This window comes from Oreochromis aureus, linkage group 22, assembly GCF_013358895.1.
Source record: "Oreochromis aureus strain Israel breed Guangdong linkage group 22, ZZ_aureus, whole genome shotgun sequence".
NCBI lineage: Eukaryota > Metazoa > Chordata > Actinopteri > Cichliformes > Cichlidae > Oreochromis > Oreochromis aureus.
Genome location: NC_052962.1, coordinates 12761502 through 12826786, shown reverse-complemented (window position 1 = coordinate 12826786; position 65285 = coordinate 12761502). Strand labels below are relative to the sequence as shown.

Here is a 65285-nt window from a genome sequence, read left to right as displayed (position 1 = left end):
GGGGAAACCTCGTCCCTTTCTTTCTATCTCTCTCTGTAATTATCACTTAATGTTCTTCGGTAATCTGGAGACGTCTGTCTCTTTGCTTCGTCCTTTCTTCCCTTGCTGGAGAGGAAATGTATAAGTCTGAAATAAATCTGCTAGCCTTTTTATTATTGTATATTTAGCACCAGAACAGAGTAGTAAATGGAGCCAGCCCAGACCACAAGCTTCCGGTATCGCAGGGCCGCAGCGCTGGCTGGCTGTCTTTGCCACAGCCAAGTCCAGAGATCAAAGCCTTCTGCACCATATACAGCTAGCAAGGCGCTCTCAAGCAATGACCTCAAGCAAGTTTTCATGTCTGAGATAGACAGTGTTTGTTTGTGCCCAAGATACACGTGGAGTGTATAGAATGAGTCTACTGTACAAGTATGCCTTTCAACATTTGCGTGAGCATCTGTCATGGGCAGTTTTATGAATGTGTGCCTGTCCTTTGAATCCATATGTCTCTGTGGGTGAGGAATTGTCTTGTGTTTGTTTGATTTCAAAGCAGGCAGCATTGCATTTACATATATATATATATATATATATATATATATATATATATATATACATATACATATACATATACATATATATATATTTCAAAGCAGGCAGCATTGCATTTACACACACACACATACATATATATATATATCTATATATAGATATATATACACAGAGATAGATAGATAGCTGTATATATATATGTATATATATGTATATGTAGGGACGCTATCTCAGGGAAGTTGTCACACTGTGATTCTATTTAAGAGACACGTGCAAATTTTGTACAAAGGAGAAAAATGGAAAATAGAAATTAGACAGCCAAAAAGACTTAAAAATTCACGCTAAGCTGTATTACAATATAGGTGGAACACCTTAAGAACACAAAAGTAACTGAGGCTGTTGAAAGAAGTGAAGCGATTCCTTGATGTAGCAGGATAAACCCTATTAATACTTTAAGAAATCTATCTCTGTCTGTCTTTTTAGGCTATCGCCACAATCTTTTCCTCCAGACCACTTCCAGCTTGGCAAGGGTTGCTGCTGGGATGAATGCAGCATGAGTGGTATGAACGGTTTCCATATTTGGGCTGTAAATTGTTATTTATTACCAATTTAGCCAAACCCTAAACTTAATTCTAACTTTAAAACCAAGTTTTAAAAGGGAGAAAAGAAGAAATATTTAGTTTAGAAAGAAGAGGAAATAATGCAAACATGTAAATGCACGCTAAACAAATGCAGTTTAAAATTTACAAGTAAACTGTATAAAGGATATATTGAAATAATGCTTATTAATATATTAAATGGTGTTTAAATAAGCCCTATAAGTGGCATTGAAACATGGCTATAAGTGGTGCTTGAGCTGCCAGAAAGGTCAGGGGGTCACAACAGTTTTACTTGTGTTTATTTTTTAAAGTTAGATTTTTGTCTAATTTAGTAGTTTTATGGAATGATGATTTGGCATCTGGAAAAAAAGTGTTCAATCAAACCCAGTTCAGTGTATCCCTTATTTCAGTTTTCTCAAAAAAAACAAAAAACCCACTACTGACACCAATAAAACCAACTCCCTCAAGGGGATGAGAATACCGGCTGCTATTGCCCACATCCTTCCTCCATCAGCGTCTTCTCTTCCTTCCGCGCACACTCACCGTAATCCCCGTCTAAAAATGACCCAGCAGTGCTGTGGCGGCAAGTTCTTATGGTGGTTTTTCAGGGGCTTACGCTCGCTCTCCTGAGCTGCCATCGGAACAAGGTGTCGGCAGGTCGCCCCCCAGATAAGGCTGTAATCTGAGGTGTAAAGTTATACGAGGGATTTGGAAAAGTGAGAGGCTGTCAAAGAGCAGCAGCACAGGGGTGTCTAGTCTAACAGGGACGGGGAAAAGCGTGGCCTGGCTTTGTCTGAGAATCTGGTTTATTTTAATCTCTGAGTGCGAAGCACGGGCTTGGATCAATATACATATATGTCAATTCAATCAATCTCCTCCATAAATCTAAACAATAGGCAGCTTCCAAGTCAAAATGCTTCAGTGAAATTGAACTGAACTGAAGAAGCTTCTCACAGAGTTTGAAACATCTCCAAGAAACTTAAAGAAGTCCGGTTGCTTTTCTTTCTAAGCTCCTTAGATTACCATGACCTGGACATGACTGAGAACCTACACAGATTTAGTCAAACTTGTTTTACAGTGGCTAATATTAGCTGAGTCTTAAATACCCCCCTCTCCATACACACACTCATCAAATCAGGCACAGTCACATGCATGGCTGAGGGGCACTGCGGATTAGCCTCGAACTCTTTCATTTTTCACTCCCCCCCCACACTCCTTTTTTTCTCTCTTCTCCTCCTCTTTCTCTGTGGCTCGTTAAAGATTGTGTCCTGTGTGTGATGTGGCAGAGGAGAGCAGTCAGAGTGAACTGATTACGGACGAGGGCCAACGTGCCTTTGAGTCATGGCACCGAGCAGCATTCTTCACGTGCTTAAAAATAGTAACAGTCGAGCTTTTTCAGGTTTGTTTTTCCTCACTGGATGACTTTGGGGCATCCTCTGTCAGGCTCTAATCATAGCCAGATTCTCTCAACCACCCCCCGAACCCCCCGCCTTCAATTTTCTTTCACGTCGTTATTGGTGAGTTTGTTTAATCTTATGAAGAAAATTGGCTTAGCGTGGGAAAGGCGAGATTCTTTTGGGGATAGGTTTTGTTGTTTTAGAGTTGTGCACATTTTTTCTTCTTCTTTTTTTTTTCAGTGCAAGAGGAAGAAAAAGTGCCAGCTTGTGCCAAACCCTCACGAAGCACAGATAAAAAGGAGCTGAGTGAGAGGGAGGCCGCAACACCACGACAAAGATATGGGCTGTCTAAGCAAAGAGCTTTACAAATGACGATCTCCAGGGGGAAACAGAGCGGGTGGGGTGGGGACAACATAAGGGAGAAGAGGAGGCGAAGAGGAGAAACAAATGTGGATGGACTGGTGGGAGTGGAAGGAAGATGGGTACTGGTGGTGGGGGTAGGGGGTGGTGCAACACAGTGCAGTGTGGAGGGAAGGGGGGTGGGGGGTGGTAGATGAGAGGGGAAACATTCCCCTTGCCCACATTAAAGACATAAAAAAGAAAACAAACAGAAAAACATGTCTGACATAAAGAGGCTGGTTTCCGCGGCGACAGCACAATGGCTGCCTGTGGCTCTCGGGGCCCTCGCCGTCCCGTCTGGGGCCCGGCACCAGCGAAAGTCACCGCAGTCACAGGGCCCATCAGCGTGTGTGTGTGCCTGTGTGTGTGAAACATGGTGAATGTCATCACAGGCCCAGTGCTGTGGGAACCGTCATGAAAGGGACCCCACTCGGAAGCCACAAAAGCTCCTTTCTGCTTCTTCTCTTCGGCTTTTAGCCTCTTTATTTATCTTTGCAAAGGGGGAGCCAGATGAGGAGGGAGGACTCTCTCGCCCTCTCCCTGTTCTGTCTCTGTGTCTCTCGCTCTCCGATAGACGGCACGACCCGTAGCCACAGCCATTTTGCCCTACTGACACCTTAAATCACGGCAGCTACTATTTCAGTCATCCACTCTGGCTGCGTCTAGCTGCGTTCCTTTGGTAGTTTATTCACAGCTCATCTTAGCTCAATCAGATCATAAAAACACAATGGGTTTCTTTGGAGACACCCTGTGGGCACAAACCTGCCGTTCCCAGGAATGCCTCATATATTCAGGTTATTTGGAGTGAATTGTGAAGACAGCCAGACAGCAAGTGCATCAGGTCCCAGCATTCCTTATGTGTCTGAAAGGCAGATAAATCCCTCATGGGTCCGGCCCAGAGAGTGCCAAGCCACTCTGATGCCAGTTCCCATGCCAATCCATTCCTGATCCCTGCGACAGAGCAGCCAGCCACAGTCGGACTATTATAAAGGCCTCATACCAATACGGAATCAACTGATTATGAGGGCATGTGTCAATAGCGCTTGCATGCAGCAGGGCACCATGCAGGGCCCCTTTGACCACATTTGGCCTTTCACAGACTCGCTACAGGGCTTCAAGACAATGAATAAATATTTAACTTGCCTAATGGTTTGATGCTATATTATCATTTTATGGACCACCTTCAATTTAAATAACATATTTGCAAACACCACTGATATTAATGAATATTTATTCATAATGTTATTGAAACACAGCCATCCTGGTCCACAGCTATCCATCCATGAACGAGGACAAAACACTTGATGAACCCTTGACAGGTCACCAGCCTATTGCAGCTTAGACTATAGACTGTATCTTAAAGATGTACATAGTCATTTAGACATCATCCACTGGTCTATTCACAGTTTGTTTTTTGTTTTTGTTTTTTTGAAAAACAAAGCTTAATGTTTTGTGCATAACCATCTTCATCTTTTTAAAACTCAATGTGCCATTTCTTAACGAGATGGATGTGCTCATCAACTATTGCTAGCACACTGGTGAGCAAAGTGATACTGATTAGGGTGCCAGCTTTGGCTAGTATGAAGCCAACAAAATGCTGCTTAAAGTGTTTACTGGTTCAATGAGGAGAAGCACGGGGATGAAGAAAATTGAGAACACTACGTCCACAGGGTAGCAAATATCAATCACAGCCTAAAGCCAGCTTTGCATGCCTTGTTGTCTGTTTAACTCTGAATAAGAGAGTCACTAACAAAGTGGCAATTTTTTTTAATGAAAAAAACGGAACAAAACCTAAAACTAGCCAATGAGATCATGCTGTAGAAAAGGGTTTACTGAGATCAATCAAGTGAGAAATTAGGTCAGATTTTCGCCCTTTTTTAATCAGAGAAGTCACCCCTGCTGGGCTGCATAACTTGTGATTTAAGACACTTCACATTTCTTCAACACAAATTTTACATGTGTTATCAAATCACATCATTGTAGCACACTATTATAGCAGTCAGTATCAGTATAGCGTTATCAGAGTCATTTCGGTAAAAACATTTTTGCACATCTGAGTTTTTCCTTTGTTCTCTTGTTGTTTCTTTTCCAGTTTCTGTGAATAAGATATTATATTATTATTATTATATTGTGAATGTGAAGGTGTCGTTTTTTAGCTTGTTCTATGTGCAAGATTTACATTTTATTATTGATATTTTACTGCTACTTTTTAACATAATAACACAGCACTCTTTTGATTTGCATATAGTTAATCAAATTTTCTAGAAAATCTGCATCGTTTCCAAATATTCACTTTTATTAGAAATTTAAAAAATGCATTAAAAAGACCCTCCTTCAGATTTATGATACATAGGATTTTACTTTCGTGTTTCTTTTTTCAGCAGGTTTAACTCCCTTTGTTTGTTTTCAAACTGGTGCATGAACATTACATTTGACAAAAAAAAAATAGAAAAAGTGAAATAAAGTTGGTGTACTGTTACTGAAACACAGTACAGTACAAATAATGAAAGCAAACCATGCAGTGAGACGTATCAGTGATCAGTTATTTAGTTTGACTGAAAAATGTGGAGAAAAAAGTCACAAACAAAATACCCCGCTGAGCTTGTTCCATCTCACAGAGTTTCAAACAATAGCAGCAGTCATGCATCAGAAAGAATAATTGCAGCTGAGTGTTTGTGCCTTATAAATTGTGGGTATGTGCTGTCCACATTCGTGTGAGGGAGTTTCGTGTGTGCGCTAGCTTGTATGAATCAGTGCGTGGCCTCCCGCGCGTGTGTGCGTGCGTGCGCGTCCTCATGCCTTCACACGTTCATATTTGAGTTGCGCATGTGTGCGTGTGTATGCAAATTGTAAAAGTATGAGCTTGTTAATTTCAATAAGGGACTTTGCCTTGTTGTGGTTTGGTGGGATGGGAGGGAGAGTACTTGAAGTGGCCGACCAAGATCGCCAGAAATCTCCCAGAATTCCATCCCACCATCCAGTGCCAGCTCTCTTCTCCCTCTTATGTTGGCTTTACTGTTCCTTCGCACACGCCCCCACCATGAAACCATTTTCATAATTAATATATCTATTTATTCATTTATCTCCTTAATTACTTTTCATTTCTTTTCCCTTTTTTTCTTTTCTTGTAACTTGCCTCATCTTGGAACAGCTGGGCGCTGTGGCCGGCAAACCAGAGCGATCTCTCTCTCTTGTTTTTAAAGAGACGTGCGATACAAATGGGAAAGTAAATCTTTGAAGAGAAGTAAAGAGTGGGTGATAAAAATAGCAATACAGAACACTGAAGGCTGACTTCATAGATGTCTTTTTATCTTTTTTTCCCCCAGTTTTCTGATGCCGAAATGAAATCCAGATCTGAATTAGAGAATGATTAGTAATGAAAGGATATGTGAACTGGGTAGTGGGGGTTGTTTGCTGGGAGAGAAAAGGGATTTCTCCACTCTGTTAGTCCTGACTCATATCCACCACACTGCGAGCCCCCTGGTGATGGTCACACTGATTACTCACACTTGGCTATTGCAAACACACTCACTTGCACATGTTTTAAGTTATTCCACTACTTTACACATGTGACATGACAAAAATGATTGTAGGAAAGGCTCAATTGTCGTCACGCTGAGCAAGATGAAGCGGAAAAGAACATAAAGACTACTGGAAATCCATTTAAAAGATGACCAAATTAAAGTTTTAAAAACGACTTCACTTGCCCAACTAGTATACACAAAGACCTCGCACTCATTCATTGTCGCAGCCTATGTTTAAACTAACACACCCTTCCAGTCTGCCAGGCAGGAAGAGACACCCTCAGCTGGGCATTGTGTGCAAGAGGGCATGCCACTTGGCCTCTCGCAGTCTTTCACATGCACATATGCACACACTGCTGGGTCACTTAGGCATCGTTCCTAACAACCGGCGCCTGGGTCTCATGTTTCCATGGCAATCTGCACCAGCAATCTTCCCACGGTGGCAGCGGAAACAAGTGCCGCGAGTGAGCTCTGTGTGTGTGAGTGTGAGCGTATAGAGAGTGCTATCTTGTCCAGTGAAGAGCCCAGATGTTCAGACACTCAGTGGGGTGACTTCTCTCCTTGACCCTTCAGTACCTGCCCTCATCTCTGCACACACAGGCTGAATAAAAACGATTTGAATAAGCTGGGTTTATCTGTGCCTCACTTCTTATCTTGAAATACTTGAAGCTGTAATTTCACAAAGATAGTGACAAATCTACATCTTGACATAGAATGCATATGAAAGACAGATGTATAATTAGTTGGATATTTAAATATATAAATGTTACATATCCCACTATTTCTGGATAACTGTTTTAAAGCCTGCTTATGCTGTTCGACTGTTGCCAGAACCGACCATATTTAGATGAGAAAGTGGAATGCTGAGTCCTCAGATAACGCTAGCAGCATCAGTTGGCAAGATGCATGTTTTAGACCCACACATCTATGTGTATAGTTTACATATACTGTATATAAACGATGGGCATAGCCTCTGGGTTCTGCAGTCTCTTTAATGGCCAGCAGGGGCAACTCTTTAAAAAGACTTCCAGTTACTCATAAATAGTTTCCTGGTAATTTTTGGGGTCCGTTGCTAGTTTCAAGTCAATGAAGGAAACATTACATTTTTGGCATAAATTACTGTCTTTATTAGAGTAAAAAAGGAAGACGGTACTCTGGTACTCTGACCCTTGATTTCACAGTCAGATCCACCCTGTAGCAGTGAACTGATAGCTGATGTCACAGTGGTTATGTCTATCTTTTTTATACAGTCTATAGTGGATTTCCAAATTGAAAAAAACAACACCAATTTCACTCACTCTCTGAAATTTACAGCTTGTTACCAAAACCCTGTCCCAACAGAGACTTTCTGTAGCTTACTATTGCTTATTTTTATCCTTTCATAGCAATTTTTCATAAATGTCAACTGTCAATGTTAACTGATAGCTTAGCACTTTGCTGTGTGCTCAGTTCTGGCTCCATAAAACAACCACAAAGCGGTATGTCCATCTCTTCTACACAGTGATATGATTTTTTTTGAAGTTTTCTAAAACTTTGTTGACATTATTTGTCGCACTGGAGATTGATGCTCGATAAAAGCTGTATTTTCAAAGATGAACATAAATTATTGGCATTGCTTGTAAATCCCTACGGTATACTCTTATAATAATTTAGGTACTTTAGGTGTCACCTTTTAAAACAAGAGCAAAAAACAGCCAACACTGTTAGTTAAACTGCTGACACAGCTTAAATATTCTCACAAAATCCTTCTATACAAGTACAAAACTTTTCTATTTGTATCATTTGTGGGGCTCAAAGGTCGGCGCTGGCTACGTTTCATCTCTGCAGGCGTGTTTTCACTCTGTGCCGTTTCCCTCTCACAAAACAAAATTGCTCAAGAACTCGAGTCAAAAGTGACTCGTGAGACTGTGCGAGTATCAGATGTTGTGTATCGCCTCTGTATGATGGAGTGCTTTCACAGTTCATAATTCCCACACTCCTCACCTCGCTCTCCCTCCTGCTGCCATTGTTCTATGGAACAGCATAATTAAAGGAGCAGAATGAGAAAGAAAGCAGGACAGAAGGAAGGAAGGAAGGAAAGCAGGATGAAATTGGAGGCTAATTGACAGAGGATGATTGAGCAAAGGGGTGGAAAGATGAGGCCGAGGGGGGTGCGAGAGAGAGGGAAGGAGGGTGAAAAGCCAGAGAAGGGCAGATTAAAGGGAGAGAGGAGGGACACGGAAAGGAGGCGGGGGAGCCAAAACTGGCAACCCTGCCCAAACTGCCAAAGTCCTGTTTTGTCATTGGGTGGCTGTGACAGAGCGAGCGAGCCAAGAGAGAAATAACAGAGAAAGAGAGAGAGAGACTATGATTGGATGACAGTGATAGAGTAAAAGACTAAAGCAGCTTGTGAATTTTCTTAGTTGTCATGGGCCCTTGGGGGTTGATCAAGTGGCACCACTGACTCACAGAAAGAGAGAGAAAAAAAGAAGACGCATGAAGAACCGACGACAGCGAAAACAACAAACACGAGTGACAAGAAGTAACTAAGGACAACAGAGCTCTTATAAGTAACCGCGCAAGAGAAGCAGAGAGTGAGGGGCACGCAGGGTGAGTGCTTCATCCAGAGGGAGACTTCTACAAGCAGCAGAGACAGGAACCAACGAGATCATCCAGCCAGATCTGTCAGTCTCCTCGTCCTTCTGTCATCAGACGTCATCGCTCCAGCCAGTGAGGAAGGGGCAGAGAAATGAAGAGACCTCACGATTACAGCTCCCCGGACTCGGACACCGACGAGTTCATTGACGTGGGCCAAGAAGATAGCTACTGGTGAGCCTCCTTCAGTTACACCTGAGATTGTAACACGTTCCCTCCAATCATGTTTGAAAAGAAAATTACATGGCGCGCGGCTGTATTTAGCAGACAAAGTTAAAGACAAATTTGCCCCGAGCATGTTTTCCAGTCTGCTGCGCAGTAACGAGTTTAAAAGACTGTGGGAAAAGTTTGAAGTCCCAGAAGGTTGTGTTTATAAAGCAATTACAGCAAAATAGAACTTCTTATTATTTAAAGATTCCTGCATTCAGGTGCAAAGGTTTTTATTTTTTTAAAGTCTTGACACGGTTTAATTTGTATGTTATAAATCTTTAAGCAAATTTAAAAACCGCTTCAGTGATGTCAGTGTAAAAACTGATGTGTCAACTAAGTTTGAGGCTCAAGTCAGCGAATTTCTCTTGTTCAGAAAAGCAGATATATTACAGATTTATGTTAGATCGATAGGTAAGATATACAGTGTTCACTTTCTGTGTAAAACAGAGGCTTTACAGCAGTTGTTGCACATGCAAGTGCAGGGGTTAGTCGAAAAAGCTGCATGCGTGACATCCATGTAAAACAAAAAAGGCCTGTCAACACTGCAGTGTCAACACAGGAGATGAAAACATGAGCAGGAAGTCATTCACTCAGGAATATTAATTTATATATGTATGTATATTTATAACAAATTAATTGATTTGAACCACAGTGAATGATTATAGCATGACGTCTTAAAATTAAATGTCTGCAGTTGATGTAGAAAATTTCTTCACATGAGAAACACAAGTGAAAGCTCATGAGTTGCTTTTTAATAAACAACCCTGAAATAGTTTTAATATTTTACGTCACATTAAATATGAAAAAAGTGCATTTTCCCACATGAGTTTAGTTTTATTATTCCATGCAAACAGTGTGTTATTTAATTAGCAACTTTATGAAAGATCTCCTCGTCTGTGTCAGACACACATTTCTGCTGCATTTCCAAGACTGCATTTTCAGGCATAGAAAAACTGCTTTTTCACAAACAAATGAGTTTTTCTCAGCTTTTATTGTAAAGTTATAATCCCAACACTGAAATCTTGCTTTTGCACTGGAAAAATCCGATAAAAAATGTGAACTACACAGTTATAACAGCTGGTTAAACGCTAAAATACTTCTGGAAGAGGAAAAAAAAAACTTCTAACCTTTGAATGCAAACGCGGCCTGCAGTGCCAAGGTGATTAAGCGCAGTCCACTGCATGTAACTTGTTCCATTGTTGTGGAAAATGCCCGATAAACAGTAAAATTACTCTGAACGCTGCACACTCTATTTTAAAGTCATTAAAGCGTTTTGCTTTTTAGATAAATTAGTCAAATTCCTTGACTTAGCATTAAAAGACATTTGGATTCAAAGCGCCAGTCATTAAAGTGTATTTGTAACAGTATACAAAAACTCATTCCCAGCAGTGCTGCTTACATCACAGGCGCTGAGCGAGCCAGTAACGCTAAAGACGGTTTAGATAAATTAAATTGCCATGTGACATGCAAACAGAAGACAGCGCTGCCTTTTCAAGTCAACCCCATCAAAGATAAACCTAAACAAAAACACACAGCTAAACTGGCAGCCCTCATGTTAAAATCTAATAGAAACGCAATAAGTCTCTAGCGGGCCAGTTTGGAGGGAACTGTGAGGCTCGGAGTCTCTTTCAGGCCTGTAAGATGAGAGTTCACAAACAAACACAATCCATATTGGATGACTGTACTCGGAGGAGCTCATGCTCCCATTGCAGCGTGCTGGAGCCCCATGTGAGCGCAAGCATCGCCTCGAGGCTATATAATCATCTTTTCTAAAAGTGCTTTTGCTCAGACGGAAAGGAGAACAGCATGTCATTTTACTGAGACTAATGTCCAGAAATGCATTAAAGTGAAAACAATCTCATCTTCCCTCCTCTCCCGGGCACTGCTCTGCTTTTCTGTGCCCAAAAAACAAATTAGATTGAAGGGAGTTGGTGTGCCATCCTGCCTCTGTGTCATATTAAGGAGGGTAATAATAACAATATGCAGGAAAATCAAATGATTTTTTTTCTTTCTCCCTCTGTGTCCCTTCTTACTCATCTCGCTCTCTTGCTTCAACACTATCTTCGTGGTACAGCCCAGTCACCGGGTCCATGTCTCCAGGCAGCGCCTCGCAGATTCTGGCTCGAAAGAAGAGAAGAGGGGTGAGTGGATTAGATCATTGGATGTTAATCGGTTCTGTCTCTTTTTCAGTTGGGTCTGCAACTCAGTTTGCTTTTTTTTTTCTTATGCAGATCATAGAGAAGAGGCGCAGAGACCGCATCAACCACAGCTTGTCAGAGCTCCGTAGACTGGTGCCCAGCGCTTTTGAAAAACAGGTAAGGAATGAATTTGAGATGATGATATTTTTTGTCATAGTTAGACAATAAAACTAAAAGATTAAGCAGCTTTCTGTCATTGTGCCACTGATCAAAGTGTTGCTAATTTTCACTGCAGGGTTCATCAAAGTTAGAGAAAGCAGAGATTCTGCAGATGACAGTGGACCACCTCAAACTGCTGCATGCCATGGGAGGAAAAGGTGACAATTTGGACTCTTGCTTGCTGCCCTATTCAGATTCTACCAAATAGCATAAAAAACAGTGATTGATAATTATTTGTCATCCTCCTCTTTTAGACAAGAGATTTTTACTGCCTTCCCCTGCATTTATTCAGCAAAGACTAAACTGAACTGTTTTTCCACCTCAGGATACTTTGATGCGAGGGCTCTGGCAGTCGACTACAGGACCCTGGGCTTCAGGGAGTGCGTTGGAGAGGTGGTACGGTACCTCAGCTCACTTGAGGGGGACTCCCCAGACCCTATAGGAGCTCGTCTGGTCTCCCACCTCTCTCACTGCGCGAGTGAGCTAGACCCTCTTCTCCTGCAGTCACCCCCAGCTTCCGCCCTGCCCTTCGCTCCTTGGCCGTGGGCATCCTTCCCTCAAATCTCCCCTAACTCGCCAGCCTCCTCCTCACCTCCTTTCCCCAGCGGGCGAAGGGATCTGGCCCTGCTAGGGAGCTACCCATCACCCGCCTCCCTACGCCTCACCCCCCTGGCTGGGTGCCAGCAGGGTGCACCACAGCTCCTTGCACCTACAGCTCTTGCCACCGTCCACAGGGTGCCCTCCCTCGCAGCGTCGCCAGTCCTAGCCCCCTCCAGACCACCACAGCCGTCTCCTCACAGCTCCACCAGAGCCTCACCTCTACCTCTCTCAACCCCTTCCTCTTCCTCTCCTTCAACCTCCTCCTCTTCCACTTCCTCATCCTCCGCCCCTCCACAAGTCTCTTTCAGGCCCTTTGCACCTATGGGGTCTCCCACAGTCCAGCGCAGGGGCTTGAGCGGCTCAGCCAAGGCGGCCCAAGGATGGGGGACTGAGATCGGTGCTTTTTGAGGGTCAGCTCTTTATTTGAGTGGACATGGACCTCCCATGTGCTCTATGTAGCAAATATTGATTCCTTTGGAGAAAGAAGTATTCAACCTTTGATGATTGTTTCTGCTTCTAAAAAGCCATATCCGGTGATGGGTAAAGTTTCAGACGATCACAATCATATGTTACGGAACAAAGAGGGAATGTGAATGAGTAGCTCTGAATAAAGTCATATTGTTGATTTTGCTTGACAAATACACACAAAGAAGAGTGTCCACCAGAGCCATAATCACAGTAAAACACTCAACAGAGAGTGTGGTTGAGATTTTACTGATCCCAGAACTGTGATGTTTCTGTTTTTCCAAAACATTTATACTTTTGATCATGCTTTCTGGTGAATGTTTGACAAAATTTCTATAAAGACCAAGTGCCTTTATCTCTTTGCTCAAGTTTCCTGTGTTTTTCTCCGATTATATCAGTAAATGCAAACATGTAACTGCAGATATGCCATCTGCTATCAATACAAATGGGAAAGGAATGGTTAAAAAAAAGAAAAGAAAAAAAGACTGCATGTTAGGCGTTTATCCGTATATTAACTATGTCTGCAAACACTGCCTGCATGTTCCCCAGCCATAACCCACTTGGTATCTGAGCTGTTTCCAGTGATGGCTGATGGGAGCTGTGGTCTTGTGGCTGCAGAGGATAAACATGGTGGGAGATGGTGATGTTTTTGGGATGCCGCGGCGAAGCAAACAGGCCCATCACTTTGCCCTCTAATTGGCGGTCCCCTGTAATTAACTTTACCCTCGTATCAGTCTATGTATCTTCCTCTCCTCTGCTGTCTCTCTGCCATTCTTTCTCTCCAATCTTGCGGTACACCAGCGGATATCTTCTCTCCCTGTTTGTCTGCGCCACTGTCTCCTCAACAATGGAGAGACAGAAAAGACGAGGGCGAAAAGGGAGGGATGGAGAGAGAGGAGAGAGAGACAGAGAGGGGAAAACAAAAGGAAAAGATCTGAAGGGCTGTGGTTGAGTGACTGATTTGGTGTAGACGTTCAATAACAGGGTGGGAGGGAGGCAGGAGACAGGGTTACGGGGACTGCGAGGGTTTAAAAGGACAGGAAAAGAAGCAGTGTGAATCACAGAGAGTGGGCCAGCGTGTACGGGGTGCACAAGAAGCCCCCGAAAGCTGATGAATGACACTTGCAACAAGCTTGTTTCTCAAAAACATCGGCATAATTGTGCCATGCTTCACCAAAACTGCTCTGCGGGGATGAGAGGGCAGAGAAGAGCCTTGTGTGTGTTTACTGCTGGGGAACGCTTTGATCTACTTCAGGATGCAATGTCTGTGGTCTGCGGTCCAAAAATGTGTGTGTTCCGCAAAGTGCATATTGTTTATTTGAGTGAGTGTGCTTTTGTGGGCTCGAGCCAGTCTCTTGCGCTTTCTTCTTTGTGTGTGTGTGTGTGTGTGCTTTGTTGAGTGTTTTGTTTATGCAGTGTGCATGGTCGTGTGTGTGTATGTGTTTGTGTAATGTGAGTATTCAGGGCTGGCGTCAGGACTGAACCGCGGTGACGGCGTGGCTCTCGTGCGATGCCGGCCGGCGGTCGGACCGACGGACAGTGTGGTGGTGGAATGTTTGTGGAGGGTGTACGCACACACATACACATATACACACACAGATACGCACTCAGGCATACAGACAACACAGACACACATAGGCTGGCTGGCACTATTCTAGCCTCTGCGTGGAGGAGCCAGAGTCACCACCACAGCTTCCAGGAAGGACAACCACAGTCACACTGCGCTGGGTTTCCCACGGGGGAGGGGAGAGAGTGAGGGTGGAGGGATGTGCAAGGAAGGAGGGAAGGAAACTTTGGAGAAAGAAGGAGGGAAATGCTGTGTGTATGTGAGTGTAAGGCAACAGGACATGGTGCAAACTCAGTGAAGAAAAGAGGAGGGCTCAGCATGCAGGAAGGATGGCCGAAACAAATCAGAGAGAGAACAAAGTAAACTCACCCACATCAATGCATCACAGCTGATTTTTAAAAAATTACATGTCTATATATAGATATAATTTTCCGAGAATAGGAACGTGGTTCATTTTTTATCTGTCTGTGCCATAGACAGGGGAGTAAAAGACAGTCTTTCTAATGGCCAGCCTGCAAGTGACATGCATGCATCACTATTGATTTTTTAAATTTTATAGAATTTTATATATATATAACTAAATATATGTGGCTAACATTAGCTTAGGCGACCCCAGCCCGTTACTTCTTAAGGATTTTGTGAGGCAGCTGTTGCACTCATTGAAATCAAATAAGTCTGATTATCATGAGCTCCAAGTGATAAATTCCTCCTGTCTCACCTCGCACCTAATTTATCTGGGGTGAAAAACTGCCTGTCAGCTAATGACAGACAAATACTACAAACAAAAGGCCCCCAAAACTCAACTTTAAATTTATGTAATGAACAGAAAATGAAAAAGCCATCAGTTCTTTATTTTTTGAAGGAAAATCAAGCTGACAAGTGGACCGACTGCAAACCATCTAATAATGTAATGGCCATGTCCATCCTTCCTATACAGTCCTTTTTTCCAGGCCAACCCTAACCCTCAAACCACTGCACCACCGTACTGTTCTCAGGCCGATGTTTTAAAGTTTTAAAGAAGCATTCAGGTCCCCAGACGCTGTATAACACTATTACCCAATAGGGTTTACTTATTAAATAATGGTAGTGCCAGCATATAAATCTAATGTTAAAAAGATCACTGAAAATTAAGGTGATTAGCAGATCCACTGCCAAGTAAATGTCCAAAGTAAGTCTATACTGAACACAGTGGTTTATGCAGTTAATTTAGTGACCTCTGCTGTTAAAACTACAAAGGTGCAAAAGCAAAGGAAGAACATGTAGGGACAAAGATTCATTTCCTTCCACCAAAATGTAATAAAACAAATAAACTGCACAATGCAAAAATTGATAATTCATAAACATATAACAACAAACAATTCTAAGCAGTTAAAATTCATTAAAACAATGTTCATCCAGAATTGGGACCTTGCAGTTATATTCTCTTTATTCAGGATAGTGGACATTATATTTGCTGCATAACCTGTAAAACCACAAGTTTAGCTGATTTTGTATGAACATAGTGCTGTAGCCCTGACAGCAGACAATATTTCCATTACACCTGTTACTGCAAAGTGGTTAAACTCCTGGGCCCGTATCCCTAAAGATTCTGAGAATCCTCTCAGAGAGCTCCTAACTTAACCTAAAAGATCCTTGCCAGGAGTTTTAGCTTAGAAGTGATTCCAGAACATTTTCAGTGAACTCTGAGCAAGGAATGGATGGAAAATCCTATCTTAGTGAGGAGGTGTGGTTGACCCCGTTGCTAGGTATGAGTCATCATTTCAAAAGCCGTGATTGGTTGATCCTACAAGTTTGATGGAAATGAGCTTTTGGTGAGAATGAGCAAAGGATGTACCCTCAAATCAATAAACATAATTATACACTCTAATCTTATGCTGATTGTAATTGTAAATATTTCACATTCAAGAAAATATCTGGAAAATGAATAGTAAGCTGTAGGGGTTATAGCCTAACATTAGAATCTAAAATATATGAAAACTTAAACTCATTACACCCTGTTCAAATAATGATTCGTGTCTTATTTGCTCATATCAATATCCTAGCTGGCATATTTTGTACTTTCACTCACATATGGACCCCATTGAAAACAAGATGGCCTATCTCAAGGGGCTGTCCGTAATGAAGAAGAAATCACAACGTTACAAGTCCAGTGTGGTCTTAACGAGGGTAACACGGCTCAGCTTTTATCAATGTCTGTCATTGCTGGCTGGTCTATTTGTAAAGGCTTGTTAACAAATATCCTACAAACACAGAAAATGGAGAAAAAAAAGGACTCGCAAGCCGAACTGGACTGAGGAGCAAGGTTTGTTGCTGGCCCAGTTGGTGAACGAACATAAAGGTATCTCTCCTGCCTCTTCTGTTGGCCATTTTGTGCAGCTGCTTAGGGGAACTCTTAAGCCACTAAAAGTCCTCTTCCCTGCTCTTAGCAGATCTCGCCTTAGGAACCCTTTTAAGCGCTAGGAATCTTGAGGAATAGCTTTTATATTAACTGGGATTATCGTGTCACTTTTAGGGGAAATTCTAAGAAAACGTCATGACTCTGAGAATTTTCTTAGAATTTGGCCGCTAGGAGCCACTTTTTGCACAAAGATTCTTTAGGGATACGGGCCCTGATGTTCAGAGGAATGTCCTCCAAATTTAAAACAAGATGGGTACATTTACTAGAACAGAGAGAAATGTGTGTAACGCTGAGTCCCGTGTGGACTACAAATTTTCTCTTGAGACGTTAGGATGCCAGTAAACATGTTCTTTCTTCGTCCATGGTGTAAAGTATTCACTTGAGGTTACAAACATCCGCCACAAGGTGGAAGCATTGCAAAGAGGAGTAGTTATTCTTTACAAATTTTGCCAACTGCATCTTGGTCTATGGTTTGTGTCATGTTTATTTAAAGCTGGAGTTGGGCTTGCTCTGCAATTTTCAGGCAATATTTTAAAGAGGCCGGTGTATATGTTTATGTAGCTGTTGGTGTTAGAGATCATGTGGCTAGACACTGCCATGTCCACACATATATAGAGATATCCCATTATGATTTGGTGGTTTCGGCTTGGCATTAATTTGCTTTATTGTGTCCTGTACAGCAACTACTTACCCGGGGTACATATATAAAAGCAGAAGTTTTGGGAGCTTGTTGGGGCTGGAGCTTTCGTGTGTGTGTTAAAGCAACACCATAATCCTCCCAGGAGTGGAGATTCCAGCAAATTCGCCTTAAACACAGAATGTGCAATCCTTAGAGAAAAACGCGCGCACACACACACACACACACACACACACACACACACACACACACACACACACACACACACACACACACACACACACACACACACACACACACACACACACAAATAAAACCCAAGAGTTCATTCTCAGACTCTAAAGGCCTCAGGTGAGATTTTAAATGTTACAGTTCATGTCAGCACAATCAGAAAAAGCTGAACAAGTTGAACAAGTGTGGCTTGTTTGGAGGGTTACCAGGAGAAAACCCCCCTTCTGACTAAAAAGACCATGGCAGCACAGCTTAGGTTAGCAATGTTGCATCTAAACAAATAAAAGATATCTGGAACAATTTCCTTTTGGTCAGATGAGACTAAAGTGGACATAATTGGCCATAAAACACAGTATTATGTTTAGCAAAAACCAAATTCAACATATCAGCACAAACACCTCATACCAGAAGGTAGGAGTGAGGAGTGATGATTTGGGCTTGCTTTGTTGCTGTCACGGCTCAGGAGGGACTCGTAGGCAGACTGAGATCGAAAGTTCACAGTTTATTAATACACGAACCACCAAGTGCAACTATATACAAGTGAAGGTAGCTGCTTGGGGTCTCCGGGGAACACAGGCACAGTGAGGGAAACATAGGCAGGCTATTTAGAGCAATCCTCCTCCCAGTTTCAAAATACACACCCAAAACAATTTTATTATTATTATTATTATTTTTTGTTTTTGCCTTTTTCTAAAATTACTAGTATGATCCAAAGGTGTACCTTTACTTTCAAGGTGAATTGTAATGTTAATGTTAATGTTAATGTTTTGCTTGTTTAATTTTCATTGTACAAGTTGCACATAGGAACAACCTGATGCTTCAGAAAAATGAACTCCTCTTTGTCCAAAGCAAAGTCAAGACTGGCAAAGTTCACATTTATATGTACATACATTTGCATTAGCTCAAGCAGGACAATGAAAATAGGAAATATCTCCCAAAACATTGTATTTTTAATTATACAATGTCAACAGCTCCAAATGAATCATTCACATTTACTGGATTTGTTTTGTTGGTAGAATACTCTCAGAGCTCCATTAGTGTGGTTTTCTCCTGTTGGTCCCATCTATTTTTCTTTCCCTTGTTAGATGCACAGTAAATGGTTTAATAAACATGTCAGACAGACAGCTCATGTTTGAAATGATTTATTTAGGCTCCACAAAACTCCCTCTGAGAGCTGTGGAGTCTTTCATCTTCATTTCACATATGTTACAAGTAGACCCCTCTATGCACAGTTTTTAAGGGAGAAACCTGACACAACATTGGTGAGTGTGATGACTTTGGGAGGAGCAGGGATGGTGATGACACGCTTCAGGAAGCAGTGACGCCTACAGTACAAAATCCAACAGTTTAAATTAGAGACTGGAGATATAGTTGTAATCAGATTACAAAAAGTGTGAATACAACAGATTAATAAATGTGACGTGCAATGTTCCCTCTAATTTTTCACGTGTCTGAGCGAACACACAAACTCCCTGAGCGGTCCCTTGGACCACTGTGAGCGACATCAGACGTGTGCACTGTGGTCACACCGGCATCTAATCCATCCAAGTTACATGGTTTATTAAAATAATCAAATTACAGCATTTACATTTATGTTAGACTACTTTTAATTAACTGCTTTAGCCCACTTACAATGAAAATGTAAAAAAAAATCTAGTCATCGTGTAGTATGTTAACACTATTGGAAGTAAAAATAATTTGAACTCCAATTTTGAAAACACAACTTTCTTTCTTTTTTTAAAAAAAGCTCTGACTTGTATTATGAGCCTGTGGTCTGGGAGAGAGTATATAATGACCAATGTTGGGCAATTAATTATATAGTTACTTCTTCAAAAAAGTAACTCAGTTTGGCAAACAACAAAGATTTTTGCAGCTATTTTTTTTAAATGCAGCCAAGGCGTTTTTAAATAAACATTTCAAACTATTTACAGAACAATCAGCTGTTCGGCATCAAATCTGATGCCACACAAATCATTTGTGCCACTCCAAAAAATAATTTCTGTCCCTATGAGATAAAGGAGAACAACAGCCTGACAACAGCCTCATTGTTCTGACACACAGCAAAACTACACTACACACTAACTACACAAGATTTGCGCTAAACGTCGCAAATCTCTCACATATCAAAGCACCGCCGTCACTCCTAAAACTTCCCCCCGTTTCTTAACAACTAGATGCCACGTTGCCATATCATTTTTTGATTGGTCGACATGGTACTTTTTTGGACGAATAGGAAAGGGAGAGGGGGGTGGAGTTTGTTTTTGCTCACAGGCGGAGAGTGCTTTCGAGCCTTTTTTCTTATAAAACGCTGTTTTTACCGTTTCTTCCTGCAGTAAATATAAACAACGACAGTATTCAGGAAGAAAACCAAACATTGCATATTTTTTTTTATCATAACTCTGGTTTTACGTGGCCTATCAACACAATTTAAAAACTGGTATAAAGTCCACACTTTTTCCGTCAATTGTTCCGTCTGTCCTGCTCACATCTCCAATGATTGTACACGTTGTCATTAACGTGGCTTCACTGCACATCAGCCACGCCGCTTTGCCAGCTAAAAAACCGGTGTCGGCACATAAGGACGCTGTCATAGCCTGTCAGCAACGTTGATTAGCTGCGTATATACGAATGTAAATCGCATTATTGGCTGGACTTATGGGAGCAGCCAGTCACTCACTGACTAACACTGCAAAACAGAATTGTTAAAGTATTAATTTTAACTTCAATTCAGGTTAATTTTTTTTGTGCGCAACACAGATTTTCTGTGTGCAGAGACCGTGCCAGCAGTGCGCAATTGCGCACGTGCGCAGCTTAGAGGGAACATTGGTGACGTGGTTTCTGGTTGTGATGTGAATTGCTAGTTTGAAGTGTGCACAGAAGTATTCGTAATACTTCACCAATAACTGCGATCAAAGAAGGTTTCATCAACGTAGGTGTAGAACTGGCAGTGAGGGTCCTCAGTGCATGTCTTCTGGCATGTGTCTGCATCATCCATCAGCTCATAGCGAATGTCAGAACCTTTGAAATCTACTCCTTCATAAGCCACTCTAGCCCAGTCTGTTAGCAGAAACACATGTTGTATTAGAGGGAAATATGTAAATGTGTGTGTGTATATATATCTATATATATCTATATATATCTACACACACACACACATATATACACACACACACACACACATATATACACATATATATACAGTTAAGCCCATAATTATTCATACCCCTGACAAATTTTGACTTAAAGTTACTTTTGTTCAATATGCAAGTTCTTTTTTGAGCAGAAATGACACAGGTGTCTCCCCAAAGATAATAAGACGATGTACAAGAGGCATCATTGTGGAAAAAAATATTTCTCAGGTTTTATTTATATTTTAGCAAAAAGTATCATGTCCAGAATTATTCATACCCTTCTCAATAATCAATAGAAAAAAGCCTTTATTGGCTATTACAGCAATCAAACGCTTCCTATAATTGCAGACCAGCTTGTTGCATGTCTCCACAGCATTTTTGCCCATTCATCTTTAGCAATGAGCTCCAAATCTTTCAGGTTGGAGGGTCTTCTTGCCATCACCCTGATCTTTAGCTCCCTCCACAGATTCTCAATTGGATTCAAGTCAGGACTCTGGCTAGGCCACTGCAAAACGTTAATGTTGTTGTCTGCTAACCATTTCTTCACCACGTTTGCTGTATGTTTTGGGTTATTGTCGTGCTAAAATGTCCACTGGTTCCCAAGGCCAAGTTTTTCTGCAGACTGCCTGATGTTGTTGTTGAGAATCTTCATGTATTGCTCTTTTTCATGGTGCTGTTTACTGTGATTAGGTTCCATGGTCCATTGGCTAAAAACACCCCCAAAGCATTAGGTTCCCACCACCATGTTTGACAGTGGGGATGGTGTTCTTTGGGTTGAAGGCTTCTCCATTTTATGTTAAATGATCACAATGATGCCAACATCATTGTGACCAAATAATTCAATTTTTGTTTCATCTGACCATAACACTGAAGACCAGAAACCTTCTTCTTTGTCCAGATGAGCATTTGCAAAGGCCAAATGAGCTTTTGCATGCCTTAGAAGTGCCTGGAGAAGTGGCGTTTTCCTTGGTCTGCATCCGTGGAACCCAACAGTGTCCGTTGGACTGTCTGCCTTGAGACATTGCCACCAGCAGAGCCCAGATTCACCAGAATGGCCTTGGTGGTGATCCTTGGATTCTTTTTCACCTCTCTCACTATTCTCCTGGCCAGCACAGGTGTCACTTTTGGCTTCCGACAACGTCCTCTGAGATTTTCCACAGTGCGGAACATCTTGTATTTTTTAATAATACTTTGCACTGTAGCCACTGGAACTTGAAAACATTTGGATATGGCCTTGTAGCCCATTCCTCACTTGTGAGCAGCCACAATGCACAGCTGCAGGTCCTCACTGAGTTCCTTTGTCTTAGCCATGACTGTCCACAGACCACCTGCAGAGAGCTGCTGTTTTTCACCTGTTGAGTTGATTAAAACAGCTATTTCCAATTAATCAGGGTAATTAGGATGCTTTAGAACCGCTTTGACTATTTGGAATGGTATGGAACTTTGGATTTTCCCAGAGACTGTGACAGTTTGTAAAGGGTATGAATAATTCTGGACATGATACTTTTTGCTCAAATGTAAATAAAAGCTGAGAAATATTTTTTTCCACAATGATGCGTCTTGTACATCATCTTATTATCTTTTGTGAGACGCCTGTGTCATTTCCAGTCAAAAAATAACTTGCTAGTTGAATAAAAGTAACTTTAAGTCAAAATTTGCCAGGGGTATGAATAATTTTGGGCTTAACTGTATGTATATGTATATATATATATATATATATACAGGGCTCGCAATAGCCCGACGTCCGGAGCTATCGATATCTCCGGTCGGGCGACCAAAATCTATCTCAGCCCCGCTATATATATATATATATGTCTATACCAGGGGTTTGCAACCTTTAACACCCAAAGAGCCACTTGGACCCGATTTCCACGCAAAAGAAAACACTGGGAGCCGCAAATACTTTTTGAAATCTAAAATGAAGATAACACTGTATATATTGTTTTTTTTTTTTTACCTTTGTGCTTTGTGTGAACAACCAAAGTAAGTAAATAAAGTTTATTTATTAAGCGCTTTTCACAGACAGGCAGTCACAAAGCGCTGTACACAAATATTAAAATAAACAATACAATCAATAGACATTATGTGAAAGATCAAATGTAAAGAATGTAAAGAATATAAAATACGTAGATCAACAAAAGGCTTGTTTGAACAGAAAAGTTTTTCACTGCTTTTTAAAAGAATCCACAGAGTAACTAAGGTGTGTTGCTTATAAAATCCGTGAAGTGCTACAGAGAAAATTACATTTTATTTGTGTAATTAACACATTTTGAACTCTTAAAGAAATATAACAAAAAGGAAAGACACCCAGCTGAACTAAAATGATCCTTGTAGCAAACAAAAACTGTTGTCAGCCGCCACCCTTTTAAAAAGTAATTTGAAAAAAAAAAGCACTATGCCGCTAAAAAAAATAGATATTTGCAAAATTCTGCCTAAATATCTATTTTACCTTGTTAATGTGTGTGGCGGGGCGTGGTCTGCAGTGCCGCTGCATGGGAGTCGGACGCACCTGAGCGGCACCCGCAATCACGCCTTGCCGCCTTAAAGCCTGTGCTCTCTCTGCTGTTGCGTTGTTGGGCTGTGAGCTGAAAAGCTACAGCCGGCTGTATGCGTACAGCAACCGTGTGTGAAAAGTGGTCAATAAAGAGATGCTGAAAAGCATGTTCATGCAAACATCGTCGGGTCCGCCGTGATATGAGACTTCTGGTCCCGAACCTCTGCTCACAGCGTCTGCAAATCGGGGCTTTCTTTTTTACGCAGGACTGTCATCTGTGAGGCGTGACCGGTGTTTGTTTTTAACATAGTTCACGGTTGAGAACAGCTGCCGACATAATCCATAATTGGCCTATCTGTGGTTGAAAGTCTCGATAAGTGCACGGCGTTTCGGCGGGTACAACGGCTTCCGCGAGTGTGACGCTTATTTTGAGCGATGAAAAAAATAATAAAATATAATTTTATTTTTATATTTCAAAATCACAACAATCTTCCAATATAGAACTACAAGTTGTTTTTTTTTTTTGTTTTTTTACAAAGGAACTAAACACAAATAAAATGCACTTCAGCTAAATACTTCTAATTTATTTTCCCAAACCACGTGGAGCCGCAGTATAAGGACTAAAGAGCCGCATGCGGCTCTGGAGCCGCTGGTTGCCGACCCTGGTCTATACATATATATATATATATATATATATATATATATATATATATATATATATATATATATATATATATATATATATATATATATATATATATATATATGTGTGTTTTTTTTTTATATATATATATATATATATATACACATATATAAAAACACCCAGCACGCCCCTGCGGGCGGTTTATCCTTCAAGCTCGGGTCCTCTACCAGAGGCCTGGGAGCTTGAGGGTCCTGCGCAGTATCTTAGCTGTTCCCAGGACTGCGCTCTTCTGGACAGAGATCTCCGATGTTGTTCCCGGGATCTGCTGGAGCCACTCGCCTAGCTTGGGAGTCACCGCACCTAGTGCTCCGATTACCACGGGAACCACCGTTACCTTCACCCTCCACATCCTCTCGAGCTCTTCTCTGAGCCCTTGGTATTTCTCCAGCTTCTCGTGTTCCTTCTTCCTGATGTTGCTGTCATTCGGGACCGCTACATCGATCACTACGGCCGTCTTCTTCTGTTTGTCTACCACCACTATGTCCGGTTGGTTAGCCACCACCATTTTGTCCGTCTGTATCTGGAAGTCCCACAGGATCTTAGCTCGTTCATTCTCCACCACCCTTGGGGGCATCTCCCATTTTGACCTCGGGACTTCCAGGTTATACTCGGCACAGATGTTTCTGTACACTATGCCGGCCACTTGGTTATGGCGTTCCACGTATGCCCTGCCTCCTAGCATCTTGCACCCTGCTGTTATGTGCTAGATTGTCTCAGGGGCATCTTTACACAGCCTGCACCTGGGGTCTTGCCTGGTGTGATAGACCCCAGCCTCTATGGATCTTGTACTCACGGCTTGTTCTTGTGCTGCCATGATTAGTGCCTCTGTGCTGTCTTTCAGTCCAGCTTTGTCCAGCCACTGGTAGGATTTCTGGATATCAGCCACCTCCTCTATCTGCCGGTGGTACATACCGTGCAGGGGCCTGTCCTTCCATGATGGTTCCTCGTCTCCCTCCTCTTTCTTGGGTTTCTGCTGCCTGAGGTATTCACTGAGCACTCGGTCAGTTGGGGCCATCTTCCCAATGTATTCTTGGATGTTCGTTGTCTCATCCTGGACTGTGGTGCTGACACTCACCAGTCCCCGGCCCCCTTCCTTCCGCTTAGCGTACAGCCTCAGGGTGCTGGACTTGGTAAGGAGCTTTCTTGTCTTTATGTCAGTGGCTTCTATCTCCTCCTTTGGTCAACTTATTATACCAGCTGGGTACCTGATCACGGGTAGGGCGTGGGTGTTGATGGCCCGAATCTTGTTCTTACCGTTCAGCTGACTCCTCAGGACTTGCCTGACCCTCTGCAGGTATTTGGTGGTTGCAGCTTTCCTAGCGGCCTCTTCATGGTTCCCATTCGCCTGCGGGATTCCCAGGTACTTGTAACTGTCCTCTATGTCTGCAATATTGCCTTCTGGTAGCTCTCTTTGTTATCGTCCGACTACACTTCTCCAGCCCGAACGACATCCCGATGTCATTGCTGTATATCCTGGCAGTGTGGATCAGTGAATCGATGTCTCGTTCACTCTTGGCATACAGCTTGATGTCATCCATGTACAGGAGGTAGCTGACAACTGCTCCGTTCCGTAGTCGGTATCTGTAGCCAGTCTTGTTAATGATCTCACTGAGGGGGTTCAGGTCTATGCAGAACAGCAGTGGGGACAGAGCATCTCCTTCGTAGATCCCGCACTTGATGGTGACTTGTGCTATGGGCTTGGAGTTGGCCTCTAGTGTTGTGCGCCACATCCCCATTGAGTTCCTGATGAAGGCTCTTAGGGTCCTGTTGATCTTGTACAATTCTAAGCATTCCAGTATCCAGCTGTGGGGCATTGAGTCATAGGCTTTCTTGTAATCAATCCAGGCAGTGCACAGGTTGGTCAGTCTGGTCTTGCAGTCTCGGCTGACTGTCCTGTCTACCAGTAGCTGGTGTTTTGCGCCTCTGGTATTCTTGCCAATCCCTTTCTGTGCCCCGCTCATGTATTGACCCATGTGCCTGTTCATCTTAGCCGATATGATGCCTGACAGGCGCTTCCATGTAGTACTGAGGCAGGTCATTGGTCAGTAGTTGGATGGGACCGGTCCCTTCTTGGGGTCCTTGGGGATCAGAACCATCTGACCTTCGGTTAGCCATTCCGGGTGTCTCTTGTCAACTAGCAGCTGGTTAATTTGTGCTGCCAGACGCTCGTGGAGTGCAGTCAGCTTCTTCAGCCAGTAGGCGTGAACCATGTCGGGGCCTGGTGCTGTCCAACTCTTCATACTAGAGGCCCTTGCTTGGATGTCTGCCACCATGATGGTTACTGGACCCTGTTCAGGGAGGTTGCTATGGTCTGCCCTCAGATCCACTAGCCACTGAGCATTGCCGTTATGGGTTGCGTCCTTCTCCCATATGCTCTTCCAGTATTGCTCCGTCTCCAGCCTTGGTGGTGCTGTTCTGTTATTGTTCCCTTGCCACTGAGAGTACACCTTTGCTGGTTCTGTGGAGAACAGCTGGTTTATTCTCCTGCCTTCTATCTCTCTGGTGTACCTCCTCAAGCGGCTGGCCAAGGCTGTGAGTCTTTGCTTGGCAGTTTCCAAGGCCTTAGGTATGGACAGCTTGCTGTATTTTTTAATGCACCTTCTTTGTCACACCTTTCTGCAACTCCGTTAGTTGGCTAACCTCCCTCCGTGCTACTTTGATCTTGCCCTCTAGCCTCCTTCTCCATGGAGGGTACTGCTCCTTGTGGCTGTTCAACTTATAGCCAAGCATCTCACTGATAACTGCTGCTGTATTGTAGATCAGCTTGTTAGTCTCGGTAAGCATGGCTGTAGGTATCATCTGTAGTGCTGCATTAACATCATCTAGCAGACCTTCTGAGGGTACTTCACGTAATCTTGGTAACTGGCTACGGGGGATCCAGGTTTCAAGCTTGGCCATGATCCTATCTTTCAGGTCAGTTCCTCTCGCACTCAACGATCCTTCTCCTATCGCACTTGGGGCTTGGTACCCAATCTCGGGTGGGGGTGATGATATCTCCCCCCGACCTGGCGTCCTGACTCCCCCTTGCCGTAGTATTTATGTTGTACCTCGTCAATCTCTACCTGTGAGAGCAGTCCCTTCTTTCGAATGTTGGAACACTGAGCTACTAGTTGTTTCGCCGTCATTGTGGATGTTGGGTATCGAAGAATCCATAGGTCCCTCATCCTATTCATGTAACCCCTTCCGCCAGGGTTACTTGCGTAGTAGCATTCCAACAACGCCCTGTTTTCGTCTCTTGCCCACCGATGCCTTCTTGTTCCAGTAGCCCACTTCTCGTCAGGGTGCCCTGGTTCCTCAACACCTGACGCGGACCTTGTTGATCCGGGCGACGTCTGAGCCGGCGTGCCTTCATATTTATCTGTCTCGCTCATGTGTGCGGTAGGCTCGCTTAGCATAGGGGGTCTAGCCTTAGGACCCTTACTGGATACAGACGCCCCAGGCAGGAATCGAACTTGCGATCCTCTGCTCCAAAGGCGTGTATATATATATATATGTGTAATGGCGAATGGGAACCATGAAGAGGCCGCTAGGAAAGCTGCAACCACCAAATACCTGCAGAGGGTCAGGCAAGTCCTGAGGAGTCAGCTGAACGGTAAGAACAAGATTCGGGCCATCAACACCCACGCCCTACCCGTGATCAGGTACCCAGCTGGTATAATAAGTTGACCAAAGGAGGAGATAGAAGCCACTGACATAAAGAGAAGAAAGCTCCTTACCAAGTCCAGCACCCTGAGGCTGTACGCTAAGCGGAAGGAAGGGGGGCCGGGACTGGTGAGTGTCAGCACACCACAGTCCAGGATGAGACAACGAACATCCAAGAATACATTGGGAAGATGGCCCCAACTGACCGAGTGCTCAGTGAATACCTCAGGCAGCAGAAACCCAAGAAAGAGGAGGAAGACGAGGAACCATCATGGAAGGACAGGCCCCTGCACGGTATGTACCACCGGCAGATAGAGGAGGTGGCTGATATCCAGAAATCCTACCAGTGGCTGGACAAAGCTGGACTGAAAGACAGCACAGAGGCACTAATCATGGCAGCACAAGAACAAGCCGTGAGTACAAGATCCATAGAGGCTGGGGTCTATCACACCAGGCAAGACCCCAGGTGCAGGCTGTGTAAAGATGCCCCTGAGACAATCTAGCACATAACAGCAGGGTGCAAGATGCTAGGAGGCAGGGCATACGTGGAACGCCATAACCAAATGGCCGGCATAGTGTACAGAAACATCTGTGCCGAGTATAACCTGGAAGTCCCGAGGTCAAAATGGGAGATGCCCCAAGGGTGGTGGAGAATGAACGAGCTAAGATCCTGTGGGACTTCCAGATACAGACGGACAAAATGGTGGTGGCTAACCAACCGGACATAGTGGTGGTAGACAAACAGAAGAAGACGGCCGTAGTGATCGATGTAGCGGTTCGAATGACAGCAACATCAGGAAGAAGGAACACGAGAAGCTGGAGAAATACCAAGGGCTCAGAGAAGAGCTCGAGAGGATGTGGAGGGTGAAGGTAACGGTGGTCCCGTGGTAATCGGAGCACTAGGTGCGGTGACTCCCAAGCTAGGCGAGTGGCTCCAGCAGATCCCGGGAACAACATCGGAGATCTCTGTCCAGAAGAGCGCAGTCCTGGAAACAGCTAAGATACTGCAAGAGGACCCTCAAGCTCCCAGGCCTCTGGTAGAGGACCCGAGCTTGAAGGATAAACCGCCTGCAGGGGCGTGGTGGGTGTTTTTTGTTCTTATATATATATATATATATATATATATATAAATATATATATATATATATATCCCCCAGGAGGATGTTTCTTCTTTCTACTAACTCTTTGTTTTGTCTAGGCTCCACCTCCTCTGTCCTGATTGGATGCTGCTGGATGAGTCCAGCTAATTGTTAATCAGCAGAGCACTACTTAAGGCCTGTGGAGCTGTGTTTCTGGGCCCTCTGGCCATTTTGATTGCCATACCTGTGCAGGCTTGCATGCCTTTGTGACTTGTATGTGCGTTTTTGTTTTCATGTTCAGACTGTCTGTAGGGGAGAGCTGCCTTTTGTTTTGACACCCTGTTTTCTCCTGTTTATGTTTTGTTAGGTTGGTTATGGTTATAGGTTGTATATTTTGTTTTCTTTGGAGTTAGGTAAGTTTCTTTTATTTTCATATCAGGGATGTTTTGTTTGTTATGTTGACCTTGGCTCTCCCTGAAGTTAACTCTCAGTCTGCACCAGAACTTCAACTCTGGCACGAAATAAACCTTTTAAAATTACCATTTTGGCTACTCCTTCACTATTTACCTTTATGTTCGTCCTTTCAAACCCCCTAGACTAGCCAGGGGACGTAACAACATACATATACATATATATATATATACATATATATATATATATAGATATATAGATATATATTAGGGCTGCACGATTAATCGTTAGAAAATCGCGATCTCGATTCATACTTATGTGCGATCTCATTTCCAAATGACAACGATTTAAAAAAAAAAAAAAAAAAAGACGACGACGATTGTACCGCATTTTGATCCGGGGACGTAATCTGCATGAAAACAAGCGCCCCTCTTCCTGCTCAACAAATGACAAGGGCGGAGCCTTATACCACGTGATACAGAAGCTGTGCCGTGATGCTCAAATTGGCAGGAAAAAACAACGGAGAACACGTCAGGGATGACGAGAAAGTGACAGGAGAAAATCCGTCCCGGTCAACCACCCAAACATCAATAACGGGAACCTTATACAGCGCTTCCCTATACACGTCGAACTCCCGCAGGCACAAAGAAATTACGGAGGCTATTACTTATCACCTGACCAAAGATATATCAACACTGTGCAAAACGAGGGATTTTGGAAAATGATCAACACCCTAGACAAACGCTACACAGTGCCGTCCCGCAACTATTTTTCTATTGTTTCACTACCTGCTCTATACACGCAGTGTCGAGCAATGGTGGAGACAGAATTTCAAGCAGTACAACATTTTGCGGCAACCACAAAATGTGAGGCATTTAGTTTTTATGTTTATTTATTGTTTTTATATTCAGTTTCAACTGTTACAAAGTTGATGTGCAGTTAATAAGTGCAATAAATATTTATATTGGAAAAGAAAATCGTGAGAGAATCGTGATCTCAATTCTAAGCAAAAAAAAATCGCAATTCTCATTTTATGCAAAATCATGCAGCCCTAATATATATATATATATATATATATATATAGATATATATATGTATAACATTTGTGTAACTGTGTAATTATACCTGTATTTATTTGTCTACTATTAAATTTTTTAAAAACTTTAACATTTAAAAAAATGTAAGAATGTAAAATATGCAAAAAATAAGAAATCAGGAAGTTCAATAACTGTTCGCCGACAAACACGTTTGTACAAAACATTTAAGGTTGATTTGCGCTACTTACTGTTGTCAAACTGACAGGAACGGTGGGGTAGCCCTGAAGTGCCTGTATCTGATGCCCTGGTGACCATTTCATGTGTGCTTTCCTTCAGATAACAATGAAAGGTATTCCTAAAAAACAAACAAAAAAATCAAAAAGCTTTAAAAGCAAAATATATAAGAGGTTCTAAATGTTTACATATAATGTAGAGCTGTAGAGCTATAATTCTGCACCCGAGTACAGTTTTATTACACTAACTACCTTTTAGACATGAAAGAAAAAGAAAAACATATAAGATATTTGTTTCTCTCTCAGATGAGACGTTGTATGAAACACAGACAACTACCTGTTATAAGTGAAGTAGGTGCAGCGTGGATGAGTTGAGCACAGAATCTGACAGTGTTCAGGAGAGGCAGCAGGCAGCGACTCGATGTCTCTTCCTGCGATGCCAGTGTTTGGAAAAAGCTTTCTCTGACATGCTAAATTTAACAGAGGAAACACATTAGGAAAACTCACATAGGCAACAAATAGGAACTTGGCCGGAAGCAATGAGTCGGTCTATGTACCTTTGTCAAAGTGCTGAGTTTGGTATATTTTTTGGGAGAATCCAGATGTTACACCAGCTTTTCTTTCAATAACAGGAGTCCTTGGTACAGTCCAACTGAATTTAAGGTGACACTTATACCTTAAACAGAACAAGAAATCATATTCTCCTTTGATGTTAGAGTGTGAAGTATCATGGACAAACATGGACATGGAGTTTAAAAAAACAAGATGTGACACAAGACTGCAATAAGCTGAACTTTGGGAAATGCAGAGGTGTAGGACAAATCTTTTTGTTAAAAACTAATCTTTTGTGGTTAAACAATAAATAAATAAATAAATATGGAAACATATGTACTATCCTAACTCAAATTTACCTGATTTTAGTAATTGAGAAATTCTCTTGTGCGAACGTGAAGAACTGACACGCAGGGTCCTGAGTGCACACTCGCTGGCACTCCTCGTGGTCACCTGTGAACAAGTACCTGTAGTCTGCCCCAGGAAAGTCCATGTTTTGGTACACCTCAGACAGGCAAGGTTCTGTTTCAAACAATAGAAACATGCATAAAGAAAGTTAAACTGGAGGTGAACATACTTCATGAATTGCTAAAATTTTTAAATGGTTTATTAATGGTTGTAAGCCTACGTGGGTCTGGGCTGCAGGATTTTAGAGAAAAACCAGAAGTGGCACCCTGTACTGGAGTCTGGGCACTGGGCTCTCCAGAGGGAGTGGACTTTAGATAGCAGTAGAAGTGCCTGCAGAGACCAACAAGTAGAAGGAGCCATAGTACAACCAATATAACATATATATAACAGATCCTGAAATAACATGACATACAGTGCTTCTTATAGCTGGATATGGTTCTTTAGACTTTTGGCTGAACTCTGTTAAATCTTAAGTTGCCATCAGTGAGAGGCAGCGATCATGGGTGGGTATACTGGTATACAGTGTGGCACAGCTCTGTAACATCTCGTGGAAGTTGGGGAGAGTGCCTCTGGATTGGCAGGCTGGAGTGATGGTGTGTTCAAACTTCAAGGGGATCAAACTCCTCACTCAAAAAAGTATATGCCATGGAAGTGGAGAGCACACTCTGTTGGATTTTGTGGTGAAAGAGAAACAAGCACAAACGTGATTTTGATTTTTGTCAATCTACCTTCTCACTCTCACCCAGGATCAGGAGTAGATCACAGATACGAGAAGCAGAAATTAGTTCAGCTCAACTTTAGAGATAGGGTGCAGAGAAAGGTCATTTGGAAGGAACTCATTGCCTTGTTTGGGAACACTTTGGTAGTGTTGCTTAGACTGCTGCACCTTACAACCTGCCCCTGCAAGATGGACCTGGATAAGTATGTGTATATATTGCAACTCATTTGTGCCAGTCATACCTGTCATCATGGGTCCAATCAGCACGAATAAAGGTAAAGAAGAGGCAAGAGGGGTGCTGGGTGCACAGGAGCTGACAGTGGTTAACATCAGGGGAGTAGAGAAATGTTATGTCATTTCCGGAAATCCATGTTCTCTAGAATATTTGGATTACATGCTGAAGAACAGAAAAGGAAATATTTAAGGAAACATTTACATGTCCAAAGAAGTTTTCATATATCACAAACATTTAACCACACAAAAGTGCTAAAAATAAGCATAATGGTAGATACATGAACTGGTAGCTGCATACGCTTAGCCCTGTCATAACAAGATATTGCATAGTGCATCGTACCTTGACTTAAAGAAGAGCTGAGGAGGAGAGTAGACCAACGAAGATCAAATGTGTTATCATCTTTAACGTTTAACAGCAGAGTAAATGAAACTCATCAAACACGACTACATTTAACGAAAAGGCTGTGCAAATAGAAAACTGTCCTTTGAGCCAAAGGGCAATTTTGCAATCGGATCTATTTGCACAGCTGATCTCTGGCACAGTCAATAACCTGCCCTACAACTAGAGTTTAGATAATTTTATGTTGGTATTTACCAAAGTGAAAATTTATCAAATACCAAGTCCAGGAGAAGATATCATATACTTTGATTATTGTGTCTAGCTTTGGTTGTTGCCACATTCCATAAATGAAGCTGGCCTCCCATGTGTACAGGCTGATTTAGGGTTCATACTGAAAAACAACATGTATGAATGTTTAAATAGCAAACTGTAGAATTTAGTTTATTCCTCTTTACTTTCAGACACTGACTTTTCCAAAAGCAAAGAACAAGCAAGACACAAACTGAAATGCATTCACAGATAATAACAGGAGCAGTGCCCGATGAATGAAGGGAATCCATCAGCAGAGGGCAGTGATGCGGTATTCTTATCATTATATAATCCTGTTGAAAGATACAAAGGACTCCAACTGTAGAAAGACAGACTGGTGTTATGTCTGGAGATTCCCACACAAAGAAATGTTAACATAGGTGGTTAATGTCATAGTCCTGCCCTCAAGAAACCTTGCATGTTTTGCTGTTATGTGTCTTGCACAATTGAAGTTTTTTCGCCTTTTTGTGTCAGAATTTAAACATCTTTATGTTTGATAACAGTTGATAACATTATCAGAAAGGAAACAGACAGGAAACAATTACATACAAGAGTATAACAGAATAACCAACAAAGCACTAAAATGAATGTGAAACTGTTTTGACTCAGTAGCTTGCAGCACCACAGTCTCACCGCCTTTCCTATTTCTCAGTTTGCACACACTTGATTTGTCTCCTTGTCTTCTCTCTTTGGCTCTTAGTCCTTCCTATGTGAATGAAGGCCACTTGGGGAGCGTGGAACAGCTGCATCATAAATTGTTTCATTAAAGCCAAACCACTGCTGTGTAATGTTGTCAAATGTAACAGTGCTCCTCACTTTTTCTTTGATATTCAGGGCTACATGTAATTACAATTGCAACATGGCTCATATAGTGATAAGATATTATTCCATTTTTGTTTTGTTTTGTTTTTTGATCACCCACACACAGTGGGTTGAACATCTGGAACGAGTAAAACAGCTTGTGTACACAAAGGACTAGCTGCTTAGAAAAGCTAAAAAGAGAGGGAGGCTGCTTTGTGCAGAGGAATGCACTGCAGTAACTGAAACACTCAATGTGAATCTGCAGCTGATTAGCTCTTCTTTTGATATTAATTTACTAACATAAATTTTTTTGCATTATTTTTTTCCCACTGTATTCAACATCTTAGAATAGATTTTTGAACAGGTTTATGATTTAATCCTATCTCTGTTGGTTTTCTAGTGCTCCAGCCTTCAATCTCAGGTGTGGTCAGTGAAAGTTGCTCCCACTTACTTTACATGCGGATTTGATGCTTTGTTTTGGTGTTTTGGTTTGTTGATGGTAATTGTTTGTCTTCTGTTGGTCCCATCTTTCTTTCTTGCCTTGGTTAGAATTGCAGGAAATGTTTTTAAAACTCCATCCATCCATTCGCTTCTGCTTATCCTTTTGAGGGTCGCGGGGTGCGCTGGAGCCTATCCCAGCTGTACACCCTGGACAGGTCGCCAGTCTGTCGCAAGGCTAAAACATAGACAGAGACAACCAATCACACTCACACCTATGTGCAATTTAGTGTTTCCAATTAACCTATCCCCACTAAGTGCATGTCTTTGGACTGTGGGAGGAAGTCCTGGGGAGAACCCACGCAAACAGGGGGAGAACATGCAAACTCTCCACAGAAAGACCCCGGCCTGATGGTGGAATTGAACTCAGGACCTTCTTGCTGTGAGGCAATAGTTCTAACCACCGTGCTTAAAAACTCATGTTTAAAAAGTGTAGGCTTGCCACGGCTTGTCAGATAGAAATTGCAGGAGTGACATGTTAGAGGGAAACACTGGAATCATGTGTCTTTCCTTTATGTATAAATTATAACCCACATTGACTGTGTCTCAGCCATATATGTGCACACACTGTTTTAGATGCCTCCGAAAACAGTTTTTAACAGTGAAACTTGACACAGCATTGGTGGCTTTGGTAACTTTAGCGATGAGGAGGCACTATGACAACACGTTTCAAATAGCAGCGTTGCCTACAACACAAAATTAACAACATTGCAATTTAGACACTGGAAACACAGCTATCATGAAATTCCAAAAAGTGTGGCTATAACAGATTAATAAACATAACAAGTTTTCTGGGTTTAACCTGAATCAGTAGTTTTCTTATAAGAAATCAACAATATAAGTATTTAAGCAAGTGTGCATGTAAGCAACCGTTGTGAACATTATCTGTCCACACACTGCAAATGTCATAAATTCTAAAATGTAATCCTTTAGCCTAGTCTGTTATCAAGCAGTTAAACTTACAAACATGAAGAGTTGAACCTACAGATCAATTACATTATGCAGATTTTAAATGACATTTCAATTGAAAATATGCCTAACTTTTTTTTTTTTTACAAATTGTATCCATTTAAACTAGAAAGTTTAAATGGAATGTAACTGAAAAAATGAAACCAGTTATTTGGCTGAAACTAAACTAAACCCAACAACCCTGCTGTCTGAAGTAATTGGGGGGGAAAGATGAGAGACGAGGAAGGCAACATACCAAACCAAGAGTATGAACTCAAGAACAACATGCTCTCATCAAAGCATAGGCCACAATGTTTTCTTGATATATGAATCTATGGTTTGGGTGATAGTTGAAGCAAGCCACCACCTGCTCCTGTATCACTTTCAGTCACCATGGTCCTGGGACAATAGGAGAAACCAGATAGCTTTAACAGTGTCAAAAGCACACTGATAAGCTGACTACTCATATTTGATTTCATCCTTCAGTTCTCTGACAGCGACCAAACAGTGACAGCCAATGCAAACTGGGAGCTGGTTCCACAGAGCAGGGCCCTGAAAGCTGAAGGTGCTGCCACTCGTTCTACTTTACACACCGTAGGAATGACAAGTAAACCAGGAGTCTGAAAAAAATGTTCTGTTGGGATAGTATGAAACTATGAAATGATACATGATTATCCAAGACCTTGTATGTAAGTAGAATAATTTTTAAATCAATTCTCGATCTAACAGGGAATCAATGAAGAGAAGCTAATGAAAGAAATATGTTCTCTCTTTGTAGTCCTACTTATGTCTTTAAAACATTCTTGGAGTTTAACTAACTAACTGGGCTTCATCATCTGACTTCATAGGTAAATAAAGCTGGATATCATCTGCATAGCCAGTAAAATATATATTATGCCATGACAATAGTGCCTAAATGAAGCCTGTATAATGGGAATAGAAATGGTCCTGGCATAGAACCCTGTGGAACCCCATAATCAGCCTTAGCGTGTGAAGAATACTCGCCATGATGGCAACACCCTACAAAACACAGAAAGCTTGTAAGCTCCTTCTTGTTTGGGGAAAACAAACATTGTTCAGGGGAAAAGGTTTTAAACCGGTTCAACAGGTGAAACCACTCCAACCTCCCAGACAAACAGGGCAGTGGATAAGACATTTTGCACAGTCTTAGTGATCATATCCCTCTTTAACCAAGTTCAAAAGATGCACATCTGTAAGTAGCTCTAAGTGTTTTGGAAATCAAATGCCATCATTTGTGATTTGGGGGGGGGGTCTTCTCTGTACCTGGTTTGATACTTGCTGGCTCATAAGAGACACATTAAAAAGAAGAAAAAGAAACAACTCCCTTTTAGATCAACCGAGCATTTATGGGGCCTGCATTTTCTAAACTACACCTTAATAGAACTGATATTCTATAACCACAGCTGGAGAAAATACTCACTGTCCCATTGAGTATTTTGTCTCTTGGCAAAATCCCCATGATGCACCCAATAAATCAAGTGGCTCTTAATTTCAGACGTTTGGTGGGTCTTTGCATTAGTCCATTATGAAAAGGAATATTTACAATTTGAGTAAAAATTATTCAGAAAAAAATTATTTAGCTGAGCTCTCTCTTTCTCTGCAAAAGTTGCAGGAAGGATGTAGTGTAGATTCATGTCAGCTTTCTTGAAAACTGCATCCAAACATCAAACCTGCAGTGAAAGGTGTGGAAACATAACATGAACTCTAAGAAGTCTTTTTTGGACAATAATATGATATTAACAAAGCAGACAAAAGTGAAACTCGTTTTATTTTTATTGCTTTATGTTCACAGCACACTGAGCATCAGACAGTTTCCGAAGCAAACAATGTTAAAAAATATGAAAGGGTAGAGCAGTACAATGAATGGTAACAAAGCTGAGAGTGTGGGGAGTGAGTGGGAGGGTGGGGTGGGCTGCTTTTAACCATGTAAACCACTTTGGGCTACAGGTTTTTTTTTGTATGAAAAGTGCTTTATAAATAAAGATTGATTGATTGATTGAAATGAAAACACAACAGTAAAAGTTAGCTTGTTAACCAATGAGTGTTTGAATCTCAGATGTCTTTAAGTATGTCCTGTCCAGGTGTCTCCTTCCAAGTAGGAGGCCAGGTGGCTTTGATGCTGGGTCTGTTCATCAGATTTTTATAGTATTCTGTCAGTTTTGGATAACGCTGTTCAGAAAGCCTGCAAGAAAGAAAAAAGCTGGTGTGAGTTCATTGCTATTTATTATTCCACCCAATCATCTAGGCAGGCTGCTAAGAGATGTTTCTGGTTCATTTAGTCCACTTACCCAAAGCGGTAGAGATAAGCAATGGCTGGAAAAACAATCACATCAGCTAAGGAAAAGTTCTTTCCTGCCAGGAAACCGCCTGATGTCTTAAAGGAAAAGGAGAAAAGAGTTGTGTAAGAAAAAAAACAGCTAGAAAGCACACAAAGTTAAACAAAAATAGAAAAATTACCTTCATAGGGGGTTATAGCCTGGCTTAATAATGTTTTGCACTGATTATGTTTCTTAAAAACAAGGGCAAGATTGACTTTGATGAATAACGCTTGCTTTTTTCTACAGACATGAAGATTAGCACTGCAGACTGATTCAAACTACCAGCATGGCCTTGTTCAAGTATAACTACATGGATGTCTAGAGAGCAATAATTAACAAATTACATTTGTGTAACACCTTTAAGGGCCAAAGTCTGAAGAAGATTTTACAGCTTGCTGACCAGGAGAGTAGCAGTAGCAGCATGGTGTTAATGCGCATCATGTCAAAAAACCTTATGTTATCACGCCTCATTTTTAAAAATTGTTTTAGAAAAAAGTGGTAGAAAGATTCTGAATTTCAGTTTAGCACAACAGACTGTGGGTACACACGTCATTCACATACCTTCTGCAGGTATCCCTCCCAAAGCTTGACCTCAGCGCTCAGAGCCTCTTTGTTTCTCTTAATGGCAGAGTCGTGTCTCTCTCCCTCTGGGACCTTCCAGTTGTAGTAGATAACATTTCCTAGAAAAATATAACACACACAAAACAAATAAACCAACAAAAAAAAGGCATACAATTATTAAAATGTAGCTCTATGAAACCTAAATAAAATCCACCCACACACCAGCAGGGAATTTTACAAGTACCAAATCTCATGACAAACAAGTGACTTTACATGCAAAGCTAGTCTGAGCATGTGATCACTGGCAGGATTAACATGTGACCTGTTAACATCAGTCTCTGTTATGAGAGTTGCTCACCAGAGAAATAGACTAAGGAACTGTCTTATGGCTTAATTATGTCAATGCACAGATCATTAGTGTGTGCCGTATGTTTTGAACAACTAAAGGTCTCAAGGGAATGCTGAGGAGCGTTGGTTGCTAAAGACCGGTGACAGTTTTTAGTGTGGTGTTTCCAAGTACAACAGTTCATAATCCCAGAGCTCAGACCTCTGAATGGCAACATCAGCCAGGCCACACAGAAAGAGATTTAGCAGCCTTGATATATTCTTTACAAACTCACTAAATCCCTGTGGCCCTAATGTTGTTTGGGGGTACACGCACAGTTTCAACAGTTTTGTCATTGCACGGCAAAACAAAACTGAGACATTTTATCCATGTCAAAATGAACATACCCATTTTGTCTCCGAATGTGTTAACCTCAAACACACGCTGGAACATCAGTGCTTGTTCCGCATCGCAGTCGGGGATCAGCTTGGTTCCCTGTGACTTGTACTTGCACTTTTGGGAAAAAAACAACAGTGTGAAGCTCTCGATCTTTACATCTGTGGTATAGGGTGTCTGTTTTTACAATGCACTGTTAAAAATATAATCACAAGCAGCTCTGCTACCTAGGAACTCCATGGCAACATAGCATTTCAAGTATGGTCAGATTCAGAGTTCTCACCTCTAAGAAGAAACATGCACCGCATGACTCATTGATGATTTTGTCCCCACATTTGAAGGCAGGAAGCTTTAAGAGACAGTGCAAGGAAAACCATAAACACTTTTTTCTAGTTCAAGCATTCTTATTTGTGAATGCCAAGTGAATATTCCATTTACTCCATTTCAGGAAAACAAACGCAGATTTCAGATATGAGAGTGTTTACATAGTGTGATATGAACCTACCTGACCCCTGGGGTTAATGTCCATGACTTCCTTTGACTTGTGCTCTCCCTTCTCAAAGGAGAGCAGTTTTTGGTTGTATCCTTGCAGGTTCTTCTCCTCCAGAACGATCATTATCCTCCAGCAGGGAGGAGATCCGGAGCCCCAGAGCAGAGTGATGTCATTGGCCATGATTTCAGAGTGAAGCGCTTAACCTTACAGGTGAAGTTGAAGAGGGTTTAAGACTGGAGCTGCAGTGGATGAAATGCCTGGCTTTATAGCTCCAGTCCTCTGTGTCCGGATTCCTGGAATTAGGCCCCATCCCATTTCTGTGCTCCTGCCAAAGAGCTGTCCCGCCAAGATAGCTAACGCCCGTAAAGGTTAAACGCGATATGACGTCAGCCTGATGCCGTAGGATATTTAAAATGTGTATTCAAAAAACAAAATAATGTCAGATTTATAAACCATTTCTGTGTGATTTGTCTTTAAAATGGACTGTAGTCACAGGTATTGCAAAACAAGTGTGGAGGAGAGGTGACTTCTCTTGCTTTTTGTAGAAACTCTTTGATCCGAAGGCGGACAAAGAATGTGAGGGTACTTGGGAAAAGGGATACGTGACAAAACTGCAGAAACTCAGGAAAAAAAATAAAAACTTAACATTAAAGGGTGAAAAACTTTTCTAAAACATAATGAAAGACAATGAAGCCACGCGGAAACAGTGTATAAAGTAGGATATATTGGAAGTTAGTGTTACTGCCATGCTCCCCTGTGGTTAGGGCTCGTGCAGCTATTTGCAATTAATTCTCGAAACATATCTCTGTTAACTGTTTCATATCAGTAATGATTGTTTAGAAAAAGGAAAAGAGTAAAAATGATCTTTGATCGTGCTTTAGTTTATATTTGAACAGATTCCTGCAGTAGTTCGCTGTTTTGTTGCTGCTGCTGGTGAAAGACGCCCTGAGAAGTGAAACTCACGGTGATTCAGCACTTTGTATTCAAATCTGCACACACACAGTTCTGACATGACCGATAAATCAAAATTCCACTGAATGCATCTAATAGGACCATGGCAATGCAAATAAAATAAAATGTGCATCGACTGATTAAACTGTTGGTGCATACTCGGCAGTTTGGTTCACTGGATCTTTGACCTCTTTGCAGCGGGCACTTAAACAGCTGTGGATATCATTGTATCAATAAGGCAATGACGTAAGCTATGTGTGCGCCTACATTACTGCAGTTGCTATGTCTGCTGTTTTGCGTCTGTTTCAAAGGGCAATTTGTTCGTGCATGCAAAGAACAGGAGTGAATCTAGTTCGATAATAAATCGGTATTACAAAAATAACAAAGAGAGCATTTACAGAATGACAAATGCTTTTTGTATTATTTTTTATTGCCGTTGGGTTTGTCACACTGAATTACAACCTGTTCTGCATGCATCAATCACCCTCGTGCATGTTTGTTCTCCCTTTCACTCCGAACATTCATTAACAACGGAACGACTGCTCGGTGCAGCGCCCTGTACACACACGGCTGGATTTATTGCATGGTTGAATACCTCAGCCCATACCTCTTGCAGCATTTTATGTTTTTGTGTAGAAAGGTTTTTTGAAGTATTTTGGAAAAAAAAAAAAATCCAATATTTTGCTTTTATTTTGGAATATCAAGCAAAAGTCCCTATGATGATATAAGAGAGCTCTTGTATTTAAGAATGTAAACTTAATGTATTCTAGTAGTACTTGTATGTGACTTCAATACTCACTCATGACTCCTCCCACTTTTTTTAGTGAGGCTTTTTAAAGTGACATTGCAACAATCATGTGGTCTGTTTGTGTCAGTATGCTGAGATGGCAGCAAAGTATTTGGAAGTTTTGTGTGTACTGATATTTATCTTTAGCCACACGTTCATACACGTTTCAAGGCTGGTTCTAACCTGCAATGCAAATGTGGGCAAAGTAAAGTAGGACAAAGCACAGAGATTAGGATGCCCACCTAGTAAGCCTCAGGCTGCTGGTTTGATTACTACAATCATCAATGTTTAAACTGCAGTTGCATTAAACCCAAGATAAAGATAATGAGTAATACATTATCATCAGGTTGTTCTAAAAGTTCCTTTAACAGCCATCAGTTAATCCAAAGCTCTGTTACGAGAGTGCTGACAGAGAAAGGGACAATCACAATGTGTTTGTTCTCAAGGGGCCGTCTGATTGTTGGGGTTTTCTCTGTGTCATCACAGATCTTTACCTTACAGTATAAAGCACCTTGAGGTGGCTGTTGTAATTTGGTGCTATATAAATAAACTTGAGCTGAAGTGAATGTGCGTATCTCACTGAATAAGCACATCTGTGAGCTGCTATGTGACTGCCGTGTGACTATGTGGCCATGTTTTAAAAAAACTTTTTTCTCTAACAGTGAAGTGGTTAAGCATAATTTAAATTTTTAAACTGCTTGTATAACTACACAGAAAACTTTTCCTGTGCACTCTGCAAACACAGCTACTGGAAAATAATGGAACTGACTTTTTGTGATCCCTTTTTTCCTCCATGGGACTTAACCTGGCTCTATCATGACGAAAGAAAGAAAAGACACACACATACACATAGAAATTTGTTTCTGTAGACAGATTTCTTGATGTATTTTGACTATGAATTATGGGTGGCAGGTTGATATTTCACTGTAGAACATGGTTTTTAACCAGATCAAAAGGGACAGATCAGCAGTAATGATAAAAACAGGAACGTTTGATTTAGTGACCTCTTCTGTCAAGACTGCACAGGTGCAGGATGAATGTAAGGTGGGTGTCTCAGCTTGGCATGCTCACTGAAAATAGCATAAAAACTTTAAATTTGAATTGATGGGTGGGTTAAAGCATCCTTAAAAATGACATATTCTTTTCTGGATCACAGGAGGAAAGAGGACAGAAAAGTAAAAGTAAAGCCTTGAGTAGATCTCCACTTTACAGCAGGTAGAAATGCTGTAGTTATGTCATAAACATGGCAAAAAACAAAAACAAAAAATGAATTCGGCCACAGAATTAAACAAACAGTTTTTGAAGCCTAAATTGCACCAAACAATTGATTAACAACAGAACATATTTGCATAATCATTTCCAACACCCTGGATGACAGCAAGGTGAATTGGACGCTCTCCAGAAGTACACTGACTGGTGCTTCGACGCTATAGTCCTGGAGAAGGCCCAAAGTTCCTCTTCCCCAGCCAACAAGTCGACGTCTTCCAAGGAAAGTTGCCCAGCAGACTCTCCCAGAACAACATCGCCGCCAGGTAAAGACTTCACCTACATTGTGGACTCAATCAACAGCACTAGCAACCCAAATCTACAATTAATACAGTGCAAAATCCTGCACAGAGTGCACTATACAGGTCAACGCATGTTCAGGATGGGTTTTGCATCATCTAACAACTGCTTACATTGTCAAAGCAGTACACCCGACAATTACATCCACACTCTTTGGTTCTGTCCATCAGAGGTTTTGGCGCTGGATATGTGAAGACTTATCAAAGTGTCTAAAATCTACGATTTCAGATGAACAGTCCACATGGCTCTCACCGCCTTATGCATCGCTACGAAGACTGTCCCTGTGAACTGGAAAAATAAAAATCCACCCGGGGCAAGCTTGCATGGGCCTGAAGGGCTTGGATCCTAGCTCGTGTGTCACCACGGTTGTGGGTTGTGTGGTGCATGAACCGAGGCCTGGCCCTTGCCTACTCCCTTTAGCTGGCTAAATTGGCGGGGGGGGGGGGGGTGTCACACAGATAACCACAGACACACCACCAGCTATAACCGCAGCTCATTTCCTTTCTTTTTTTTCTTTTCCGTCCCCCGCTCTTCCTGATAAAGTTCTATTGAAACATAACAAGCAGACCATTATAGCTCTCTGCAAAGCTGACATAAAGATATAATGTAGATGCTTAACTTGACATCCAAACATCAAATCTAAAGTTTGATTTTGGTTAACATTATATTAACAATTAATATTCCCACTGCAAAGAAACAAAACAGGAATGAGCCATAAAACTGAAACTTAGTTTTTATTGCTTATTTTGGTAACAGCACAGTAATACTCACACATTTCTTGTTACAAATTAAATTAAAAAAAATATGAATCACTAGTGCAGTGCGAGGAGTGGTAACAAATGAGCCTCTGAATCTCAGATGTCTTTCAGTGTTTCCTGTTTCGGTGCGTTCTTCCAAGTAGGAGGCCAGCTGGCTTTGATGCTGGGTCTGTTCATCAGACCTTTATAGTATTCTGCCAGTTTGGGGTAACGCTGTTCAGAAAGCCTACAGGAAAGATGAAAGTCAGTGTGAATTCATTTCTACTATTATTTTGTTCATTCATGTTTCTGGTCGTTTAGTCGTCTTACCCGTTTTGGAAGAGATAGGCAACGGTTGGGTAAACAATCACATCGGCCAAGGAAAAGTTCTTTCCTACGATGAAACCGCTCGAGGCCTAAAAATGAAATGAGGAAAATATTGTGGAGGGTAAAAAAATAGAAATCACATATAATATAGATCATTTAAAAAGAACTATGATAAGTGGTTAAAGCTTGGCTTAATAAATGTTCAATCTTAATTATATCCTTAAATACAAAGACTAGATTTACTTTGTGAAATAAGTCTTTTTGCTGTGATGCTACACTGCTAACCAACATGCTGCCCTGTTTTGCCTTTACTTCTGCTGCTTTAATTACACCTCATACTTACATTTATGCTACTGTTTAAGGACTTTCCTAAAGGGGACTAAAATGAAGCCTTATAACTTCTATCCTGCAAAGATTAAATGTTTTTATTCAAAGATAAAACACTACTTTTCCCAGAGTAGCTATTTTCATTGTGATACTGGAGCACACACACACACACACACACACACACACACACACACACACACACACACACATATATATATATATATATATATATATATATATATATATATATATATATATATATATATATATATATATATATATATATATATATAAAAACAACAAAAGCTAAAGAGAAATTTGTGGTTCAGTTTATAATTTCTGGCCAGGTTTACAGTCTGCTCCTGTGGCTTTGCAACTTTATATTCTGCATTTCGTTTAGTCGTTGAGATCGCGTGCACAAAGGTCATTCACACACCTTCTGCAGATATCCTTCCCACAGCTTCAACTCAGCAGTCAGAGCTTCTTTGTTTCTCTTAACGGCAGAGTCGTGTCTCTCTCCCTCTGGGACTATCCAGTTGTAGTAGAGAACAATTGCTGGAAGTATGTAAAAAGCAGAAACAGAATTTTACATTGTGCTAAGGTGCTAAACTAAAAAAAATCTCATGACAAACAAGTGACTTTTCATACAAAACTACTCTGAGCATGTGATCACTGGTAGGATTAACAGACATCAACATGGGTTTTTAGTTGCCAAGTACAACAGTTCAAAATCCCAGAGCTCAGACTCTGATTTAGCAGCCTTGATATATTCTTTACAGACTCACTAAATCCCTGAGGTTCTAACGTTTTTTGGGGGTACACGCACTGTGACGAAAGAAGTTCAGGATCAGAAGTGTGTCAGAACAAACTTACATGATTTCTCGGTGAGCGCGTTAACCTCAAACACACGCTGCAATATCAGTGCTTTCTCATCCTCGCAGTCAGGGATCAGCTTGGTTCCCTGCGACTTGTACTTGCACTGTTGGAGGAGACATGAAATTTTTTTTTGCAACAATGCGTTGTTTAACACATATTTACAAGTCGTTCTCCTAACTAGAAACTCTATGGAGACATAACATTCAGATTCAAGGTATCGTCTGAGTTCTCACCTCCAGATGGAAGCATGCAGCACAGGACTCGTTGAGGGGTACATCCCCACATTTGAAGGCAGGAAGCTTTAGGAGACAGTGCAAGGAAAACCATAAACACTTTGCTCTAGTTCAGGAATTCTTATTTGTGAATGCCAAGTGAATATTCCATTTACTCCATTTCAGGAAACAAATGCAGATTTCAGATATGAGAGTGTTTACATAGTGTGGTGTGAACCTACCTGACCCCTGGGGTTTATCTCCATGACTTCCTTTGACTTGTGCTCTCCCTTCTCAAAGGAGAGCAGTTTTTGGTTGTATCCTTGCAGGTTCTTCTCCTCCAGAACGATCATTATCCTCCAGCAGGGAGGAGATCCGGAGCCCCACAGCAGAGTCATGTCCTTGGCCATGATTTCAGAGTGAAGCGCTTAACCTGACAGGTGAAGTTGAAGAGGGTTTAAGACTGGAGCTGCAGTGGATGAAAGCCTGGCTTTATAGCTCCAGTCCTCTGTGTCCAGATTCCTGGAATTAGGCCCCATCCCATTTCTGTGCTCCTGCCAAAGATCTGTCACTCTAAGATAAATGACACGTGTGAACATGATGTCATGTCATCCTGATGTGACACTGAAGATCTTTATATTTTTAAACATAAAAATCAGATTTATTAACCATTTCTGTTTGATTTGTCGTTAAAATTGACTGTAGTCCCAAATATTACCAAAGACATGTGAAGGAGAGGTGACTCCTCTTGCTTTTTGTAGAAACTGTTTGATCCGAAGGCAGAAAAGAATCTGATAGTAGATGGGAGAAAATGTGGGCTAAAGGGAAACATGAAAAAACTCCAGCAGGTCAGGACTAAACATTAAACCCTTAACGTTGTCGTAGGATATGGAAGTTTGAGTGTTACTGCCATGCTCCTGTGTGGTTAGGGATCTTGTCGCTATTTGCAGTTAATTGTTGGAACACGTTACAACTAATAACTGTTTCATATCAGGAATGATTGTTTAGAAAAAGGAAAAGAGTAAAAATGATCTTTGATCGTGCTTTAGTTTATATTTAAACAGATTCCTGCAGTAGTTCGCTGGTGAAAGACGCCCTGAGAAGTGAAACTCACGGTGATTCAGCACTTTGTATTCAAATCTGCACACACACAGTTCTGACATGACCGATAAATCAAAATTCCACTGAATGCATCTAATAGGACCATGGCAATGCAAATAAAATAAAGTAATAAAATTTTATTGTTTAAACTGTTGGTGCATTATCGGCAATTTGGTTCTCTGAATCTTTGACCTCTTTGCACAGCGGTGAATATCATTGTATCAATAAGGCAACGACGTAAACTGTGTGTGCGCCGTTGCTATCTCTGCTATTTTGAGTCCGTTTCAAAGGGCAGTTTGTTCAGTGAACGCGTTCCTCCGTGCAGCAGTGAAGAGAACAGCAGTGAATCTGATGCGGAATGTGTGCTTTCTACTGCTGAGGTATTACTAAAAAAAATAAATAAATAAAATAAAAGAAAGTCAAACAGAGCATGTGCAGAACGAAAATGTTAGTTCTTCTTACTGTTGGTTTTTGCAACCTGTTCTGCATGCATCAATCATCCTTGTGGAGGACATTAATTGATAACGGAGCGACTGCTCGGTGCACCGCCCTGTACAAACAGGGCTGGATTTATTGTATGCAACCCATACATCTTGCAGCATTTTATGTTTTGTGTACAGTGTTTAGAAAAGAAAGGTTTTTGAAGTTTTTTGAAAAAAAAAATCCTAATATTTTGCAAACCTGATTGCAAAAGTGCATACGAGGTTATAAGAGAGTGCTTGTATTTAAGAATGTAAACTTAATGTATTCTAGTAGACAGCCTAAACTAAATTCTGAACCTGTACATGTACATGACTACAATATGGACTCATGACTCCTCCCACTTTTTAGAGAGCCTTTTTTAATGATTTGACATTGCAGCAATCATGTGGTCTAAGTATTGGGAAATTAATGTATACTGATATTTATTTTTAGCCACACGTTCATCCACGTTTCAAGGCTGAGTAAAGTGGGACGAAGCACAGAGGTTAGCATGCCCAGCTAATAACCCATAGGCTGCTGGTTTAATTGCTACTATCATCGATTTTTAAACTGTAGTTGGAGTAAACCCAAGAGCATAATCTGTTGTGATTTGGTGCTATATAAATAAACTTGAACAGAACTGAATGTGTTTATCTGAACGAATAACCACATCTTTGAGCTGCTATGTGACTCAACCGTGTCATTGTTTGAATAACTTTTTTCCCCAATAGTGATGTAGTTAAGCATAATTTAAAATTTGAAACTGCTTGTATAACTGCACAGAGCTGCAAACACAGCTACTGGAAAGTAATGGAAATGACATTCTGTGATCTTTTTTCCCCCATAGGACTTAACCTGGCTCTATCATTAAGAAAGAAAGAAAAGACACACACACACACACACACACACACACACACACACACACACACACACACACACACACAGTGTGTGTGTGTGTGTGTGTGTGGCAGGAATCAGGTAGGTTCACATCACACTATGTAAACACTCTCATATCTATATGTGTGTGGTAGGTTGATATTTTACAGTACAACCTGCCACATTATTTTTTTTACCAAATCAAAAGAGACACCTTGATTAAATGATGTTATGATGAGAAGCCTTATGTGAGGTTTATATATAAAACTTTAAAATCTACTATTTCAGAGAATTGCCTTCTTTTCTGTTATGGGAAGGTGAAAGAATATATCTTAAGGGGCTTATAATAAAACATCTGTTACTCTTTTAGTGTCAGTTTAAAATCTTTGCAAGAGAATTGACTGTTTTCATGCAGCGGATGCACACATGTTCAAATTTGAAGAACAGAAGGAAAACTCTAGATTTAAAGAACAGAGCAACACGTGGTCCCAAGTGTTTACCTTCCACTAACATCTATATTCTGCCCCTCTGTTGTTGCTTTATTGGGTTTCTTTGGCTGGAGCATTTCTCAGTTTTCCCACCAGTGGGGAGTATTACCCCTTGAGTTTTGTGGCTTCTTCTTTAGCTATTTTGTGTGCACTACACTGCCCCCTTTTGGTGATGTGTTATAAGCAGCAGGAGAAGTTCACGCAGGCAGTGTGAGAAAATGCCTGGAGCAGATAACAAGCTGCACAACTTTAAGCCCAGTTTACATCGTTGGGGAGTTTGTTGAACCATAATCTGTAAGTAAGCACTGTCTAGCTTTATTTTCTGTAAGATTTGTTACTTTCATGTTACTTAAAAGCTTATTTGAATGTATAAGGAAAGATGTTTATGGTGAATGTAAAGCATAAGAAAAGCTATGTTGCTAACTTGTTTTTGGTTACAAAATATGTAAATACTGATGCTTACATATTATTTTACTGTATGTTCACAGTCTTACAAATTAAAAGAGGAAGAAACGGTCTTCAGTTAAAGACAAAAGACATAAGCGATGTGTCCTGTCGTTCCTGGAACCATCTCCTCTTATGTTAAGCTCGCTGCATAGGGTGAATAGCCATACATTCACCTGAGGGCAGCAGAATCTATCTTCTAATGTCTCCTACACAACCGTGTGTACTGCAGAACACTGAGTTAGTGTCTTTATAGTTTAGCCCAAGACCAATCTCTCTTGCGAGTGTGTGACTTCCATCACTATGTCACAAGTGTCAGTACTGACTTGAAAGCGCGTGGACTGAAATGAAAAACTTTTGTGGGATCTCGTAAAAATAAATCTTCAATTATTTTTTCTCCAATGTTCCTTGAGGGGCTCTGTAGAATCCAGTCACTGGATTTGAAACCTTTGCAAAGAGCCTGCTTCTTCTTTGCTGTGGAAGCATACATGAAAAGGGTTCTTATAGCTCATATAGTATAACAGCAGTGAGCTTATATTAAAAAGAAATCATCAAATAAAGTTACACTGAAACCAAGCACACCATTGTTTTTCTTGTGACATTACCAATAAGTTTGATGTGTCACATGGCCCTCTTCCTATTGAAAAAACAAAAGTTGTATCCAAGATGGCCGACTTCTAAGTGGCCACCATGGTCACCACCCATCTTGAGGAGTTTGCCCCCTCACATATACTAATGAGCCACAAACAGGACTTTAATATCACCAACCATTCCCATTTTATTACGGTGTATCCATATAAATGGCCCACCCTGTAGTTTGATGAACAATTATTCAATTTCCCACACAGACACGTTTTAGTCGGGTCGAGTGACCTCTCCTGTCAAAGCTGCAAAGCTACAGCAAGGATGTAATGGAGATTCATAACTTAACATCCAAACATTATATTTGCAGTGGAAACCTGATATTAGATTTTGGTTAACATTATATTAACAATAAATATTCCCACCGCACGCAAAGAAACAAAACATGAATGAGATCTACAAGTCTCTTGCTGATAAATGATATGAAATTAACAAAGTGAACAAAATTGAAACTCAGTTTTTATTGCTTATTTTGGTCACAACACATTAATAATCACACATTTTTGTCACTAATTATATTTAAAACAAATATGAATCACTAGTGCAGTGCGAGGAGTGGTAACAAATGAGCCTCTGAATCTCAGATGTCTTTCAGTGTTTCCTGTTTCGGTGCGTTCTTCCAAGTAGGAGGCCAGCTGGCTTTGATGCTGGGTCTGTTCATCAGACCTTTATAGTATTCTGCCAGTTTGGGGTAACGCTGTTCAGAAAGCCTACAGGAAAGATGAAAGTCAGTGTGAATTCATTTCTACTATTATTCTATTCATTCATATTTCTGGTCGATTAGTCGTCTTACCCGTAGTGGAAGAGATAGGCAACGTTTGGGTAAACAATCACATCGGCCATGGAAAAGTCCTTTCCTACGATGAAACCGCTCGAGGCCTAAAAATAAATATTGTAGAGGGTAAAAACCTAGAAATCACATATAATATAGATCATTTAAAAAGAACTATGACAGGTGGTTAAAGCTTGGCTTAATAAATGTTCAATTTTAATTATATCCTTAAATACAAAGGCTACACTGCTAACCACCATGCTGCATCTACTTCTGCTGCTTGAATTACACCTCATATGTACTGCTACTGTTTAAGGATTTTCCTAAAGGGGACTAAAATGAAGCCTTATCACTTCTATCCTGCAAAGATTAAATGTTTTTATTCAAAGATAAAACACTACTTTTTCCAGAGTAGCTATTTTCTTTGTAATTTATTATGATACTGATGCACATATATGGCTAAAACAAAACCAAAAAAAAAAATCTATCTACCAGCATATAATTTCTAGCAAGGGTTAAAGTCTACTCGTGGCTTTGCAACATTTGTATTCTGGGTTTAGTTTAGTCGTTGAGATCGCGTGCACAAAGGTCATTCACACACCTGCAGGTATCCTTCCCACAGCTTCAACTCAGCAGTCAGAGCCTCTTTGTTTCTCTTAATGGCAGAGTCGTGTCTCTCTCCCTCTGGGACCCTCCAGTTGTAGTAGAGGACACTTGCTGGAAATGTGTAAAAAGCAAAATACAGAATTTTACAAAGTACCAAATCTCATGACAAACAAGTGACTTTACATGCAAAGCTAGTCTGAGCATGTGATCACTGGCAGGATTAATATGTGACCTGTTAACATCAGTCTCTGTTATGATAGGGTGCTCATCACAGAAATAGACTAAGGGATTGTCTTATTGTCTTAGTCTTAGATCGTCTTAGTGTGTGGTGTGTGTTTTGAACAACTAAAGGTCTCAATGGGATCCTGAGGAGGATTGGCTGCTGAAGACCAGTGACAGTTGTTAGTGTTGTTGTTCAGCAGTTCAAAATCCCAGAGCTCAGACCTCTGAATGGCATCATCAGCCAGGCCACACAGAAAGAGATTTAACAGCCTTGATATATTCTTTACAGACTAAATCCCTGAGGTCCTAATGTTGTTTGGGGGTACACGCACTGTGATGAAGAGAATTCAGGATCAGAAGTGTGTCAAAACAAACTTACATGATTTCTCGGTGAGCGCGTTAACCTCAAACACACGCTGCAATATCAGCGCTCTCCCTTCCTCGCAGTCAGGGATCAGCTTGGTTCCCTGCGACTTGTACTTGCACTGTTGGAGGAGACATGGAAATTTTTAACATGCAGCAAGAAGCTCTGTTGTTTTTACCTCTGTGGTGTGGGGTGTCTGTTTATGCAATGCATTGTTTAACATATAATCACAAGTAGTTCTCCAAACTAGAAACTCTATGGAGACATAACATTCAGATTCATTTGAGTTCTCACCTCCAGATGGAAGCATGCAGCACAGGACTCGTTGAGGGGTAAATCCCCACATTTGAAAGCAGGAAGCTTTAGGAGACAGTGCAAGGAAAACCATAAACACTTTGTTCTAGTTCAAGTGTTTTTATTTGTGAATGCCAATAAATACTCATTTTTCTCAATTTCAGGAAAACAAATGCAGATTTCAAATATGAGTGTTTACATAGTGTGATGTGAACCTACCTGACCCCTGGGGTTGATCTCCAAGACTTCCTTTGACTTGTGCTCTCCCTTCTCAAAGTAGAGTTGTTTTTGGTTGTATCCCTGCAGGTTCTTCTCCTCCAGAGCGATCATTACCCTCCAGCAGGCATGCGATCCGGAAGCCCACAGCAGAGTGATGTCCGTGGCCATGATTTCAGAGTGAAGCGCTTAACCTGACAGGTGAAGTTGAAGAATGTTTAAGACTGAAGCTGGAGTGGGCGAAAGCCCTGGCTTTATAGCGCCAGTCGGCTTTGCCACGATTCCTGGAAATAAGCCCCATCCCATTTCTGTGCTCCTGCCAAAGATCTGTCACACTAAGATAAATGACACGCGTGAACGTGATGTCACGTCAACCTGATGTACATTTTTAAAAAGAGGTGATTTGTCTTGATTTTTTTTAGAAAATCTTTGATCCAAAGGCAGACAAAGAATCTGAAGCTAGATGGGGAAAAAAATGTGGGTCAAAGGGAAACATGAAAAAACTACAGCAAGTCAGGACTAAACATTAAACACTGAATGTTAAATAGTGAAAAACCTTTCTAAAACATAATAAGAGACAATGAAGCCAGGGGGAAACAGTGTATAAAGTAGGCTAGAGTGGAAGTTAGAATGATACTGATGTGCTCCCGTGTGGTTAGGGATCTTGTCAGCTTTTGCAGTTTGCATTTAGTCATACTTTAAACAAATGCTTATCCAGAAAATTTAATTTGAAAGTGTGATTTATGCCTTTTTTCTTTTTCTTCTTCTCCTTCTTTGTATTTTTTAAATGTTATTTTACATCAAGGCATTTCCTGTGTCTGCATTACTTTCAGTATGCTGATTTTGCTTACGTTGCATGACATATCAAAAAAAGCTGATTCTGTTCATCTGGACGTAGCAGACGCACTATTCAGTTTTCAGTGACTTCTTCAGACTCACTAGAATTTTTGGATTTCCTTACCTGGATGATTCAGCATGCATTGAGACACTGCATACCATACTAATTTTCTATTGAGAGAGCATATATTAAAACAGAGCATGTGCAGAATGACAAACAGACAACGGTAGCTGGTTATTTTTTGTACAGTTGGTATCGTTATGTTGAATTAGAGCCTGCTCTGCATGCATTAGTCCTCCTTTGTTGCCAGTGTGGAGGTTTGTTCTGCCTTTCACGCTGGGCTTTCATTAATAAGGGAGCGACTGTTCAGTGCACCGCCCTACATAAACAAAGTCTGAATTAAAGGATGGAGGATTTTCTAAGAAAGTCTAAACATTTTATATCGTTATATGTTTGGGTGTGGTGTTTTCAACGAAACTTTGCATATGCTGGACATGTTTTCTTTTACCTGGCTTTATTTTGAAATCTCATAAGCTGCTTCATGTCATAGTGATGACGGTGAACCTGTTGGACAGATTTGAGCAGTTTAACGATCGTTATTTTTTTTATTTCTCTGAATAATATTGCAAATGTTTCCCAAACTGGGCTGATAGGACAAAACAGGAGAACCAACAAGTCCAAAATCAGCTTAGAAAAACTTTCAGAACATTCAGCAGGTAGCACAGGTAAAAGGGCTGAGTAACAGGAAGTCACTTTCCACCAGTGCCTTAACTATGTCAGATAAGAAAATGTTCACAAAGCTCATGAAAGCAAGTCTATTGTGGCCAAAATACAGTACACTCAGTGTTCCTTACAGAGAGTGTGCATTTAATAAAGCAATACAAATTCAGGCAAATGGCATAAAAATGATTCATTCAAAGTGCTTCATTTATGCAATGTCATGCTAACTCAGGGCTTCTGAGTTACCTTTGTGTACAGAAAAGTGGTTGCAGCACGCCCATTCAGATAAACTCTGAATACTTTTGTTAACATATAGATGAGGGTACATGAAATTGGACACCTGAAGCAAACATTGCTTTTCACATTTTCTATAAGCTTCTGATGACAAACTGCAGCACCTGTTAAGTCCCAACTCCACTCCATCTCTAAGCATTAGATTTTGTGCTTTCCTTCAGCACTAAAATGTCTGTTTTATTTGGTTAATGTTGACAACTGTGTTAAAAAGCATTTAAACCTAATGCAGGTGCAGTTGCAGTGGGCAGCTGGCTTTGACACTCTGTGTCTCCTTCTGCAGATTGTAATAATCTCCTAGTTTAGGGTAAAGCTTTGCAGACAGCCTACAGATCATACTGGAAAGTATTTATAAAGTGTTGTGTCTGTCAACACATATTATACTGACAAGACTGCAAGTAACGTCTCCATGTGCTCAACCAAACGTGAAAAGATAAACTGATGGATAACTGCTGAGATAGCCGGTTCAGACAGGTGACAGTCTAAGACCTAAAAAATGTAAAGGCCAAAATCGAAGCAGGTTTAGTGAGTTTGAGGTTGTGTTTATGCTGTACACACACACACATTTCTCTAAGTAAGCCTCCCAGAAAAACAAAACAATGACATTGAAGCTGAATAGTGTGTCTGGTATACTCTGTGGACAAAAGTTTAGGGCCACGCCTCTTAATTTTGGAATTCAGGCGTTTTCAGTCTCATTGCCACAGGTGTATGAAATGAAGCATCTAGCCTTGCAGCCTGCCTTTACAAACAAATAACTTATTGTTCTATTTAGCTCATTGAATTCAGTTGTAGGTGGTATTATTGCAAACTATACTTGGGCTAGAAGAAATACAGACAAAATTATCACATATGCAAATATGCAATCTCCTTCATTTAAATAAGCAACTCAAATCCGTTAACTCAGAATTGTGATGGTGTTGTTGTTTTTTTGTTTTTGTCCCTTGGGTTTTGTAGAAAAGATTAGTATCTTGTTTAATGTGACTCAGATGTCTTTACAAATCAATGCAGTGATTGTTCAAGTGTTGCTACTTAGGGACCAATAGGAAAGCTCAGGGTCAAAGAGCAGAATGACAACAATTAAGGAAAGCGTTAAAATTTTGATTTAGTGACCTCTCCTGCCAAAACTGCACAGGTGCAGGATGGATTTAAGGTGGATGTCTCAAATTGGCACTGTTACTGAAAATAGCATGAAACCATCACTCTTGCAGTGATGGAATAAGCTTGATGGCTGTGGTCAAATATCAATATCCACATATTGATATAAGTCTTACAGTCAGGTTGTGGTTGTTGTGGTTGTTGTTGTTGTAGTAGTAATAATAATAATATTTGGACTATACTCCCAACACAAATGAAACATGTTCCTGATACAAATATGAAAAACAGTTATTGACGAATGAAAATGAATGAAGGAGATAGAATAAGAAACTGACTTTTTAATTAGGTTCGTTCACAACAATATGACAGTCACATGTTTAGTCACACATGACTGGACTTTGTATTGTGCTGAAATACAAGGAATGGTAACAAATTAAAAACACAACAAAGAAAGATTGAGAAGCTCATCAGCTGACAAGCCAATCTCAGATGTCTTTAAAAAAGTCCTGTCCAGGGGTGTCCTTCCAAAGTGGAGGCCAGGTGGCTTTGATGCTGGGTCTGTCCTTCAGATTTTTATGGTATTCTGACAGTTTGGGGTAACGTTTGTCACTTAGCCTACAGGAGACATCAAAGTCAGTGTGAGTTCATTGCTGTTTATTATTCCATTCATTCATCTTGCCAAGCAGCTAAAAGTCGGCCTTATTAAAATAGCTCACTTACCCCATGCGGAAGAGAAGAGCAACGCTTGGATAAACAATCACATCAGCCATTGAAAAGTTCTTTCCCGCCAGGAAACCGCCTGGTGTCTAAGAGAAACACAAATAAAGCGTTGTGAAGGGAAAACACTGCAGAACTCAGATTCTAAATAATCCACAGTGTGTCTTTAAATTTAAAGTTACCCATACGGAAAAGATATATATAAATCTTATAAAGTTAGTATCGGTCTTGTGTAAAACTTATATGAAAAGCATACAAGAGTGAAAACAGATATAAGATACCTTGAAAAATCATATAAATGAAACTTGTATGTTTTGGATACTTCCTAAAACAATATATGAAAGTAATGGGAAAGTGGCCACTTTCATGAGTAAATCATATAAGCCTTATATGATTTACTATATGAAGTAGGCCACATCTTATGTAAGTCTTTTATAAGTTTTTACTATTTCTTTTCGATATGGGTAAGTACATATTTTAGATAAAATTTTTAAACTAACAGCATTAGCGTATCTATTGGCTGGTTAAATTTGGTACAGATAGTTGACCTGGCCTTGTCCAAATATCATCCAAACATGTCCTGCTGCTTTGTTTTTCTTTTTTAACTTTTGGTATTTTTTTAACTCAAAAAGAGTTGCATCTCTGTAACACAGTGCATGGGCCGTTTGAGTCTAAAGTACGTGATTTTACCTGAATCCTGCAAAGATTATGTTTGCGTCAAAACATAAACTTTACTCAGAAAAAAAATTCCCTGACCGTTTCTCCCACTACAAAGCAGTCAGAGCACAAAGCCAGAGCAACAAAGCTATATAGTTTTAATTTTTTTGTGCCCTGGATGCTTGATTAGCAGTAGAGTGAGTGCGTGCGGGTCATTCACGTACCTTCTGCAGGTATCCCTCCCACATCTGCACCTCACCAGTCAGCGTCTCCTTGAGTCTCTTAAAGGCAGATTCGTGCCTTTCATTCTCCGGGACCCTCCGGTTGTACATAAAAACATCCACTGCAAAATATCAGAACAGACATTTCATGAAGATGGTCACTGTGTGAGGTTTTAAAGCTTGGAGAAAAAAGAAAGTTTCCACACACTGCACAGCATCTACTTCCATATTTTGTATTTTCGGTGTGTCTGTGCATTGCTGTGCAACATCAGGCTGTAGGCTGTAAACGGTTGCTTTGATAAACGGAGATTAACATCCTGTTGTGAGGGTTACTCTCTAAGGAAATAGTGCATTATGCCAGAGCCTAATTATGTGAACACACAACTTATTATTGTGTGGCATGTGTTTTGAACAACGCTGACCTCAGGAAGAGCAGGGGAACCAACTCTGAGGAGGTTTGCTGAACGCATGAAGTATGAGTGGTTTAAAGGTGACAGGTTCATGCGTGACGTTGCCAAGCACGACTCAAAATCCCAAAAGGCAGATCTTTTAATGGCAACAACAACAGCTAAGTCATGTAGGAAGTGAACATGTCCCACTAAAACCTCAAATTTGGGGGATCAGACGTGAAAATGCAGGAACTCAACAGTTATGTCTTTGTGTTTCAAAACCAGAGAGAAGATTTAAGCTAACATACCCGTTTTCTGGTGAAGTGTGTTACCCTCGAAGGTACGCTGGAGCACCAGGGCTTTCTCGCTGGAGTTCTCAGGGATCAGTTTGGTTCCCTGGGACTTGTACTCGCACTGTTGGTCAAGACAGGAAAACAGTAAGTGTTATGAAGAGCAGCAAAAAGCTCTGGTTTCTTTTCTTCTGCAGTGTAGGGTGCATGTGCAAACAGTCATAGTAAACCTAGTAATCCCTCAACTTGACCTCCAACAAGACAGGACCTTGCCCGAGTTCTCACCTCCAGGAAGAAGCATGCACCGTAGGACTCGTTGATGATTTTGTCCCCACATTTGAAGGCAGGAAGCTTTAAGACAAAGTGGAAAAAAGATATAAATAAGTTTAAGTTCAAACATTCAAAGTTCAGAGTGAAACCTGTGATACAAGCCTACCTGTCCCCTGGGGTTTACATCCATGACTTCCTTTGACTTGTGCTCTCCTTTCTCGAAGGAGAGCAGTTTTTGGTTGTATCCCTGCAGTTTCTTCTCCTCCAGAGCGATCATTACCCGCCAGCAGGGGGGAGAGCCGGAGCCCCACCACAGAGTCATGTCCTTGGCCATGATTTCAGAGTGAACAGCTTAGCTTGGTAACTGAAATTACTGAAGGTTAAAGACAAGAAGACTGAAGCCACAACGACTGAAACAGTCTCGTTTTATAGCAAAACTCCAGCCCTCCACATCCGGATTGGTGGATTTAAGTCCCGTCCCATTTTGGTCTTCTAACAAGAGATCTCTTACCCTCTTACATCACAACCCTACATTTTATATCACGTGATAATGAAAGTCAGAAAATTTCTGCAGCAGCACAGTTAAAGTTATTGACTGTGTTTTTTATCTTAACCTGCTTGTATTCACAGGTATTGCAAAACTGTCATTTTTATGGTGAAAAACCTTTGGAAAATCAAACAAAACAGTTAATCTTTAGCTCAAATCAAATGCACAAAGTGACACTGAGACCTTTACCGCTGTGCTCCTGTGCAGTTTGTTTGGATCTCATTATTCCTGCACGTTATTCCTGTGTGCTTCATTAATAAGGTTGCATATCAACAGTCACAACCTTGGTATCCATCAAATGTGCATATGTTAAACCCTTAAAGATCGTTCTTCATGCATTCATATGTTCTTACAAGTAATGCTGCTGATTTGTTGAAACTCACAGTGACTCAGCACGTTGTTTTCACCGCTTGTACACATATGTACACACCATTAGGGTGCGTCTCTCACGTCCGTCATTCACATTAGTTCTGATTGTGTCTAATATCAACTATTTAATATATCCTTGTACTTAAGATACAGATTTCATCTTGCACTAAAATATACATAATATAATTCTAGTTTCGCTGTGCCTCTTTCTCCAAGTCTTTGAATTCTTGTCAAAATGCACTTGAACAATTGCCAATGTCAGCATAGCAGTGAAGTAAAGTGCAGTGGACACAGACTGCACATTTATTGCGATCACTATCTCTGCTCTTCTGGGTCTGTTTCAGTGGACTGTTTCCTGAGTGAATGATCGCTAGAGGAAAGACATGCAAAACACTTGGTTTTCACTAAGTCCCTTTGTCCAAGTGAGACACACACACACACACACACACACACACACACACACACACACACACACACACACACACACACACACACACACACACACACACACACACACACACACACACACACACACACACACACACACACACACACACACACACACACACACACACACACACACACACACAGCTGAAGCCCTGCATTATTATTATGTGCAAGTTTCAACAGTAATAGGCTGCATCAGGATTTCTCTACACCTAAAAGGAAACAAAATGCACATGCAAAGAATTTGAAAATGTGCTTTCCTGTGTCTGCACTAATTTCAGTATTTTCATTTTGCTGATGTAGCATGACACATTCCTTTTTTTGAGCAAGTATATATTCAGACGGACCATGCAGCAATGCAACAGTGTTTCAAACAGGTCAGAATTGCTGTGGGTTCCCAACACCACACGCAGAAACAATTGTGCTCTTTAATCTTTGTACAGTTCTTGTTCCAGTTGGTCCATTCAGCCTGTTTTCAGCTGCTGCCAGCTCTCCTTCTCATTGTAAGTCTGCTTCCATCTGGTCCTGCAGTGCTACTGAGTAAATAGAGAAGACAGGTTAGACAATAGGTAACAGGTGTCCTACACAGCCTCTATCCCATAGCCTTGCACACTGAATCACATGCTCCCTCTCTCCTCCTGTCACAGCTGAGCCAAAAGCCACACCCCACCAAAAGCAAAGTCAATGGGCTTCTGAGGTTTTAAGCTGTGATCACAGTGAACTTGGAGTGATTTGGACATTTCATTCAAAAAAAATATTGCTAAGGCTTTTTCAAACTGAGCTGATGGCACAAAAGGAGAACAAACAAGTCCAAAAGTGCCAAAATGAGCTTAGAAAAGAGTTCCAAACACTCAGCAAGCAGAGCAGATAAAATGGCCAAGCCAGTGGGAGTCACTGTGCACAAGATGTTTTTAGGGCTGGTTTATTATGTAGGGTCAGAAATTGTTGACAAAGCTGATTCTTACAAACTTATTTTAACTTGAAGTGGTCAAGTTACAGTATGCTCACTGGGCCTTAATAAGGAGAATGTGCATTTAACATGGCAGTGGAAATTCAGGCAAATAACACAAAAAGGATTCATGTACGCAGCCTCATGCTGTCACGGGCCATCTGAGTTACCTTTGTACAGAGAAAACTGGTTGCACCACACCCTGTTGATAAAACACACCTTTGGCATGATTACCTTTTATCAGCCTTCATTTGTTTAGGCTTGTTCTTTTTGTGGTGGCGCGAATGAGGGATAACCGGGGATGGTAACTAAGATGTTGACAACGCCACCTGGGGGAGGGAGTTACACCCCAGGAAAGACTTCTATAGCCAAAGTAAGTGTTACACTGGCTACCAAAGCCCACAGACTCATTAACAGCAGAGGTGAGACAGATGAATTTTACAAATCAAAATTTATTAAGAAGAAGTACTAAAAACAGAATTGTAAAATCAGAAAGGTACCTAAGGTAGCAGGGTTGAGACGGTAAGATAGTTAAAACACTTTATTAACAACCGATGATTAAAATGACCAGACTCCCTACCACGATGCTACCCTAAAACAATCACAGCTTGATCTCACACACACACACACACACACACACACACACACACACACACACACACACACACACACACACACACACACACACACACGAGACCGGCCACTTGAGGAGGCAACCTACAGGGAGGAGTGCCCAAGGGTGCCACCAATTACTCACCCGTGTAATTCCACTGCAGACCTCATTGTCACTCACACTGAACTCTAAATGGTGCAATCTACCTATGCCAGGTGTGTACACTCGCATGCATCGGGGAGGGGATTCCACCTCACGTGCCTAGCCCCTCAACAAGCGGCCGCACCTCCACTAAAGCAATAAAACAAAGCATAAAACATTAACCACGTTAGTAAAGGAGATCTACATAAAACAAACACACCCCAAGTTACTGTTCTTTATAAAAGCATCACATAACAAACAAAACACCATAAGACAAGACAGCAGCAGTATAGCACAATCCTGCAACAAAAGAGGGAAACAGTTGTCAAGGTCCACCCTACTATATGGCGTATTATGATAAACACAAGAGTCCCACTTAACACTCTCTAAAGGGCAATACTAAAATGAGTAGCTTTCCTGGAGAGATCTGCAGTGGTTAGTTGCCTAATGCTCTCAGCCACCTTGGATGGACAAGATTGCCAAACGCCTCCGTCCGGTAGTGAAGCGCAGCTGTTTCTTATAAGCCCGCTAATTGTCAGCTGGGAAGGTGTGTATGTTAATGGTGCATTCGTGGACATCACGTAAAATCCTACCCCAGAATCTACTTCACTACATTTTGTTAGTTTCTGCTTGTGTTTTCAAACCCTGTGTTAAGTCTCTTTTGTCCTTTATGTGTTTCATGTCTACCCATATGGAAAAGATATATATATAAATCTTATAAAGTTTGTATCTGTCTTGTTAGAAAATTGTATGAAAAGCATACAAGATATAAGAAATTATATAATTATATAAAAAAATTATATAAATGAAACTTGTATGTTTTGGATACTTCCTAAAACAATATACAGGGAGTGCAGAATTATTAGGCAAATGAGTATTTTGTCCACATCATCCTCTTCATGCATGTTGTCTTACTCCAAGCTGTATAGGCTCGAAAGCCTACTACCAATTAAGCATATTAGGTGATGTGCATCTCTGTAATGAGAAGGGGTGTGGTCTAATGACAACAACACCCTATATCAGGTGTGCATAATTATTAGGCAACTTCCTTTCCTTTGGCAAAATGGGTCAAAAGAAGGACTTGACAGGCTCAGAAAAGTCAAAAATAGTGAGATATCTTGCAGAGGGATGCAGCAGTCTTAAAATTGCAAAGCTTCTGAAGCGTGATCATCGAACAATCAAGCGCTTCATTCAAAATAGTCAACAGGGTCGCAAGAAGCGTGTGGAAAAACCAAGGCGCAAAATAACTGCCCATGAACTGAGAAAAGTCAAGCGTGCAGCTGCCAAGATGCCACTTGCCACCAGTTTGGCCATATTTCAGAGCTGCAACATCACTGGAGTGCCCAAAAGCACAAGGTGAGACATGGCCAAGGTAAGAAAGGCTGAAAGACGACCACCACTGAACAAGACACACAAGCTGAAACGTCAAGACTGGGCCAAGAAATATCTCAAGACTGATTTTCTAAGGTTTTATGGACTGCTGAAATGAGAGTGAGTCTTGATGGGCCAGATGGATGGGCCCGTGGCTGGATTGGTAAGGGCAGAGAGCTCCAGTCCCACTCAGGCGCCAGCAAGCTGGAGGTGGAGTACTGGTTTGGGCTGGTATCATCAAAGATGAGCTTGTGGGGCCTTTTCGGGTTGAGGATGGAGTCAAGCTCAACTCCCAGTCCTACTGCCAGTTTCTGGAAGACACCTTCTTCAAGCAGTGGTACAGGAAGAAGTCTGCATCCTTCAAGAAAAACATGATTTTCATGCAGGACAATGCTCCATCACACGCGTCCAAGTACTCCACAGCGTGGCTGGCAAGAAAGGGTATAAAAGAAGAAAAACTAATGACATGGCCTCCTTGTTCACCTGATCTGAACCCCATTGAGAACCTGTGGTCCATCATCAAATGTGAGATTTAAAAGGAGGAAAACAGTCCACCTCTCTGAACAGTGTCTGGGAGGCTGTGGTTGCTGCTGCACGCAATGTTGATGGTGAACAGATCAAAACACTGACAGAATCCATGGATGGCAGGCTTTTGAGTGTCCTTGCAAAGAAAGGTGGCTATATTGGTCGCTGATTTGTTTTTGTTTTGTTTTTGAATGTCAGAAATGTATATTTGTGAATGTGGAGATGTTATATTGGTTTCACTGGTAAAATAAATAATTGAAATGGGTATATATTTGTTTTTGTTAAGTTGCCTAATAATTATGCACAGTAATAGTCACCTGCACACACAGATATCCCCTAAAATAGCTAAAACTAAAACAAACTAAAACTACTTCCAAAACATTCAGCTTTGATATTAATGTGTTTTTGGGTTCATTGAGAACATGGTTGTTGTTCAATAATAAAATTATTCCTCAAAAATACAACTTGCCTAATAATTCTGCACTCCCTGTATGAAAGTAATGAGAAAGTGGCCACTTTCATGAGTAAATCATATAAGTCTTATATGATTAACTATATGAAGCAGGATAAAGCTGATGCAAGTCTTTTATAAGTTTTTACTATTTCTTTTCCATATGGGTACATGTCTTTTGTTGTCATGTTCATGTTGTTATGTCTGCGTTTCATTATGTTTCCTGTTTAATTTTTGAAGAGGTTTAGTTTTAGTTCACCCAGTTTAGGTTATTGTTTAGTTCTACCCATGCCCTTTGTTTGTATTTACTTTGCAAGCCTTAATAAACTGCTTGTTTTCTGTTAATCCACATCAAGTTTCACATTCTGTTTTGGTCTGCATTTGAGTCTTTTTTCACAACACATACAGTCTGCCTCAGCCAGACTGTGACAACTGTAAAGTTAGGCTATTCAAGCTTTTCTGCTGAAGCAAGCCTGTTTATATTTTTGCAGCACAACACCACTGAAATTATTGTTAGCTTTAATAACAGTAACTTCAACACTCATTAGAGGGTTTTATTGATTGTTTTTGATCAGCTGAGGGCATAATAGTGTTGTTGCATATGAATGCCTATAATGTAATTCTTCTAATGCCTGCACAAGCAAATATAAAGAGTGGGCAAGAAAAGAAATGACTATTATGAATGATTACTGCAAAATGAATGCAACAGTAGCTTCTACAAAAAATCTGATGGCTTTGCTACTGATCGGATTTTCTCATGAAAGTGACACGGCAGCACAATTATAAAGATTTTATTGTAAAAGCAATTGTGCAATGTTCTCAGGGAAAATGCAAAAAACATACACCTTGATTTAATCATATGACTAATTTTAAAATCTGCTGTTTAAGAGAAAGCTGTTGTTTTCTGTTGTGGAAAAGTGAAAAACTAAATCTAAGGAGACCTATAATAAGGGGCTGCATGCCCTAACAGGGACGCATGGCGACGCAGGCTTGTCTTTCCAACTCGATGGCCATTTTGTCGCTCCACTTGCAGCACTTGTTGCGACAGCTGTAGGCAGCCTCTGGGGAACCTGACAGTACAGGGGAGCTGTTGGCTGCTTCCTCGCAACTAGCCATGAAGGAGCAAGCTATAGCTACCGGCTGCTCCTTAGCCTCATTTTGGGTGGGACGCTGCCACTTCTGGCTCTCACAGTCCCGGCTCCGGTCGGACGACCGGGACTCCCTAATGAGGCTTCCGGTTGACCCTAAAACCATGTTCGGCCAAGGGGCAACCCAGCTCCTGCAGCAAGCTGCAGTAAATCGCCATGCTGCTCAGGAGATGTCACGAGGCCTGCGCCAGCATCTGGCCAGAGTGGGGAGGCCCAGAGCTTCTGTGCTTCAACCTGCCCCCGAGGCTCCGGTTTGGGGCCCTGGAGATTTCTGGCCTCAGCTGGAGGCCTGTTGTAGACACGGCAGCCGCACACAGGGGAGGCAAGGAGGATGTGGAGCCAAGGCTAAGTTGTCCTCCAACCGCCCCCTCCCTCCTGACATTTCTTGGAGCCATTCCACCCAGCCCCCTCCCCTCTGCAGCGCAGCACAGGGTGGCCTGGGGGGCACTCGGGGCAGACCTTTGGGTGGTGACCCAGGGTTACTGCCTGCAGTTTTGTCGCAGACGCTAGGGACCGCCAAGCGGGGGGGTGGGGGGGTGGGGGGGGTGGGGGGGGTGACGGCCTATCTGCCCTATCTGGCATGGACACTGGTAGTTCCTCAGATTCGGGTTCGAGGGGCAGATCTTCGAGTTCAGGGTCCTCCCCATTCGGGATCTCCCTGTCACCCCGGACCTTCACCAGGTGCTTAGACGGGGCCCTAGCTCCTATGGGGCTGCGGGGCCTCTGAATTTTGGATTATCTGGATGACTGCCTGGTAGGTGCCTCGTCAGCAGAACAGTGCCACAGCCATGTTGCCCTCCTGGTTTCCCATGTTCAGGCTCTGGGGCTCTGCCTGAATCTCAAGAAGTGCAGGCTGGAACCACCCCAAATCACAGCTTTCCTGGGCATGTCCCTGGGCTCTGTCAGAGCTTCAGTGTCCCTCACGGCGGAGGGTCCTCAGGACATGCCTGAACCACTTCAGCCTCCACTCTCGGGTGAGCTGGGGCCTGTGGGGCCTCATGACCCTGATGGCTGCAATGGTGCAGGTGGTCCCGTTGGCACTCCTGCACATGAGACCAGTCCAGTGTCACCTTCTAAGCCTCAGCCTTTGTCCACAGCACTCCCACCAGACCACAGTGGTAGTTTCCCGGGGTCTCCACCAGGAAACTACGGTGGTGGAGAGACCCGCCAAATCTCCCGCAGGGCCAGGTGATGGGTCTAGTGACTTACTGCCAGCTGGCCTCCTCAGACACCTCCCCGGTAGGGTGGGGAGTGGTCCAGAAGGGCTGTGGGGTCAACGGCTGCTGGTCCGGGCCATGGGCTTCTCGCCACATCAACACGTTGGAGCTGCAGGCCGCATTCCTGGCACTTCGGCACTTCCTGCCTCAGTGGAGTGGGTTCCACTTGATTGTCCGGACAGACAGCACAGTTGAGGCAGCCTATATCAACCGGCAGGGGGGCTAGGCTCTCCTCCCCTCTGCAAACACACCGCCAAGCTGTGGCAGTGGGCTCACCCCTAATTCCTCTCCCTTAGGGCAGTTCACGTGCCAGGTTCCCTGAACACGGCAGCAGACATCATGTCCAGTGGAGGTCCTTTATTGACCCTGAGATTATTTTAGCACTTAGTCTGGATGAGCTGCTTTTGCAGTTCCAAGAAACCTGTACTGAGACCTTAAACACTTTGGCCCCATTAAAAACCAGGCGCCCTAAACGTATTCCCCAGCCCTGGTTAAATGAATCCACTCGAGCGGTCAGACGTCAATGTAGGAGAGCAGAGCGAAAGTGGAAC

At 41.6% G+C, this 65285-nt stretch overlaps 5 protein-coding genes and 1 pseudogene across 5 annotated transcripts; 1 reads left to right on the top strand and 5 right to left on the bottom strand.

Moving 5' to 3' along the window:
• The first annotated feature begins 8682 nt into the window (after positions 1-8682).
• Positions 8683-13068, top strand: heyl (hes related family bHLH transcription factor with YRPW motif like). The gene is made up of 5 exons (XM_039605753.1): positions 8683-9255; positions 11366-11432; positions 11523-11606; positions 11725-11806; positions 11974-13068. Exons 1-5 carry the CDS (start codon positions 9176-9178, stop codon positions 12654-12656), a joined length of 996 nt encoding a protein of 331 aa, XP_039461687.1. The 5' UTR covers positions 8683-9175; the 3' UTR covers positions 12657-13068.
• A 5604-nt stretch (positions 13069-18672) lies between these two features.
• On the bottom strand, positions 18673-36092 carry LOC116320541 (annotated as a pseudogene).
• Positions 36093-36855: 763 nt separating this feature from the next.
• LOC116320527 (glutathione S-transferase A-like) lies at positions 36856-39482 on the bottom strand. The gene is made up of 6 exons (XM_031740147.2): positions 39211-39482; positions 38989-39054; positions 38717-38822; positions 37985-38103; positions 37394-37479; positions 36856-37287 (listed from the first exon to the last, which is right to left on the bottom strand). Exons 1-6 carry the CDS (start codon positions 39376-39378, stop codon positions 37158-37160), a joined length of 675 nt encoding a protein of 224 aa, XP_031596007.1. The 5' UTR covers positions 39379-39482; the 3' UTR covers positions 36856-37157.
• Positions 39483-43217: 3735 nt separating this feature from the next.
• On the bottom strand, positions 43218-45459 carry LOC116320481 (glutathione S-transferase A-like). The gene is made up of 6 exons (XM_031740101.2): positions 45224-45459; positions 45003-45068; positions 44767-44872; positions 44330-44448; positions 43570-43655; positions 43218-43486 (listed from the first exon to the last, which is right to left on the bottom strand). Exons 1-6 carry the CDS (start codon positions 45389-45391, stop codon positions 43357-43359), a joined length of 675 nt encoding a protein of 224 aa, XP_031595961.2. The 5' UTR covers positions 45392-45459; the 3' UTR covers positions 43218-43356.
• Positions 45460-49435: 3976 nt separating this feature from the next.
• Positions 49436-51706, bottom strand: LOC116320480 (glutathione S-transferase A-like). The gene is made up of 6 exons (XM_031740100.2): positions 51472-51706; positions 51253-51318; positions 50974-51079; positions 50368-50483; positions 49788-49873; positions 49436-49704 (listed from the first exon to the last, which is right to left on the bottom strand). The coding sequence occupies exons 1-6, from the start codon at positions 51637-51639 to the stop codon at positions 49575-49577; spliced, it is 672 nt and encodes a 223-aa protein (XP_031595960.2). The 5' UTR covers positions 51640-51706; the 3' UTR covers positions 49436-49574.
• Positions 51707-54730: 3024 nt separating this feature from the next.
• On the bottom strand, positions 54731-57426 carry LOC116320489 (glutathione S-transferase A-like). Its single transcript, XM_039605772.1, has 6 exons — positions 57123-57426; positions 56972-57037; positions 56705-56810; positions 56011-56129; positions 55133-55218; positions 54731-55027 (listed from the first exon to the last, which is right to left on the bottom strand). The coding sequence occupies exons 1-6, from the start codon at positions 57288-57290 to the stop codon at positions 54898-54900; spliced, it is 675 nt and encodes a 224-aa protein (XP_039461706.1). The 5' UTR covers positions 57291-57426; the 3' UTR covers positions 54731-54897.
• Between the last annotated feature and the right edge of the window lie 7859 nt (positions 57427-65285).

Bases quoted from the DNA above. Each gene is read 5' to 3' on its own strand.
- heyl (XM_039605753.1), top strand. From the start codon at position 9,176: ATGAAGAGACCTCACGATTACAGCTCCCCGGACTCGGACACCGACGAG. The intron at 11,433-11,522 runs GTGAGTGGATTA...TTTCTTATGCAG, and splicing joins CTCGAAAGAAGAGAAGAGGG to ATCATAGAGAAGAGGCGCAG. The intron at 11,807-11,973 runs GTGACAATTTGG...TTTCCACCTCAG, and splicing joins GCATGCCATGGGAGGAAAAG to GATACTTTGATGCGAGGGCT.
- LOC116320527 (XM_031740147.2), bottom strand. From the start codon at position 39,378: ATGGCCAATGACATCACTCTGCTCTGGGGCTCCGGATCTCCTCCCTGC. The intron at 38,823-38,988 runs GTGAGAACTCTG...TTTTCCCAAAAG, and splicing joins GTGCATGTTTCTTCTTAGAG to TGCAAGTACAAGTCACAGGG. The intron at 38,104-38,716 runs GTATGTTCATTT...ATATTTTTCTAG, and splicing joins CACATTCGGAGACAAAATGG to GAAATGTTATCTACTACAAC.
- LOC116320481 (XM_031740101.2), bottom strand. From the start codon at position 45,391: ATGGCCAAGGACATGACTCTGCTGTGGGGCTCCGGATCTCCTCCCTGC. The intron at 44,449-44,766 runs GTAAGTTTGTTC...ACATACTTCCAG, and splicing joins CGCGCTCACCGAGAAATCAT to CAATTGTTCTCTACTACAAC. The intron at 43,487-43,569 runs GTAAGACGACTA...TCTTTCCTGTAG, and splicing joins GCCTATCTCTTCCAAAACGG to GCTTTCTGAACAGCGTTACC.
- LOC116320480 (XM_031740100.2), bottom strand. From the start codon at position 51,639: ATGGCCACGGACATCACTCTGCTGTGGGCTTCCGGATCGCATGCCTGC. The intron at 51,080-51,252 runs GTGAGAACTCAA...CTCCTCCAACAG, and splicing joins CTGCATGCTTCCATCTGGAG to TGCAAGTACAAGTCGCAGGG. The intron at 50,484-50,973 runs GTAAGTTTGTTT...ACACATTTCCAG, and splicing joins CGCGCTCACCGAGAAATCAT to CAAGTGTCCTCTACTACAAC.
- LOC116320489 (XM_039605772.1), bottom strand. From the start codon at position 57,290: ATGGCCAAGGACATGACTCTGTGGTGGGGCTCCGGCTCTCCCCCCTGC. The intron at 57,038-57,122 runs GTAGGCTTGTAT...TTTGTCTTAAAG, and splicing joins ATGTAAACCCCAGGGGACAG to CTTCCTGCCTTCAAATGTGG. The intron at 56,130-56,704 runs GTATGTTAGCTT...GATATTTTGCAG, and splicing joins CACACTTCACCAGAAAACGG to TGGATGTTTTTATGTACAAC.